Below are 71,180 nucleotides of genomic sequence, written 5' to 3'. Positions count from 1 at the left end.
TCATCTAATATTTATAAAAATATAATTAGTAAAAGGTTCGATTTAGTTTTGATCTGATTCAAACTAGATCAATTAATTTTCGATTTGATTTACTTCCTCAGTTTGATCTTTTGGTAACCGCTTACACCCTAATTATAGTTGCAATTTAGAAAGGAAATAAAAAAGTGTGCATATATAAGAAAAATAGTCAGGTGCAAAAAGTAACTCCTATAAAGCATAGATCTGAATGGGTAGTTGTTTGCAACATGACATACAACGGCCCAATTGTTGACGTATGCCCTTTCTATCAAACTTTCGAAACTTTCTCCAAGTTCCAAATTTAGTGCAAGTTCAGAATATAGTTTCCAAACCAATTTTACATTAAAAAACTTCGGATTTTAAATTCCAAATTCATAACAAAATATAAATATGTGAGGCATCTTATTAAGTTGGTTGCAGTGTGGATTTGATGGTTATTAATAAGCAAATACTTCTCTCTGGTTTGAATATTCTTTTTACTCTTGTTGATTATAAAACAAAATTTAGCATGTAATAATAGTATTAAATACTCGAGCTACACTTACTTAGACACAAATTTAAATAAAAAAAATTTGACACATATTCATTAAAATAAATATAATTTATTTATTTAAAAATTACACGTTATTTAATTTAATATTTTTAATTTTTTTCATGTCTATGTTATGTATATGCCTAAACTTTTTTGGTAGCTTTCATGTGGTACTCAATCTGATTGACTGACCATCCTTTGATCTGGCTTTCAACTGGTTCTGGGTTGAACTGTATGCAACAAGACTTGATTCGCAGAGAGATCTCGTTTTGCTTCTATTATCTCAATATTCAATTCATTGGACTGTCTAACTTGAAAAAGCAATAATGGCTTGCTGCTTGTGGCAGGGAGTAGTTGATATGTGGACCGTTCTGTGCTGACTATCGGTGCATACACCTCAAATTATTAGGGCTTATATTTTGTCTTTTATGATTGAATATGAGTTGGTGTGCTTAATTGCTCTACGTTCATCTTGTTTCTATGAGATAAGGCATAGTTCTCGCTTATAATTATCTTTTTCTTTTTTTATTAATAATATGAGCTATAGGTGGAAGATTGGGAATAATAAGATGCTAACTTCTTTGAAACATCTATCTATACTTGATATTTATATTTAGATGCTTTTAATTTATAAAAAAATAACAGGTAAGAAATAAGAATTGCTCTCTTAAAAAAAACTCTAAATAGTAAATACTCAGATATTCACTTTATTTCACGTCGGCATGCAATGGAATTTTTTTTGACGCAACATGCAATGGAATTAACCGTTCTGCTGTACCTGAATTCACTTTATTTCACGTCGGCAAATAAATAAAGCAGCAGTGTACTTTAATCAGTTCTCAGTAAGAAGAGACAGATAAGTTAATAATATAAATCATCTCAATCAGTCACTTTATTTTTTTGTTATAAATAGTTTTAATTTCATTCGGTTGTTTTTATAAACCAAATTATCATATAAATGATGTCTTCAGCATCTCAAGTTAGGTGCAATTCTAATTGTGTTGAATAATAGAAACAAATTTTTGTGGTATATGAGGATTGAGGAACGACGATCTATATAATATCAAGTAGCAGTAATTTGCTTTGCTTAAATTGGTAATCACTGTAAAGATTGATGGAATGACCGAGATTATATTTCCTACACTGCATGTCTGCATTAATGCACTGATAACCGTGGTTAGATTTTTTTTTTTTAAGCAAAATAAACTCATTTCATTCAATATATTAGGAAAAGATACAATAGGGTGGATAATAATGATGAACATTAGAGCTAGACTGAAATAAATGTTATGATGTGTTTTTACTTTGAGCCTAGTTTGTTTGGGTTTAGCTAGTTTTGGCCCATCGTAGCATGTGTGTAAGCCTATATAAGGCAATTGGTATTGTGATGAATATACATTGGATCATTGTTACCAACAATAAAAATGCTCTAGTAAGATTGTGAGCGACTCTATTGGTTTGCCTCCTAACATAAGATATGTTGTAATTAGCATTAGAATTGAGAAGGGAACGGCAAGTTGAGAGCAAAGTGTCAAACTCATTCACATACAAATAGTCATTACACAAAACATTCACAACCTGTTGATAGTCACTTTCGAAGATAACTCTCTCAAAGCCATTGGACAAAGCGAGCGCGAGAGCATGCTTCATTGCGGTAGCTTCACATTCAGCGGCAGTAACCACAAAGGGAAAAATCATAATATGTTCTTGAACAAATGACCCAAACTATCACGAAAGTATATACCGATACTGAATTTCCCTCCTGTCATGAAAATAGCTCCATCAACATTACACTTCAACCAATTTGTAAAAGGTTTCTTCCAAGTAAGCACATGAGCAGATGTAGGATCCGTATCAAGCATATTGCGGCACCAATTAAAGTCTCGGATCAGGTATGAAGCAAGCCTACCAGAGGTCATCAGATTCGCTTGTTTATTCTCCCAGATGCATTCATTACGTGCACGCCAAATACTCCAAAGTACGGCAGCAAAGAGAGATTGTTTAGTCTCTTTCATACTTGAAATAGTGGAGAAGATAATAGAGGAGAAGCTTCCACTTTGATGGAATTTGTGCTCTAAACTTTGCCAAAGATTTACCTCCTTCCAACACGAGATAACGTGTGAGCAATTAATCTATAAAGAGGTGCAATTCATCTTCAAGTGCGCTGTTGCAGAGAGCGCAAACAGTTTGACATTAAACATCGCGCATGTGAAGATTAAATCTAGTGGGGAGACAATATCGGAGCTATCTCCAACAAAAATGTTTTAATTTTGGAGGAAGCTACATATCCCATATTTTGCGCCATTCACACGTAGGAATTATCATGCATACTTTTATATTTATAAAAGGTACAAAAGAAAAATATTATTAATTGTGTTTTAATTTTTTAAAAGAACCTAAATTTTAGAACAAATTAATGTTTTTTATTGTAAAAAAAAATTAATGTTTTTAGTTTGAATAATTAATATATATATATATATATATATATATATATATATATATATATATATATATTATTCAAAAATCTAGAATATAATTGTTGCTTTTATATCAAAAATTGAAAATAGTGTCTTAGAAACTAACCGAAAGTAGGTAGAATTAAGCAACGAATCTAAATAATGAAAAAGTCGAAAGAGGGAACGATATAAAGAATAAAACAGAACTTATGTCGATTTGCATGCATGTGACAATTCAACTGTGGCCACTACACTAGTCAACTATTAAGCCCAGATACGCGACATGATACTGATACGATACGACGGCGATACGGAATTTTTTTCAAAATTCTCGATACGTTATGACGGTGATACGTTATTTAAAAATTAAATTTAAAATTAAATATATAAATGCACAATATATAAACATAACTAAAATCGATGATTATTAAAAATTAACATTCGAATTACTCAAAATGAACAAATAAGTGACAATTACATATCTTAAATTAATGACCCAAAAAATATCATAAGTATTACTCAAAAAAGACATAGTTGGTTATCCATAAAGAGCATATACTTTAACATTCAATGCTTAAAGAAACATAAATTGTATCAGTCTCCTTTACTACGTTTTTATCATTAAAGAGCATTAATTGTCCGATATTTTTCCAATATGCGTATAAAAAATAATATTAATTTATGATATTTCTCCAATACGTGTATCAGAAAGTATCAGACGAGTATCAGTATCAAGTACGTATCGGACACGATATTTCGCATTTTTAAAGTATCGAAACTTTAGAACCAGTCACTAGGTAATGAAGGTTTGGCATGGGAATAAATATGGGAGATATTATCTTGTGAAAAAATCAAAAAATAGGAGATATTATGTAATAAATAATTATTATGCAATAGAAAGAAGGTGTAGGTGTAGGGTGTGTCAAGAAAAAGGAAAGAAAGAAACAGAGGCCCGTGAAGAGTTTGTGTGAAATACTGACGCATGTACGTACACACACATACTTATATTGGACTTGACTCTCTCACAGTCAATCACACACTCACAGAATATTGGTGTGGTGCTAAATAGAAGACATTTGAGAAAAAAGATATGAGGATTCAAATTTGGTAGATATGCTTACACGTATCTTACATTTATTTTAGATTTTAATTTGATTCTTTATTTTAAAACGTATCAGTTTAATCCCTTACATTTTTACGGTTTGCATTAGTTTGTATTTTTCGTTAGTTTTGTCACATGTGGCAACCATTTTGCATATGTGGACAGACACGTGAGCACTTGAACATACTGACACGTGTATAATTCAAATGGTGTTAGTGATAAAATTAATGGAAATGACTAAATTGAAACTTAATGGAAACGTAACGGACCAAATTGATACTTTTTAATCGTAAGCGACCAAATTAAAACCTAAAATAAACGTAAGGGATCAAATGTGTAATTAAATCTCGGTAGATAATATGATTGCTTAGAAATTTATTAAAATAATTAAATACTAGTCTATGTAGGAATAATTAAATTTATTGTTAATTAGCCATTAGTAGTCAGATTAAGGTTCAGTAATAGTTGAATACTCTCTCCATTTCTTTTTAAGTGTCATTTGATAATCATACGCATTATTCATATAACAAAGTTTTTTCTTCGTTGTAATTGCTTGAAGGCAAAAAGAGAATTAAAGTTAAAATTTATTAGCTAGCTTGTTCAAGTATAACTGTATAAATGATTTGGATTTATGCTGTGATCATACAAAAATCGTTTATGATTAAGACAATTTTCATATTGTTTTTTTTTAAAAGTAGTTTAGTGACTAGAAAATTCACCTTTAAAAATGAATAAGTGGAGTGTCCGGGTTCGAACCCGGATTCCTGCACAAATAATGCGATGTCCCTACCAACTAAGTTAAACTTACGAGGACATTTTCATATGGTTTCTGATTGAGACAATTAATACTTTCTCCCTAAATATAAATCTCTACGTATAAGCCCATGGTGAGAAAGTCTTAATTGTTTCATAAACCATTTATACTAGCTAGGGGAGAAAGTATTATAATTGGAGTTTAATTGATATGCACCGACGGTGTAAAATAATTTTGCACAATCATCCAATAAACAACCATTATTTTGCCATGTCATATCAAGAAAGTGGGGTGGAGTGGAGTGATGTGGCGGAAAACATGGTTGGTATTGGTTGACAGTGTAAAATTATTTTACACCGTCGGTGCATATCAATTAAATTCTTATAATTGTCTCCCCCCAACTTGAGACAATTAATCTCTTCCCTGCAAATTTAACAGTCTCATATCATTGTCACCATGACGGTTTTAAATTGAGACCTAACAATTAATCTCTTCCTATGCAAATCTATACAGCTATATATTCCATATATATTAGTATAAACAAATTTAGTTCAAATATATTAATTATGCAATGAACTTAAAAAAAAAATTTGCTTATAAAATATTACGAAGGAGTCCATATAATTAACCTAAGTTTATGATATGATGTGATCATGATCATATGTAAAAATTGACGCAAATCACAATCAAATTTCTAATCAGTAAAGGGAACACGAGGGATTTAGGGGACAAGGACCCCAAAAAACCCCACTTAAAGGAGACAAATAATCAAATATCCCTTGAACTCCAATAATGCACCTTTTCCGCAGAAGTTCAGTTTCTACTTTCTATCCTACAAGGCTACAACAATAATTAACAATTAGGCTTTTTAGTCCTTTGTTGGTTTCATTTTAATACCTTAATTATTTGTTGTTTCATTTTGATGAAGGTGATAAATTTATGGGTTTGGTGATGAAATGAATGATGAATTTCTAGGTTTGGTAAAGAAGATGATAAAGGTTAACATTTTTTGATAAATTTTAACGGAAATGATTTATTTGGCAAACAGAGTTAATGTAAAATGCAATATTTATGCTTCTTTTTTGGCTCATAACAATAGAGTTGGAATTCGAATTTGCATATTATAGATGAAAATGAAGTTTTTGTACTCGCTAAAATTATGAATTACACCACTTAGTGAGGTCCACGATTTTGGTGAAGCGATCGACTTTCTTTCGGCATTTAAGTGGATTCATGAGTTAAACTTGGGACAGGTGGATTTCGAGCTAGACTCAAAGAAAGTTGTAGATAGCTTCTTCTCATCCAAAAATGATGTTCCAGAATTTTGGTGATATTATTAAAAATTGTAAACTTTTATTTTCATCATTTTATAAAAATGTAAGTGTCGAGTTTGTTATGAAACAAACAAATTAATGAGAGATTGCTCATTATGGTCACATCACTAGCTCGTTTTTAAATTTTGATTGATATTACCTTATTGTATTGAGCACATTTTGATTAATGAAATGTTATAAACAATTTTTCATTCTACCATTGCTCATTATCTTGACCGTTTGGAGGTGGATTGCGAGCTGAGACTTATCGCCTAGGTTTTATTTCTACCGTTGCGCCATCAATTTTGACTCGTGGAGTTGCTTTTTGGATTATGATGGGCCATTCACTTTTGATTCGAGATCGGGAGTTAGAGTCCAGATGTATCTTTATGGGTCGGGTTGATGGTTTTCTTTGGTGGTTTGAAGACTGCGGAGTATCTTCTAAGAATGGGATTATAAGTACCTCTATTAGGCCGTGTTAGTTTTTAGCTTTATTCATTGGTGATCCGCTTATATACGACATCATTGTTTTGTAGTTCCGCTTTTTCGGGTGGCTTATTTTTATCAATTCCAATAGCAAGAATCCAAGGCACAACACTCCATTGTTACCAACTATAAATACCATGCCAAAGTTAAAGTATTCTCACACTTCAACAACATTAACAAATCACAAGAGATTAAAAAAATAAATAAAAAAGCAGTAAATATATATAATACTAGAAGATGGTTTGCAAGGTGCAGAAAAGGGTATCACTGCGCAGAAGACTTCACATTATGCGATTCTTTAACAACTCCAACAACAATGTACAACATTCTAACTTTTCTTTTTATAATCTCCCATTGCTAATAATTTCTTTTACATGATTTCACATTTTTTTTCATAAAAAAATGAAAGAAAAATAAGTAATTATTAATAACAGTGACAAGAATATATTATTAGCCTATTGAATAATGTTAATAATAACAAAGTATCTTTATTTATTATTATTTTGAATTGACCGTGAGTTTGACATAATCACACCGTATAAAATGCACTTTAAAGTTTCAATAAGATGTCACTTAAATCCAAACATGCAAATAATCTTTTACTAATAAGCAAATAGACAAAACCATGCATATTATATAAATATTAAAATCCAAGTAAAAAAAAATAGCATGATATTGATGATTAATTATTCAATTGTTTTACAAAATTTAGCAGGAATATGTTAAAATAGAAAAAATAAGGGAAGGAACTTTTATGGTGAAGGTCACATGTGAGAAAGGAGGTGACAAGTTGGTTTCTATTTTGGAGGCTTTTGAAGAGATTTGTATGAATGTTGAGCAAGCAAGTGTTTCATGCGAAAATGGGTTTTCTATGGAAGCTATTATTGTGGCTGAGGATCAAAATGTTGATATTAGAGATGTTAATCAAGCACTTCTAAAAGCTATTGGAAAGCAGAGTGGTGAAAAGGCTTTAGAAGAGATTAATTGACAACTTTAGTAGTAATTTGTCAATTTTTTAAGTTCATTATAATTTGTTTGATTTCTTCTTGTGTACCTCAACAAGTCTTTACCTATTTCATGTTGTTTGTTCTTTTTTTCTCTACAAAACTCTCCCCTCCAAACTCAAAAAAAGCCTAAAAGTTTGGTTTAATGCAAAAAAGACAAACACCAAATATTACTTTTTGAGCTCTAAGATCTTTCACGTCTTGCACTATGGTATCATCCTTTTGCTCTAAATTGTTTTTATTTTTTTTGGTTAAATAATTTAGTGATTATAATAATTTAATTTTTATGGTGAATAAATGGATGTACCATAATTCGAACATCAATTTCTCTATATTAAATGTAATGTTCTTACTACCTAAATTATGAATTATGCTCACGGAATTTTTTGAGTATATATAAATTCTAGTAGACAATTTTTTTTTTTTACTAAAACACTAAATCCTATTTCGTTTTTTCTTTTCTTTTTACTCAAATACATTCCGATGTTTTCTCTCCCCACCCCCCGTGATTATTTTATACCTCCTGAATTTCTAATTTTGCCCTTGCAAAAAACTTCGGTTTATAGAAACCGAAGTTTTTTTTTGCCTTGAAAACAAATTTCGGTTTATAAAAACCGAAATTTACTCTGAATTTGTACTAAAAAAAATTCGATTTCTGCAAACCGAAGTTTTTTGTGAGGGCAAAATTGGAATATTGAGAGGTATAAAAGAATCACGGGGTGTGGAGAGAGAAAACATCATAGATTCCTATTTGTACAACTATTTGTTCTCACGGGCTTAGTCCAATAGGATATGGGCATGGATATTTTCATCTTACTTGAGAAATTTTCTCTTCTCCCTCCTAAATTTCTTTTTTCCCTCATAAAACTTCGGAAAATGTTTATCAAAGTTTTTTTCGGTGTAAATTTTTGTTGAATTTATATTAAAAAAACCTCAGAGAACATTTCTCGAGTGAAAAAATAATCCTGGGGGTGGCAAGAGAAATCATCATTTCTTAATCTTATTAGTATGCTTGATTTAATCGATTATTGGTACTATTTGTTAATCATATTTAGACTCTTTTGTACACTTGTTTGATTATAATAATTTTATTTTTTTTATATCTCATGGTTGTTACCCTTACATTAAGGGATTTTTCACATTAAAATATCGGTGTTTCTGAAATACATAAGATAGATTCAACTCTCCTAATTCTTTTATATGGTAGAAATCATAGATCGAACTCAAAAACTCAAATTTCTCATCACTTGAGTCGATATTCATCTAAGTGACTATGTCTATTACGAACATGTTGATCTATAAAAGTGCAAAATCCTTCTTTTTTACAATAAAACTGCCTAATATTAGTCAATTAAGGCCTTCAATTTTAATGCGCCTTACACTACACGTTACAACATGTTTCAGGATCTACATGCATATGGCATGTGGATTACATTACATTGATCTATATTCTGTAACCAAGTCAGTGAGCCTTCGAAACACAATATGGATATCATTGATTTGCGCAATGTCTTAATAAAAGAAAAAAAACGTACTGTAGTTCTTAGCAAAAAAATAAATAAATGCAAAAATACTAGTTTATTAAAAACACGAAAAACGTAGTACTAATAAGTTTTCCATGGAATTTTCAGCCGTAGGCAAAATCAAATAGGTTAAATTTATCCATAGTTACATAGTTACTTTTGTATTTTATATTTTGTAAATGATGAGTTTTTTTTTGTTAGATTTTAACCGTGTGTCATCACCAGTGGCGACTCCAGGAATGTTAGAGAGTCTGAACAAATCTTTGGAGGGAATTTTATCAACCCAAATTTCGAATATAGAAGTATTTAAACCTTGTTTTTCAATATTTAATTAAGATCCGCTTACGACAAGGAAAAAACACAAGACACCAACACCAAGGTCTGGCTAAAAACAAATAGAAATAGCAGCTGAAAAATAGCTTAACAAATTTTAAATTGGACATAAAAACTGCTTAACAATCAAAACAACTTATTTATATAATCACTTAACAATCAAAACAGCTTAACAAATTTAAAATTCAATACAGCTTAAGTGCTTAATAGAAACAGAAAATAGAGTTTGTCTAGGAAATCAAGTCATCAAACAAAGATTCTAGATTGAGAAGGTTTTAGGTTCTTAACAGAAACAAACAAACAAACAGAGCAAGGACAAGACGATGAGGTTTTAGTTTTAGGTTGCTTACCTCAAATCTGCGTGAGGCTGCGAGAGGGAGAGAGAGTGAGTGAGAGCGATGGTGCGACGGATTTGAGAACGGGCTGTGAATTTGAGTGGTGAGTGACAGAGAGATTGAGCTGCGGCGATGGTGCGGTTGATTTGAGCGGCTGATAGAGAAAGAGAAAGCGAGTTATCGGTGCTCTTCTTTCTTCTGTTTTGTTTTATTAAAAAAAAATAATAATAATAATTGGGCAGCCCAGGCACGTGCCTGGCGTGCCTGGCGGTAAAATCGCCACTGTTCATCACCAAGAATAAGATATGTACTAGTACAATAATATAGGATATATATTGAGATAAGATTGGCTTACTCTATCAACAAATACTAAAAATTACTCCATCCGTTTTCGTATAAGTGTTCAGTTCTATCATATTCAGCATTTTTAATAAACTGTCCAGTTTGTGTTTTAAGGATACGATTTGTCAATTATACCCTTTGTCAATTATTGTTATTTTTCAATATATTTTTTTATATATATATATTTGAAAAACTAAAGTTTTTTTTTTATAATAATGGTTAATTGAAGATTTAGATGAGGGTATAATAGGAAGATGAGGTGCAAAAATTCACTTTTTTAATTTGGTGTTATCATTCTAACTGGATACTTATACGAAAACGGAGAGAGTAACAAAGAATATGATAATTTTTTTTATCATATCCCCTTATCTAACAAATTAAGCAAGCCTTAAAAGTTTGGTTGTGACCTCATCCAAGAATTGACAAAGCAAAGAGCGTATAGTTATGAGAAAACTAATAATTTTAATTGAATTTAGCATAAAATAGTATAGTAAATATAATCGAGTCAAAAGTCAATGGACATGTTAAATTATTTTGGTAAAAAAACCCACTTGGGGTTTTGCCCCTTTATGTACAAAAAAAATTATTTTGGTAAAAGTTATTTTTTTAAAAATAGTTTAGTGACTAGACTAATACAATTTTTTTTGAATTGTAAAATTATATATATATATATATATTCTCAAAGCGAGACCAAGTAGAAGTACAAGTAGTACTAGACTCACTATTGAGTAGAAGTACAAAGGGTACTCAACCAATGTACAAATAAACACAAAAGAAACAAGTAGTACTAGACTAATACAATTTAATTATGAAAAAATAAAAATTTCAGAATTCAAACTTCAATCTCTTTAATAATATCACTATTATCAATTAACCTATATTTTTTTTTTTGTTGAAAGACGAAATGACACGCCATTAAAAACTCAGTCACACAAAGTTGAATGATCAAGGTTCGAACTCCGATTATAGCGTCCGACATTTCTGACAATTGAACGAGGATTTGTGGAACAATTAAACTATATTTACAGGACAATTTTTTTGATTCATTGTCATCTTTCTTAAATTAAAATAAGGAAAAATAAAAATAGTTAAGATAAGAAGGACTTAATAGCGAAAAGAATAATGTGCCGGGCGTCACTAATGCCGTAAGGAAAGGGCGTCAAAATGAGAACGAGAAACCCCACAAATACGTTATTATAATTTTTTTTTATACTATTTTTAATTTTGTTTTAATTGATTCATTTGTGGATTGATTTATTTATTATTTTTCTGTATAGAAATAAAAAAATATTGAACGAGTTTTCACAATATAAAATTTGGGTTGCTCAGCATATGACAAGAAACAATATAAAATGAGTTGTTGCATTGCTTCACGTTATTAGAAACCTTAGAAAGATTGATTTGTTTTCTAGTGATAGATATTTTTCATAAAATATATTAGCCAATAGGCTTGTATTTCTCCCTTAGAGAGTTACAGATCCAGCCATAAGTGACTCAGTCAATAATGAGATCTCATTCCTTCATTATGATAATGCTAATATTGTTATTTAAACTTTGTGAAAGCAACCCATTCTCTATAATTTAGATCCAATAAATGTGATCATATAAAATCATTATAATTTGAAGTGATATATTGTTAAACAATTTTGAGGTGGGTGACCGTTTTAAGCTCAGTCTTGTTGTTTTAAACTCAAGCTTTCAAAAAATTATTTGTCTTAAGTAAGAAGAAGTGATTCTCTTGAATATTTATATTATTATAATTACAAAAACATCACTATATATTCACTACAACTCAAGTGTGGTAAATATATTTACATGACTTTCTAGTAGAGGTGTAGGAGTGTAGGACTAGGAATATTCATCGATGGTTTGTGCAGGAAAGAGTAACATAACTATAAAAAAGTATGTATTAATTATTAATAAAATGTTAATTAATAAGTTTTTTCTAAATTAATATTTGTATTGACCTTTTGAAAACGACAAAATATGAACAATTTTTTCAACAAAATTAACAAGTAAAAAATATCACATGGAGTAACAACCAAGGCAACTATATATTGACTATAATTGTTATATATGAGTTTAGTGTTTATAGATAAAATTAATTAACTGATGTTTAATATATATTTCGTTCCAAGTTATAAGTAGAAATTGGTCAAAAAAAAAAAGTATTTGGTTCAATTAATATATCAACAATTTGAAATGAGGAGAGTATTAAAATAACAAATCAATAAATGATCCTATTTGTAAGATATAAAAATTACCAATTAAAAATATATAAATGAAGTTGTATTGATTTTTAGTTTTTTAAATATTTTTCATTAATCATAAGTGGTATTCCATCATGTCTCATGATGAATGATTTATGTGAATATTTGACTGAGATTAAGAAAAATGTATAAACAAGTGTGAATAGTATTTTTACTATAAATTATTTGTGTATTTAACATTTCTATAAATGTAATCGTTAGTTAATTCAGTGATGATTGACGTTGGATTTGGTAGGGAGGACCATGATCCGATCCCCGCAACTATGAACGGGAGGAGCTGAAACCACTTAATGCCAGAACTGACCCCCGAATCAGATTAATTATGCGGTCTAGTGGACCAGATATTAACTTAAAAGTCATTTTAAAATGGTCATTGATAAAATTTAAACTAATTATAATGTTAAGTTTTTGTCGTTAGCTATAATAGAACCTCAATTGTGATATTATTTAAATAGTACAATTACATAATTAATTAATTAATATATGAACATAAACTCACAAATACAAATTAGGTATGATCTATAAAGGGTGCACAAATAAGACAAAAAGGGAGACTTAGTTCCCTTCAACCTAATCAACGAGTTTATCCTTAAGGAAAATAATAATGATATACTACTAGAATAAAGATTAAAGAAAGCAAAGGTTGCTTTCAAATGACATACACACATTGATATAAATTAGTGTGATAGGTTCGATAAGATGAAGTATTTGCTCGCACGTCCCCTAATAAACAAAGACCATCAATAAATAATGTAGCGTAGCCAATCTGTCAACATGAATAATCCCCATTTTTAAATCACCATTCTCCCTTAAATTTCTTATTTGTCCACTTTGTCTTTCATTTTGTGTATTAATCTACCTAGCTAAACCCATTTAATTACATGCTTAGATTAGATACTATAGCCACATTAATCATCATCATACACATATATAATAAGATCAGCTTCAAGAGAGTCAAGATAATTAGTTACACCCACCACACAGTAACGAGCCAACCCCAACTCCAAATCTCAAGAAAATGAAAAGTAAATTCAAAAATCCATCATATACTGATGATCAACAAGAAGACACTGACACATCTCAAGATTCACCTCCTTCTTCCACCTCATTTAACATCGATGCCTCACTCACTTCCCTCTCTTCTACATCATCTAAGAAAAGGTTAGTACACAATTACACATCATCCATTAATTACTATAGTTTCCTTCTAGCTAATTAATCTGATTTTGATTTTTCTTTTTGTTACAAATTCGTACAAAGAGTATTAGTATAATAATAATAATGTGAAATTGTTTTTGTTTAATTTGTTAATTAAGCAAGCGAGCCATACAAAAAAGGGTGGTGCAAATCCCAATCAGCGAACCTAAAGGATCAAGACTAAAAGGAGAGAGCAATACTCCACCGTCTGATTCATGGGCATGGAGAAAATACGGTCAGAAACCCATCAAAGGTTCCCCATATCCCAGGTATATACTAATGAATAATGTAGCAACTAATTACAAATTAAATACTACCATGAATAAGAATCATTATAATGCATCATAAAACATATGTTTGGTAATTTTAAGGTTGTGTTAATTTGTGTGTGAATTGGGACATACAGAGCTTACTACAGGTGTAGCAGTTGCAAAGGTTGTCCAGCGAGGAAACAAGTGGAGAGAAACCGAGTGGACCCCACAATGCTCGTCATAACTTACTCCTCAGACCACAACCACTCATGGCCGGTTTCAAGAAATGCTGCAACAAGACTCTCTGTCAAGAAAACCGAACCAGGCCCGGTTGAACCGGACCAAAAATTTGCCGGCCACTCGATTGTGGACGACGAGTTGGGGTGGTTGGGAGAGATTGACACAATAACATCCTCTGCTATTCTAGAGAGTCCAATTATGGCGGAGTTTGATGCTGACATGGCATCCGTGTTGTTGCCGATGGGGGAAGAGGATGAGTTGCTATTCGCTGATCTTGGAGAATTGCCGGAGTGTTCCACGGTGTTCCGGCATGGTTTGTTCGACACACGGCGGTTAACGGCTCCGTGGTGTGGGACCACAACTTGACAAATTGGTGTCCCATTTCACACGTTCTTCATGCATCTACACAAGAAAAAGATACATTCTCATTATTTTTCCTTCTTTTCTTGTTTTCACATTGTCCTTATTTTATATTTGATTAAAAATTCAATTTGATCTATCACAATAATTTCGTGGTCCAATCAATCCTTGCAAAAAATAATACTAATGTTAGTCAATGAAAGATAAATTAATTTATGTATATTTATAATAATGTGTTAAAAATTGACTCTAATTTGTACTCAATATAGTGTTATTTTTTTTATGAAGGATTGGATTGGGTCAGTAGCAAATTGTGGGGAGTAAATTGAATTTTTATTCTTTTAATTTTTCATCTCATTGAGATGAGTAGAAAAAGGAAAAAGAAACAAGGGTAGGTTTGTTTGAGTGTGAATGGGATGACAATTGAGAAGTTATGCACAACTTGAGAACGTGGTTTGTATGTAATTAGCTTAATTTGGTCGTAGTTATGCACAACTTGCGCCATGTTACTTTCAAAGATGTTAGTTATGTTTTGTGGCGGCACCCATTTCTTATTTCTTCTTTGCTGACTTTTTTTCTTATCAACTAGAACCATATCTTAAATGCGTCCATCTATTTAAATGCCACTATTTATACGAATCATTCACTCATTTTGGAGTAAAATACTCCTCCCTAAGATCATATATATATATATATATATATATATATATATATATATATATATATATATATATATATATATATATATATATATATATAGGGGTTTTCTAACTTAGACCCTAGTTAGGTCTAAGTTAGCAAGGTGCACCTTTTCAATTGGATCAAAATACCCATTCTTTTTAATTAATTAACCAAAATACCCATTAATAGACGCGGATCCAGTGTCGCGCGCGTACCGAAGGACCATGGTTAAAGACCGTTGATTTCCATCAGACAGCCAAGATCTGATCTCATCAAGACTGTCTGATCAATCCGACAGCCCAGATCATCCTGATCCATCAGATTCCAGCGCGTGCGCCACACTTGATTACACCCTGGAGAGAGAAAAATTTGCTTTTTAAAAGTAGGACACGTGTCACACAATGGTTGGCTGGACGTGATTTTTGTTCATTTAATACTTTGAACTCAATTATTTCGTTGTAAATTAATTTTTTTTTTTTTTTTATACCAAAATTCATAATTTTTTTTTTCTACAAATAGAGACTTGGTTCGTTTGATTTGGACACCGAAAAAAAATGCAATTTTTCACTACCTTAATCTCATTTTTTGTCTACTAAATACGTTACTTGTGTGTTGTAATTTAACACGCACCACTCAACCAACTCACTGAAATCATTATACCAGGAAAATAGTAGATAATATTCTGGAACTTTTGGTATATTTTATGAAATTTTTGGAGACCTGAAACTATTTTTAGTTAATTAAATGAGATAAAACGGTAATTAAAAACTAATGTTTGCTTCTGAAACCATTTTACTGGTAGAATGGTTGCACATAGTTGTATTCTGAAACCATTTTACTGGTAGAATGGTTTCAATGAGTAATTTATTAATTGTGTTTGCTTCTGAAACCATTTATCTGGTACAATGGTTTCAGAGAGTTGTAATCTGAAACCATTTTGCTGGTAGAATGGTTTCAGTAAGTTGATTATTAGTTATTTGCTTCTGAAACCATTTAGCTTGTAGAATGGTTGCACATAGTTGTACTCTGAAACTATTTTACTGGTAGAATGGTTTCAGTGAGTAATTTATTAATTGTGTTTGCTTCTGAAACCATTTAGCTGGTAGAATGGTTTCAGAGATTTGTACTCTGAAACCATTTTCCTGGTAGAATGGTTTCAGTGAGTTGATGTAAGGTAGTGAAAAATGAGATTAAGGTAGTGAAAAATTGGGTTTTTTTTTCTGTGTCCAAATCAAACGAACCAAGTCTCTATTTGTAGAGAAAAAAATATTATGAATTTTGGTATAAAAAATAAAAATAAAAAATTAATTTACAACGAAATAATTGAGTTCAAAGTATTAAAGGGAAAAAAATCACGCCCAGCCAATCAGACAGCGACACGTGTCCTGCTTTTAAAAAGTAGATTCTTCTCTCTCCAGGGTGTAATCCAGTGTGGTGCACGCGCTGGAATCTGATGGATTCGGATGATCTGGGATGTCTGATTGATCAGACAGTCTTGATGTGATCAGATCTTGGCTGTCTGATGGAAATCAACGGCCTGTAACCATGGTCCTGCGGTACGCGCGCGACACTGGATCCGCGTCCATTGATGGTAATTTGGTTAATTAATTAAAAAGAATGGGTATTTTGGTCCAACTGAAAAGGTGCACTTTGCTAACTTAGACCCAACTGGGTCTAAGTTAGCAGCCCCCATATATATATATATATATATATATATATATATATATATATATATATATATATATATATATATATATATATATATATATATCAGGAAAACAAGGAGATAATGCAAAAAAATAATGTATTTAGGTAAAATATATACAATTGACATTTTGAATCACCTTTGTTTATATTTTATGACATTGTTTAATGTGTACAAAATAGTTTTGCACTATGCATTTAAATTTTTTAATATTGAATAAATAAGTCTCATCACATCTTTATAGAAAAAAGATTGATGAAGGCGAAATTTTATTAATTAAAATGATATTAGTGGTTATTTTACAACAGTCTCTAAAAAGATTTGAATTTTATATCTTGAAGCTTATAAAAATTAACTTGCAATGTAATAAAAGACTTTATCTTATCTATGTACCATAGATCTGACCATATTTTATTTAAGAGGTAATAATTTTTCTTTTCAACAATATTATTTCAACACAATTGTTGACACATATAGTACAATTTTTTTTTGCAACAACAAATATATTAATAACTAGGTCTTTGCACAAGACGAACAAAAATAACTGCAAATCTCGGCATATTTAGAAACCCAACCCATAAAGATGTCACTGGAAGCTAACTCCAAAGAAGACCACCAACCCAACCCATAAAGATGTCACTGGAAGCTAACTCCCGATCTTAAATCAAAAGTGATTGGTCCATTAGAATCCAAACAGCAGCTCCATAAGACAAAAATTGATGGGGCAACGATAGAGTGAAAACCTAGGCAGGTCCAATTTCGCAGTTCGTCTTCAAATAGTCAACACCGGCATGGAAGAGGTCAACCAGATACAAAAATAACTGCAAATCTCGGCATATTTAGAAACCAACAGAGATTCTAAAAATAATCCTATAAATCTCAACAGATTTGTAAGCGGTTAGAGAATTTTGTATCGAAGAAGGCCCATCACACACGACATTGACCCATAAGCGGCGTCAGATCCTACCCTTCCACGTCAGGACCTCACCACCACAACCCCGCATCACCTCCATCACAAATCCGTCGTAGCCGCCACCGCCTCCTCCTTCTCAGATTCGGCACATCCACCACCACCCCATCTCAGATTCATCACAACCACCACACCCCCGCATCACGTCCAACTCAGTGCGACGAAAATGTCGGAACAACAACCTCCTCCAACACCGAAAGCCAACAACCATCACCTAAGGTTGCGGCAAAACAACAGAACAATACGAAAATCCAACGCCCTACTGCAAAACCAGCATCACCACCCCCGGCTCTGCCAGCTACAGCCCACCACCACCATGAAGAAAAACAGAGAAGCTTCCAACCCCACTGCAAGCAACCCACCACCATGGGATCTATTGACTTTTATTTGATATTTAAGTTTCTCATTATATTAAGGTAAAAAATTTATTTAGAATAAAATATTTAAAAATTTGTTATATAGTATTGTTAAAATATAAGTGAAACTATTGTGTTATTTCTTGTAAAATTTATTAAATGAATAAATTATCAATGACAAATATTTATCCAATTTTTTATGTATCAGTAACAAATAATGGTCCCATGTATATTTTTTAATAAAAAAATTAGAAATTGGATTACGAAAATTCAGGGTAATTTAGTAAATTTGATAGTAATTAATTTTATTATTATATTTTTTTAATAACTTTATTATATTATTATTATTATTATTATTATTATTATTATTATTATTAATAGTTAGTAATAAATTTGGTAGTAATATTGTTTATGTTTATATTTCTATAGTCATATTTTTATGCATATTCATCTTATTTTTTCTATATTCTTTCTATAATTTTTTTATTAACTAAACTTTTTATAATCTTTTTATTGTCTTGTTCCTATTTTTATGCATAGATTCATATATATACTATTTTTTTTAGTGAAATTTTTCTATATTCTTCTCCTTCTTTTTTTTTTTTGAATAATACTCTTCTCCTTCTTTCTTCTTCCTGTCATGGTTATTGTCTCTTTTCCTCTTCAGATTAAACACAAAACAAAGGTAAGGAGATAGAGAGAGACACAATTAATTTTTATATTGGTTCCCCTCACAAATCGAGAGTACTCTTGTCCCCTTGCACTTCCAAAGGATTTCACTATAATCACTATTGATTACAATTGCTCAAACACACTGGCAAAAGACTTCTCAATGCTCAAGTTCACTAACAAAAGACTTCCTATGCTCAACCACAAATGCAAGAGACTTCACTAACTTAAAATGAGTTTAAGAAAGTTTAGAATTAATACTTGATATACAATTAGAGGTGTTTACAAAATACACAACTTTTACAAGACTTTAAGTGTTTGACAAATTTTTCTTGGGTGTAAGAGCTTCAAAGCTATTTTGTTTCATTATTATAAAGAAGACACATAAGAAGAAGCTCATCCTTTCATAAAAGTTAAATTTTGATCCCCCACAACTACTCAACACATGAGAAGCTCATCCTTCTCTATAGGTTCTCAATTTATGCAAATAAGTTTTTGACGTTATAGCTAGTATAAAACAATACATAAGATTTTTCCTTTCCTGTGATTATTCATTTTTAGTGAACATAGGTGAAAACTGCACGTTAGATGAACTGATGAGTATAATATATTGTTATTTTTATTTAAAATCTATCTTACCTCATAATTATTCAAGCTCATGTCTTCAAATTTGTTATATAGATTCTTTCTCGAGATTTTGGAAGGCTACTCATACTTAAGACTACTCATTCAAAATTTAAACTTTGTGGTCCTTTAGGTCAAATTTACTCTTGCAAGTTACGATTTAGTCACCAACGAAATTCAATTTCAAAGTTTGGACATGGTTGGAGAACTTTTTGTCAACTCAACAACATTGAAGTTGAGAATCATTTGATTTTCAAATTGACTGAAACTCTTAACAACAACGTCATTATTGTCAATCGTATCTAAATTTTTATCTGTTTTGAGCAATTTATGTTTACTATTATGCATGTTTTTACATTTCATCAATATTGTTGTAATGATTGTGCCTAAATAAATTAAATGTCATGTTTTATTTTCATCATTTTTTTTATTGGCTTTTAAGATTGTGCCTATATTTCATATGAGAAAAAAAAACAAAAGGTTTTGTTGGTTTAAGCATTATATGTGCCCTCCATTGTTAAGGCCCACCAGACTTGCAAGGTTCTGTCTGTTCTGCTCTCTGCTCCATTGTTAATTAAATCCACATCAAACATTATGTACGCTCCAAATCCAAACGGCACCCCCACGCTGGAGGCATTTTTTTAAATAAATATTATAATCAGAATATTTACATTTGCATTTTTTTTTCCTTCCACATATTAGACCTTTCCAACACCTTAATGTCCCCAACTTAGGTTACAAGCAAGCATTACCAAGCTCGACGATCACTCTAATTATTCATCCTATTATAAAGAGTATAATTTCTCGTGAATTATCCGATGTGAGACTTTTTAATATTCTTATTTTACTTCCTTTAAAACAAAATATATTTATATCTCTTTATCACAGGGGTTGAAACTGCAACTACAGACAGTACATCGAGCCAGGGACGGACCCAAGGGGGGCAAGAAGGGGCTCCAACCCTCCTCCCCCCATGCATATATGTTTAATATGTATAACTTTTAATGTATATGAGTTGCTAATGACACCTCTTAATTTACCCACTTTTGTTTTAGGTGCTTCTAAATAAATTATTATGATTTTATCTTATAATTTTGAGTTAAATATATTTTTTGTCTTTATAAAATTAAGATTTTTTAAGTTTTGTCCTTCAAAAAATTTACCTTTATCCATATTTGTATTTTATAGCAATTATTTTGAGGACTAAAAGTATCAATTTTTTGTAAAAATATTTGAAAATAGGGACTATTCTTACCAAACTACAAGATTTTAGAGGATATTTTCACTTAAAATTTAATAGGACTAAACATAAAAACTCGTTATTTTACAAGGACAAAAAATAGATTTAACTCTATTATTTATTATTAAAAAAGGAATTCGGCCTCTCGTGTGATTGATTTCTGGATCCGTCCCTGCATCGAGCTGCTTCTTGGAAAGGAGGAAGAGCTTCTATTGTTGACATTATGATGATGATGATCGCCAAAATTGAGGTTTCTTCTTTCTTTCACTCTTCTTCTGCTTCTTACTCACAATTTTTCAATATTTTTTTTTTGTTTATCAAATCATCAAGGATCGATTCATTGCTTCAAACTAGGAATTGAATTTTGCATAAAAACTATTAATTGATACTCCGAATATAAGCAAAAAATAACTTTTTAGTTTTATTAAATAAAGAATGTATTTGGATTCTTTATTCAATGAACCTAAAAATTTGATTTTTTAAATATATTCAAAATCGGAGTAGTATTTAAGATCAAATGTCTCAACTCATATCACATACTTACAAAATTAGTTCTAAAGAGTCTCTTTACAATTGATTTAGATCACAATCATCACACTTGTTAAGAAGTCTCACATCGGTTGAAAGATGACCTGACTAAGTGTTTATAAAGTAGAGGCAATCTTCACCTTACAAACTGATTTTGTAAGGATGAGTTAGACCCAACTTTCAATTCTAAGATGGTATCAGAGCATCTCCACGATCCTTTGTGCCACCTGTTATCAAGTTTCCACTATCGGGTCACCCTCTGTTTATTTCCACGCACCAAGTCAATAGTGCTGGCGTGAGGGGGTGTGTTAAGAAGTCCCACATCGGTTGAGAGATAACTTGACTAAGTGTTTATAAACAAGAGACAATTCTCATCTTACAAGTCGGTTTTGTAAGGTTGAGTTAGACTCAATACTCGATATTAAGAAAAAACGGAGAAGTCAATAAAAATTGGTATATTTTAGTTCATAACTTAAATCAACACATAAATTTGTATTGACTTATATCTCTTATCTCTTATACTACTAAAGAGAATCGATAATACTCCTATTTGGAGAGGGAAATCTAAAGTCAATAATGTCAATAATGCTTCACAATCATCATTGGCACTTGCGCAGTTAGTGATATGATGCTAAAATTCTCCCATGCATGGGAGTAATAATGTTTGGAATGCATCACCTCATTCATGTCTCATTGTACCTAAAAGATGAAAACAAAATCTGACATTTGAATGGAGAGAATAAATATAAGAGGAGAGAAAATACAACAAGCACTAGATTTGATCTAGTGATACGTAAGAGGTTCAGATAATATGTAAGAAGTTTTGAATTCGATCCTCAGACTCTAATATATATATATATATAACAAGCATCACCGATCGACTGGTGTTGCCAGAGGTAACACTATCAAATGGAAAAAATCTCTTCAAGTGTGTGTGAGGGGGAGTAGTGATGATGATGATCTCTTCTTTTTTTTTCAAAGCCTATTTTCCTTTTTTTTTTATTGAATTTTTAAATTTTTAATCTAATGGCTAAGAATCCACTCTCCTATATCAAATCCCGTGTGTATTCTGTTGTGGTAAGTGTGAGATGTATTAAGCCTCACATTATTTAGAAAAGTGAGGGTTGATGACTTTATAAGTGAGAGATCCATAAACACGATGCCTTAAGCCCTTAAGATTTTGGGTAAAAGTGTGGTGTCCAACTCACGTGTATAGTTGCTCAGAGCCCAATGTGTATGATCCTCGGCTGTCCCCTCATGACCCAACAGTGCTATCAAAGTTGATGGTTTGACGAAGGGTTCGACCGCCTCCTTATATCGAAAGTCTTCCTGACAATGGTGGTCAGACGGCATGAGGTGAATTAAGTCTCACATTGCTTAGAAAAATGGAGGTTAAAGACTTTAATAAGTGAGAGAATCATAAACTTAAAGCATTAAGGTTTTGGGTAAAAGTGTCGTGTCCAACTCACTTACATAGTTGCTTTGAGCCATAAACTTTAGGTTGAAATTAAAGAATTTATTACTTTGGTATGAAAAAGATAATTGAACTTTCTCTTTGACTAATTTTATCAATAAATAAATAATTCACGTGAATATTATGCAAAAAAAATTATCAGATGTACACTAAAAGACTATGTAGAAAAATTGTTATGACTTAAACACATAAGGAGAGTCCAAATTAAAAAACTAATTCAATAGGTAGAAAAATCTTGTTGCTTAAATACCACATTGAACACTTTGATATACTCATCGTAGAACTCCAATCACATAGCTTTCACATTCGGGACCAAAGTTCCTAGCCAAATATTACTAGTTACATCTTAATAGAGTTCCTAATAGTTTGAATATGATATATATATACGTGGACAAATATGGTATCTCAGAAATGATTAGTCCCACATAGTCCATATTTACACATGCTTCTGTTGAATCTGTTATCACCAACAACCTAAATTGAAATAAAATCCACCAAGTAGGGGCAAGCCACAATTTAGGTTGTATTGTTCCATTATGGCAATACCACCAAACAATGCCTATATATTAATATATTTCATTATGCAACCAAACTAAATGCATGACATTCAAACAAACACCAAACACAAACAAGAATCTCAATTAATAAATTAATAAATTATATCATATGATGGTGCTCACGACCTATCTATAATTGCATACAGCCAGCCATACATGTCCTTATCAAAGTTCCTACCTTCTGCATCATTAGTCCCTCTTCATATTTGTCTCCTTTTTCAAATGCTACTATCACTCACAACCTGTATTTACATTTATCTCAATCATATGCATTACTACATTGGTATATTATAAATCATTCTTCATATTTTTCAATTACCATATTCTTATAATGTTAGCTAAAACAAAAGTTTCCCTCGAAACTTATCAAGAAAATGTTCAAATTGTTTCAAGATCTGTCTCTGATAGATTGCTGCTGAAATTCTATGATGAGCCACAGTTTGATTTTGATTATGAGAAAAGTGGATTGTGGTCTCCTCCGGTTCAACGCACCGTGTTCTTGAGCTCACCAGGAAACATATTCACTCACCAAGAACTGCTTGAAAGACTAAGAAACCGAAATGCACGAAGAAGAATCAGAGTAAGTTCCATTGAACACTACATTCTTCTTTCTTTTTATGTTTCATTGGTTCCAAGTGGTTGAAAATTTAAATTTATGTTTCATTGTTTCTACCTTATTCTATTGGCAGGTGTTCTGTTGTTCCTGACAGTGAATGTGAAGAAACAATGAATGTGGATTTTCAGCACTGCATTATGTTAGAGTACAAAGAAAATCCAAAATTTCAGTGTGATTGAATTATTATTTGAATATTTGTTTTCTTTCTCTATTAATTGATGTATGATTTGTTGTATATGTTCATTTATGTAAGAAGCGTATAGTATATTTAGTATATATGAATTTGTTATGAATTCTGAATCAATTCTTTTTAGAGGAGATTCGTAAGGTACCTTTATGAGGGTCCCTTTGAGACACTAGCATGCTCCAACGGGTTTGGTTCATTGATTAAAGATGGTAGTAGCCACGTGGTTTTTTTATGTAGGACTCTGTCAATAATATTCCTTATCTGTTAGATCAATGTTTTGATTAATTAATTATAAATATTTTCGAAGAAATTTGCTGTGATGATGTAATGTTACATAGTACATTATCTGTATTTTACTGACATAATGGGGCAGTGGCATTTTGTCCAAACCTATTTAAGGACAAAGGACCTTGTTTGTAACTCAGCTCGTGAGAGTCTTACAAATCCAAGATTCTATATGGAGTGTTGACATAATGCATGTAATTGCTCAGAATCATTTACCTCAAATCATTTTTTAACTTGCAAAATATCAGAGGTTTTGTAGATTCAATACCCAAAAAATAAATATGAAATCATGATCTTTTCATGACAAGAATCTGTTTCAAAATATTTGCATTGTGAACTTAATGGCAATTGTTTAGAGAGAAATAGTTGAACTGTTTTAAATTATTTGTATGAGGGTGATGTCCTTTGCAGGCCATCCATGTGCCTGTAGCACTGAATATTCATCAACCTTCCCACATGTCTCTCAACAGTCAATAACACTTTTTCTATAACATCCTAAACAAGGTATAACAAACACATGTATATTATGAGATAGAAAGACTAAAAAATCTAGACAATGGTCAAATCATAGGAAGTGGTGTCTGTTTTTTCTGTAAATCATGTGATACTATATTAGAAAGACAGTAGCCTAATTTCATCAAATGCAGAAGTAGAAAGACAGACCAAAAATCAAACATTTTTAAGGTGCCACAGAACAACAAAACATGTTTAGGTTGCCGCGCCATCAAACTGTTAGCGATAGGATGGCAGATGGACTAGAAGACCAAATTGTAACTTAAGTAAGAGTTAAGAGGACTAAATAGTTTAAATGTAAGTGAACTCGGAATAACAGCATCCTCTTTTCTATTTAATCTTATGACACTTTGTATTTCGGAGTCAGATCAAAATATCAAATATCAATATGAGAATGTGAAAATAAATCAGACTAAAGAAATATGTTTTATACAGATATTATTGTCCAACAAAATTTATTTTGGTTTATGAAAGTGTGGTGTGGTCGTGTCGATTATGAATATGAAAATTCTGTCTTTCTATCTGCTAAAGCAAACAAGGAAAAAGGAAAGCATGTGTTTAAGCACTAAGAATATACATTCATCTTGTATAAGGAAACATTCATGTCTAGGTTTATGAAGTATCACAGATTTGTTTGGTTTATATTTCTTTGGATTCAAAGATTATGTGCAGCTCTCAATGTACCATATATGCGACATCCATGGCTGAACTGCAATGCAGGAATATTAAACAGGAATGGGATTCTCTTGGAGCGCTTCCTTTCCAGTTATGCCTTCTTTTAAATCTTTAAAGTATATGTCATAGTCCTTTTCTGGAGGAGGATTTTCTGGATCCACAGTAAACGGCTCACTAAATGGAACAACACTTTTGACCTGAAATAGATACGGATTATGTAAAGCTCCTAAACTAGAGTGAGACGGTCCACGATCAAATTACTAGATTCATATATATAGGGGAAACTAGCTTTATGTAATCATTATACAATTACATGTACTTTGCCCAGATAAACATAGCAACACAAATCACTGTGATACGATTGTTGTATTTAACAACTAGAAGCATCGGTGTAACAGCTATGTGTTAATCAAAGGTTAATATTTTACTATCCGGATTACATTTGAAAACATAAAAGTACTAAATAAAATACGAAAAATATGGATCAGAGATAATAAAGGAAAAAGCTGACCTCAAATGTTTTGTCACATGCATAAGGGCTTTCAAGTGCAGCTACACACATGCGAGCGATCTCTTCCCTTGATATTTTACCCTATTTTTGCATTAAATTGGCAAAATGAGAAAGAAGCAAAATGCTGCTATTCTGAAATTTTTAGTAAGAGCACTTAAACCAAGAAAAGCATCCATATTTTTTGTTTCACATACGGTAATATTATCTCCTTGATCAAAGATTAGATCGGCTCCAGCAGGTTCCTCAGTTAATGCACAGGGCCTCACGATCGCGAATGGAATGCCACTTTCTCGAATTAAATCCTCACCCTATTGCAACATTAATTGCTGTTAGTTAGTAAATGAAAATGTAACACAGAAATGAAAACTCCATACATAACTCAGATGATTTTTCTTTTATAAAAAAAATAAAAACTTCCATAACTGAGATGATATATACAAGGGAATTTGCATGTATAAGTAATACCATTACTAAGATAATAAATATGTAGAAAACAGACCACCAAATGTACCCCATTTTTTAACATCTAAACAACTTACAGTTTTGTCTCAAAAAAATAAACTTACAGTTTAACTCAGCCTTTCAGATCCTTATTAATACGAATAAATATAAAAAACACTATATCAAATGAATGACCAATAGTTGATTTTCAATTTCAGCTTCAAGTGTCATTACTGGGAAAATATGAACCAACAAAACCAGTCTTGCAAACTGGAGACCTGAAAATTTGCTAATATAACTGTGCCAAACGAGGAGTCATCAACAGTTTTCTACCTTTAGTTTAAATGTGAGGATATAATCCAGTTCCTTGTTTAATCGAACTGCAGGAGGCTGTTTACTTAGATCAAGTCCAGGTCTTTCCGGTCTGGTAACTCCCGCTGAGCCCACATGTACAAATCTTAATGACAGAAACATAGCAAAACTTTAAGCATATAGGGATGAAAAAAAAAGGATAGGAAAGGAAAGGCAACCAGAAAATAAGGTTATACCTAGGTGTTATTGGATCCTTTATATATGCCCTTATGCTAGACACCGGAAGCTCAAACGGACCTTCCACAAAAGTCTCATTTAATTTACCATCATATTCAAACTTGCTGAACATGAGCTGCAGAGAATTTTGCTTCATCATTAAGACTGGTGTGAGAAATTGCAAGGAATAAAGACATAAAGAAATACTAACAGCAGAGCCATGCCTGCAATGATGCAACATTTCTTGGATCAAATGGAGGAGCATCAGACACAGTTCTTGCTCGGAATATAGGCCTCAAGGAAGAAAATGGCAATTGTATCTGTGAAAGGAAAATAAAAACACTGTTGAGAGTTGTCATTAGATAAAATACACGGTGTAATATGTTGCATTAGATTTTAACTACCGATTGCCATTTGCCTTTCTCTGTGTCAAAGCCTCCAGTGTATCCAAGAGCATCCCAATCAGTGCTTGTACGTATAATGACTTTATATCTACGTCCATCACCTTTTAGACGGAACTCCAAACCATCATATGCAGAGAGATCCTCCGGTTCTGAAAAATTCTGCAGACCAATTATGTAAACTCTTTTCTTTTCATTTTAGAACTTAGTTTCCCAAAGTACTTAGTTCAAGTGAAATGACAATAAATATGCTCATAACAGACAACAGGAACTGATAGTTTTAGGCAACCAACACCAGAAACGTGAAAATAATTACAGCCAGACAACTCCAAAATGAACAATCAGAATTGTAGTTCCATCCAGTCTTTCTTAAAAATGAAAAAGAAAATCCAAACACAATCATTTTAAGAGAAATTTGATCTGGCTCGTTTGCCTTCTTTCTTCCTTTTGTTTAATTTGTTTAAAATTTCAAGAGCTAGTACTGGATGGCTATAATATATCCGATTAAGTACATCACTAAAAATCTTAATCTAAAAGGTCAAATCTAATTTTGATGCCTGACATCCCTTTTAATATACCTACCTGTTCAGATTTAAAAAATTTAAATGAGTAATTTCACTTTGATAAGTAACAACGCAATCCAATAATTAGAATTTGGAAGTATAGTAATATTCCAGAAATTATAGTATATACATGATAGGAAGGAAAGCCGTGGTTATGTCAGAGTAAGTTGAGGACACATTCAAGTTCCAAAAAAAATATTATGCTAGAGCTTGTTTGAACAATATTAAACCAATTGGATTTCGACCTAATTTATGTACCAAGAAAAAACAATATGAATTAAATCACTTCAAAACGTGACTCATTATTTTCGTACTGTGGTCTACATATTCAATCAAGTACATATTAAGAAACAATATTCTACAATTTCCAGGCCTCGTTGAAAAGTTGATATAGAAAATCGCGGTTTACCTTTGTTCGGATACTAGTAAAGCCACCATTATTTGCCGATGAAACAACGCCTGGATTAGACACAAGGCTGTATTATTTTGAGCAGTAAAATACAAAGGACAGGCTATTCTAGTCCCCTAAAAATGCAATGGCATGCATTTGCAAGAATTTGACACATACCTTTAAAAACCCCAGTTGGTCCACCATTTTCACTACCATTTGGGTCAATTTGAAAAGTACTTTCACTAACTCCACCCATTACCACATCATCTAAAGCTCCCCAAGAAAGTTGCCTATAACTATCGCCTGCGAAAAAGTAGGAAAAAATATCAATTAGGATGCACAAAAGTAAATAAAGTTACTTGTTCTTTCATTACAAAGAATGAAGCAATAGTAACACAGACTCGAGCCATGCAACAGGGAGAGTCTTCTGCTATTTCAGAAGGCCACTCCAATCAATCATATGTCATCAAATTCTGCAGCAAGATAATCATTTTCGATATACATGAGCCAAACTTCATTCCCCCACTGTCAGAAATGGGGGGAAAATTCAAGTTTAACTTTTTAGTAGTCAAGCACATAAATCTAGTTTGGTGGTCACTGGCCATTCATATGTTGAAACTTAGATCATACAATTAAGAAGTTGAATCAATCAAACATTGCTGTAAACTAGGAACCTACCTTCAAATCCAAATAATAGCTTTCCCCTTCGAAGTCCAAGGTTGTTCTTCAGAGCCTTGATCAAATTTCTCATTCCTATGTACTCTACCTTTTCTGGTGAATCACCTTTTATCTGTTTTCAATAACCAACAACTAAGAAGAGTTTCTAGAGAGTTTTTCATGATGAGCTTGCAGACAAACTGAACTTCTAAATTAAATAGACAACAAGTCTGACTCTGAAGATAGTCTCAACAAAAAGGAAAATCAGTTCGCTACCTCTGGCTCAAAGAACTTAATTCCCTGCACCAAAAATAAATTCAATCAGTTAGAGAGAAATAATTATGAAGCCTTCAACAAACATTCAATAAGTAAAACATTGGGAAAATTAATTGGTCGATATAAGTCAGCAATAGCCAACAAGTTTCTCATGATAGAGATGCATTGAATAAGAAAAATAAAATTTCTATTCTTAATAAAGTGATTGAACATACTTGGCTGTATTTTGCTCTGTCTGGAGTGTCTCCTTCCTTAGGGCCAACAATTACAGAAACAGCGTTAACCACTTTCTTTACTCCTTTAAAGTATTCAGGGATCAAAGTACTCTCTTTTGTAATGTCTCCAACAACCTTAATTTCAGCAAAAAGGTTAGTTGGGCACAGAGGAAGTAGAGGGTAAAGAAAATTTATCAATTTGTATGCATTAATAGTAGTATATGTAATCATACATAGTAGTATATGTAATCATACAATATATATAACAGGAAAGTTCAGCTGCATTGATGAACATCTTTATCTTCCACCAACTAGTCTTGAAACTTGCATAAATCTTTCATGCAAAAATTAGTAAAGAGTATAAAACTTTGTACACGACTGGTAGTCAATTTATTATCTCTTTTGCAAACAAACACATACCCTCCAGAAGTAACAATTTTTTTCTTCCAATATTGCTGGTTCCATCATATTTAGGTCCAATTACATCTCATTGTCAACAAAATGATCACTCCAATTTATGGAAATTTATGAACCAAATGCAAATTTTTGCCAAAGTAGTAAGAAAGTATATATTTATTTGATCATATGCGAAGTATCTCAGCAAACTAAATCAAAGTAACTCACCAAGTCAACATCTGAGCCTAACATCTTTCTTGCCTTCTCTTCATTTCTAACCTGATAAATATCAGAAATTAAAAACATTATTGAATATTCATTAAACTCAAATTATTTACAAGGAGTTCATGTCAAAGGTAAGTCACAAAACAATACCAATACACGGACAGGAATTCCTTTCTTCCGTAATACGTCAACCACTCTTCGACCAACACCACCAGTACCTCCGGCTACAAGGACAATATCCGAAGTCCCCATCGAGTTAACCGATTCACTTGTGGAAGTACTGGATAGTTTCCCAACTAGAAAGTTAAAGAACTTCACAATTCAGAAATGATAAATATTCATTAGTTTATCCATACATTGAACTATACATATACAATCCATTAGATTAAAATAAAATAAAATGTGTTCCCGTGAGCTCAGCTGGTGCCTGGTAGTGACATCCCATTATATATTCCGGGTTTGAACTCCGGAAACTCACTAATAGTGGAATTTCTAGCCACTAGATAAATAAATAAAATGTTACCTTATCAGGAGAAGGAGGACCATTGAAAAAGTATAATGTTTTTATAAATCTTCCAAAATCCCAACTCTGTTTTCCCGCTTTAGCTGATATGATTCTTCTATTATATGTTCCAGTAGAATGTCTTATCGATTTTTGTTCATAAATTAATGTCTGAAGAAATGGTTTATGCAATGTAGGGTTTGAAATTTTTTGACCAAAATTCCTCTTAGGAAATTTAGGGCTCTGCAGCACAAACAAAAACAACAGCAACATATCAATTTGTTTTGCAAACTAACAAGAGCAATTAGAAGCAATAATCAACATGCATGGATAAGAATAATCGGAAAACTATATATAAATGTAAGTTATGTGTATCATAAATAAGTTTTGTTATTGGTTGTAATGATGAGTTGAGAAAATGACCTGAAAATTGAGATGAGAAGTGGAAGAAGAGAAAGAAAGAGTAGTGGAACACAATTCCATTAGGAAGAAGAGAATAAGGGTATCAATGTTAGTTACGGTGATATTTGCAGTGCAAGATTCATATGAACCACAAAACAAATGCAACACCATAGTTCATTTCGTGTGGGGTACCCTTGTTTACTATAAGCCACAATAGTTTTTCAAAAAAGAGAAGAAAAAAAAGTTGCGTTTGCCGGGAGTCGAACCCGGGTCTATTGCTTGGAAGGCAATTATCCTAACCGTTGGACTACAAACGCTGCTGTTGTACAGTATATTGAGGCAATACTATATTAATTAATATATATGAAACATACTCTTTCTATTTTATTTTTTTTGGTTACAGTCTTTTTATTTGGATTTTACAAAATCTAACGGTGTAGTAAATCTAATTAATTATTTGAAAAAATTAAAAATAAAGTGAAGATTCTTTCTGGTCCTTTATAATTTTTTGACAGCTTAATTTAATCTATGATAAAATAGAAACTCAAATTATTCTTTGACATTTTTATATAATGATAAATAATATGAGTATAAATCACTACTCGTATTTATATATTACAAACACGACCTTATATCAAAATAACAAATATTACAATCTTAATTCCGCCATTGTCACCACTACCATCATTGCATCAATCATGTCGCTCTCACCACCATTGAATCACCACCATCTTCTCCAACTCATCTGTCACCATTACCGTTCGTTCTATTTTCACTAACTCCTCTTCTTTCCCATTACAAGTACAAGCACCCACGACCATATCGTCAAGCTTCACCTTTCCAACGTTGCTCTTTCCTGCCAAATAGATACAACAATAAAAGAGATAAAATCATTAAAATGTCATGTATTTGTCTAATTAACTGTATCTACTAATCATTTCTAAATTTTATACTAGATAGGAGGTATTGCCTCCAGTCTCAATTATAAAGATTATAAGTAAAAATTTCATTCTTAAATTTATTTAATAATTAATATATTTTAATTATATTATAAATCATATACATCAATTATTTGATAAATCTAAAAAAAATTACAATGAAGACTTGTATCATTGTACTATTTGGCATTTGAAAGTTGAAACTTTATGATGGCGTCAAAATAGACAATGTGGAGTACTTTCGGCAATTAGGTAAATCATGTCCCAAGGAAAAAACATGTAAATAAATCAATGTCTTATCTGTATCCATTCTTCCCTACACCACCACCTTCATACCCTTTTTATTTTGACATTCCCACTGTACTTATACAGTAGTATATTCAGCAAAACAATGACAGTGTGACTTTCGACTCCGTTTCCTCATACCCTCCTCAACGTGTACGTTTTACCACATCAAAGTCAGCAATATTGCTTTGCCACACCATATGTTATGCTAAAATTGAGACTGAGTTTCTGGCTCGATATAATATAGACAACACATTTTGTAATTAGTGTCAAAAAGTTTTGTAGTAACCACTTGCTTAAGACCAATATACTCCCTCATGTCCTATATATATAATAAAAGTTTGGTTTTTTAGATTCATCGTAAAATATATAGATTTAGACTATAATATAGTCTAATTTATCAATTTTACAATAAATCTAAAAAATAAATTTTTTCTTACATATAAGACTAAAGAGAGTACAATTATTAATAAATGATGTAGAGTTATTATAGAGAAACTTATTGAGTAAATAAAGTTTTTATTAACTTTAAAAAATAAAAATAAGTGATATATACACATAAGACCCGTTTAAAAAAAAACTCATTTAAATACTAGAAATTGAAACTCTATTATGGATGCTCTATTGAGACCAAATTCCTATCAACTTAAATCAATCAATTATTGGTAGGTAAAGATTATCTATATTGTAAATTCATCATGACCCTCAAATTGATCATTAAAAAAAATGTCATGTTAACTAGTGACATTAGGTAAAAAAAAAACAAAAAAAAATTGCGTTGAAAAAGGCATTTTTTATATTTTCAAAAGATTGACTACACAAATTTCAATATATTTTACAAAATTTAGGTTCTTTAACAAGTGCCTCGGAAGCACTATTAATATTTTCCTAAAAAATGTTTTCATTTTAATTATAAGACAAATGCTAAAATGTGCTCCATTAAACTAAGTTTTTTTAGGGTCCGTTTGGATTTGTCTTATTTTTTAGCTTATACTAATAAATAAACTTTTGTGTTAAATTATAAATTTTTACTAACAAAAATTATATTTTTATAAGCTATTTTCTCACAAACTATCATAAAAAAACTTATCATAATATATAGAAGCTAATTTATTTTACACATAAACTAAAAAAAAATAATTCAATTCAAATGGATAGTAGGTTTTTGCTTAGGAACACATTTAAATACTCTTAAATATTGTCTAAAACAAGATCCGTACCAATTAAGTTGACTTAACTTAGATTTGATATTAAATTAATAGATATTTCATTGAATTTAGTTACTAGTTTCCTTTTCATGTCCACTGTTCCTTTTGAATTCATTGAATTATTAATTTATGAATTAACAAGATTCATGTACAATAATTCAACTCCAATTAACACAAACACAATCCCATCCATTGCTCCTCATGTCCAAAATCATATATATATACAAGCCCCACATATCTTTTTATCTTGACTTTGCTATACTTCAAAGTTTCATCACTAATCTCACTTTTTTCTCTATTTCCTTTGTCTCCACCCTTTTTCCCATGTTCAATATTTTATATATATAACTCCTAAAGTTCTTAATTTCCTGATATCTCAATTTCCTCATTGTTTTTACAATATTGTTGAAGTTAGTTAACATGGCACGATCTAGTTCTTCCCTACTAGTTTTGTTGGTTCTGTTTTCTTCACTCTGTTCATGTTTTGAAGGAAGAAAGCTAGTTGTAGGAGCAGAGAAGCAATGGAAAAATATGAACAAGAAACCACCTTTAAAGGATGATAGTTCATTTCTAAGTGCACTTCCTAAGGGTACCGTGCCATCTTCTGCACCAACCAAAAAAGGGCATGCCATAGATGTTGATGAAAAGCTCATAGAAAGACACCTCATAAGTGTGGATCAAATTCTTATTGTATCTGTCCCTAGTCCTGGAATTGGCCATTAATTTTTTACATGTTATTGGGTAGGTTTTGTTTTTGTGATATTGTTAGATTTTTTGTTTGGTACATGAGGCTAGGAGGGGATAGTTGAAATATGTAAAAGTAGAATTGTTATGTATATAATTCATTGCATGTTTTCCTCTGTTTTGGGATTGTTCTGCAGTCTTGAATGAGAAAAGGAAAAGAATAACTTTTGAACTTACTAATAAGTTTTTAAATATAAGGTACTACTATGTTTACTTCCCCATGATTCATGTTTTCATTATTACTTCAATTTATAAAATTAACATAAGATAATAGTTTCTCCACCATATTCTTTTACAATTTTTCAAAATGCATTCTTCATAGTTTACTTTCCACCTTCTCTTTATTACAAATACTTACTATATGAGTCTTCTATCTCTTTGTTAACAAAGAAGGATTGAACTACAAAGTAATAGGAGAAAAGAGGCACATGTGAACTTCGATTCATGGGAGGGGAGATCGACGTTGAGGCTAGCAGATGCCCTGATGTATGGGTTGATAGTAGGAAAACATGCATGTGTGAACTTGATTCGAGTTTCTCCACTTGTGAGATTTGGGAATGAGGATTTTACTTTGTGACAGACGGCTCTCAAAGTTGCATTTAACATTTTTGGCTTTCTAACACAATAAGTTGTAGATCTTCTTAAAAGAGTTCAAAGAGTCATGCATAACAAGCAATATTGTGACTCCTAAGTCTCTCGATGTAGTGTTTAATATGATTTTGGTTTTATCATAAAAACAAAAAAAATTAATGTCGCAGCTAGCTTGTTGTTCATTAGTCTTCTATTTATGTATAATTATCTTGAATATTTATAAAATTATTGATAGAATATCTGAAATGTAACACTCCATACCAAGACATACCCATACAACATGCATAACCGGACAAGTAAATTCACAAATGGAGAGTTCATTTGAGCAATCCATCAAGAAAGAGCATATAGATATCTTATGATCTCCTTCCATGCCACTAACGATCAACAAACAACCGAAGAAAATACGATAAAAATATCTTCTACAAACCCGCAACCTAATAACAAACATTGATTTTGAGATATAATAAAGATAACACGAATTAACTTCACAAGAAAAACTAAACCAATGTGATCTTCTTCGATTCCAATCATGCACACCTCATACCTAGCCTCAAAATGGTTACATATTTTATTCTATTTTGCATGAGAATTACCATTCCTTCCCAATTCTAACATAATTGTTGATACACCGCATCTACACTTCATGTCAGAGTCAGATCAAAACTCACCTGAGCAGTTTCACTCCCAAGCAATATAATAGCTTAGATCAAATAGATGATTAGATAATAGTTAATTAAATAATTTAGGAGTAGAATATATATATATATATATATATATATATATATATATATATATATATATATATATATATATATATATATATATATATATATATATATATATATATATATATATTGGGCTTTATGGCCTTTTAGGCCCATTTAGGTTATTATCCATTAAGATTATTATATTATATATGTAATGTTTTTAGATAAAAAATGAAGAATGTTAATCTTTTTTTTTTTTTTTTAATCTTATTGTAGTTTTTATTATTTTCTTAGATTTAGCTTAATTTTTCATAGTTTATAGTCTTGATAGAATTAGAGCCTATCAGAAAGTCCACTTCAAATTACACCTCCACTTCAAATTTTGTTTATTTCTTGTAAACACAAATTTACAAGAACCATAGAAAAAATTTAGTGAAGCCAAATTCTTTGACGAAAATTATTGGTAACATCTTGTCAAGTTGATTTTTCATTAGACAATCAAAATTAACATACCCACAAAATCATTGACAACATTTTGTAAGCCCCTTTCTTATCACACACTATCAATGTCGTCATTGGCCAAAAAGCTAATTAAATATCACCTCAATGTCCAAAAAAGCTAATTAAATTCAACCCCAAAACAAGAGTGTTGGGTCAGAATCGCAAATGGCAAAACAAAGATGAGGGACGGTGTGAGTGATTCCTTTATGAAAGTATAAACAAACAAATTCTATAAGTTTGTCTAATGAACAAAATGCAACAGCCAACATGAGTGGCAGACCAGAGTTTTTGTATGCATGGACCATATCCAACCCCATTCTCCACCCTTTTTTTGTACTTTAAAATTGAACCATCACCTACCAATTCTTTCTGAAAATAAGTATATTGACCTGGCCTATAAAATTTGATAGGATTGATTGGTTTTTAAAAATATGTGTTCATTATTAACTTGCTAATTAATAAGAAGATATTAAACTCTTGAAGTGAACAATTGTGATGAGAATAGGAGATATATTTTTGAAATTACAAAAAAAAAGTTTTTGATTTTATTTCCAAAAAATGAACGCAATTTCTAATGCCAAAGATTCAGTTGTAACCTCTAATATAAGTTTATAACACGAGACTTGCTTGTGTCGGAGAAAATGATGGTGCCGACCAAGATAAACAAGTAGACCTTGATGACACAGTTCGACGGCCTAAATATTTAACTAGAACATTGAATCACAGAACAATGAAAATCAGGGTCAACAACAAATTGGTGAAAAATTCAACTAGAACATATGAAACAAATTAGTTTAAATCTGAGTAAATGTGTACTAACATATGGGCTTTGGCCCTCTTTCTCTACAAAAAAATTGTTACTAACATCTTGTTTATTGACCTTCACTTCTAAAGAGATTTTAGTCACAAATGCGACGAAAGTGGTGGATTTGAAGTGAGTTTTGCATTTTGGTGTATTGGAGGTCTTTTAGAAAAGTTTTAATTTCTTAAATTTTGATGGAATGAGGAGGAAGACGGTAAGATGTGTTTTATATATTGGTACCATTTACTACTTATGTAGCGAACACTTTCACCTTGATTACTACTTAAATAGTAGATGAATAAATTATTTTTTAATTTTGCTTAAGAGGCATGATGGGTTCAAACGTTGTTGGATATTAAAAATTTTTGGCGATCCTTTACTTATGCAGCAAAACTATTCACGAGTTAACATACAGACAAGAATAAATTGATAATTTTATAGTGGGAGGTGCAAAAAGCAATAACCGGAAACAGATAGTCCATCGACCCACAGTAGCCAATTATTTGATAAGCCCAATAAATATTGATTAGCGTTGGCCGAAGAAAAATACATATAAGCCAACTCCAAAGGTCAAATAGAAATACGATGAAATTGTAACAAGTAATTGGCCCATTAGCTCAGTTGGTTAGAGCGTCGTGCTAATAACGCGAAGGTCGCAGGTTCGAGACCTGCATGGGCCAATTTTTTGTGATTTTCCTATTTAAAGTTTCTCTATTCAAAGGAAAACATAAAACCTATGACTAGCAGACAATTTGGTGGGGCACACAGCACCGAATGATCCTGAGAAACAAACATGTGAATCTTGTCTCAATTACATACACAGTACAATTTGAATTCCCAACGTCTTCATTAATTTTTTCCAATGTGTTTTTTATTTTAGCATTCCACAACTTCCAGAAGACTTTGTTAGTTAGCTAACCAAATTAAGCCATAGCTTATGACATGAAGAAACTGAATAATACTACACGCAGCAGATTACATGAGTTTGATCATGAAAAGGGTTGTTCCAAATTTGTCATCATGGTGTTAACCAAACAGTAGTTGAACTTTTCTTAAAGGTATAGCATAGATTGATTGATGACCTCTTTGGTATTAGGAGTGCAGATCAAGCTACGAATAAACTAAAATATCTAAATTGGGAAAAGATTATTACATCTTATTGCTTGCAAACTCCAACCTACATTTAAATAGTTGATCTCTCGAACTCGAACATATATATGTTTTTTTTTTTTTTTTTTGACTAAAAATAAAGGATATTCATTCATTCAAACTGATAGAGTACATCGATGTAATACAAATTCAAATTTGCTAAAAACAAAAAGGATGGATCTGCAAACAAACTCACAGCATCCATGTTAATAGCATAAAACGGCAAATTACATAAGCCTACATATATGACTATATTGAAGTGTCTGGAATGTCCATGCCCCCAGATCTGCAGCGTTGATGACACAAAAGTTGACATTGGATAGATTTGTACTTGACCGGATCTAATCCTTCAACCTGAAACAAATGAACACCGCACAAAGACGGGAAAACAAAATACACCGCACAGAGACGGCACAACAGAATACACCGCACAAGGACGGGATAACAAATAACACAAAACCAAACAAATATGTGAAAAAACACACTTATTTAATAACGAGAAAGAAAAAACAATTTGGAGGGATGATTTTAGGTCAAAATTTGACCTGAAATCACCCCTCTTTGATAAACTAAGAAGGAGAAAAAAGGTGACGGCTAGGGTTAGAACTTAGGAGATGAGAGAAAAAAAATAAACAATGTTGATATATATATGTTATTTCATACAATTAGTAAGTGAGTTGTGATATTAATTTTGTTGACAATTGATATTGTTTATACAATGAGAATGAATTATAATTGTAGAGGTTAAGCCTATTTTATTTTATGCCTAGCAAATTATAGAGGTTATCTTGTCCTTACATGTTGCCTAGCAATCCCTTCAACTATAGTCAAATTAAATCTCTCCAATTAGTCATTCCTAGTAGTATGACATTTTCAAACACGGGTTAGAAAATGAAGACATTTCTTTGTCAAGAAATTGAACACCTATATCCAAAGATAATGGGTTAGGTAAAACTAGCTTAATTATTAAGAAGCTTATTACATAGGTATCCGTTATCCAACATAAGCAATGGTAGCGCCAATTAAAACGATTAAATAATGTTCTAATAGCATGGTGTAATGTTGTACATCATGATGTTGAATTGTACTCAATTGATTGAATTCATTGCTTCTCCCATTTGCATTGCATCCATGGCCCATCATCATGCACACAAGGCATGCTTAGCCTCTGTGTTTATTACTTTCTAACAATTGCGAGCTTTTAAATTCAAAACATTTCTATGATCACATATGAATAAGAAAACATTTCTATTTTATGCCTACCCACTGATTTTGACTAAATCAACGTACACGTGGACAGTGATTCACAAGTCACATAAGCAAGTCAACGTACACGTGGACATTGATTCACATGACATACTGATGTGACATTTAAGTCACTGTTCACGTGTGCCTTAATTTGGTCAAAATGTGACATGTAAGTCTTTTGCAAAATGTGCTAAAATTAAAGAGTCAAAAGTGCTATTATGAAGTTAGGGGGTCAAAATCGCAAGTTTATGAAAATTAAGCCGTCAAATTACTTAGTCAAGGTTAAATTGTTGGTATCTTAGTGTGAGATTATAATTGTTCCATATCAAAATATTAAATTAAATGGTCGAATTTCTAACCATTTGTTTAAGGTGTTTGAGTCTCTTATCACTCGGACCAATTCCATATTGGTAAGACTATAGAGGTAAACACTACAAATTTGTACAGCAACAAAATGCAGAAAACTGAATAGACAAATTTAAAATGTATAAGCACTTAGAACCTGAATTAGAATCCCTATTTTGAGATCAAATTAAATGTACAATATTAGAACTTTCTAAAATGCCTAATTATACAGGAATAGTTTAGCATCCATAATTTTTCCTCAAGTAACAATGGACTACTTATTATATTTAATAAATGTTTTTAAATCAAAACTAACCCTTAATATATATACTTAACAAATACATTATTATGAGTATAATATACTCATAATATATGGTTACTACCAACCATAACATGATCAAATAATACTAATTTCTATCATGAACTTGAAGGAGAATCCATCAAAGACAAGTAAACCTGACTCTGTATCACTGTCTTACCAATTTTAAAACCTGGCACCACCGTGAAAACCACGCGAAACTCGCCGGAATTAGAATCTGTAGATTCCACTGAACCTGAAGTAGTTGAAACTGATTCTTCTGTAACACTTTCCATGTAAACTTCAGAGAATCTTGTATTCTTCTTAACCTGAAAAATGTTAACATTTTCTTGAAATGAGAATGCTAAGTAATGCAGTGTCCAAACTCGCTTTGCCATCTCAGCAAAAGCTAAGAAAAAAGCAGAATCTGGATTCCCTCCAGAATTCACTAGCTTCCTTTGGTTCAAATTTCCAAACAAAGAACACTCCATTTTAGCATGAACAAGTTGAAGATATTTGGATTTTAGAAACTTTGCAAAAGATGAATTTGGATTGTTTTCTAAGTATTGTTTTGGATTCAAAGATCTTAGTCTCTTGAATTTGTCAAAGTAGTGATTTTGATGATTATTTTGAAGAGGGTCATTTGAAAAAATGAAATTTGGATAGTTGAAACTTTCAAACATTGTTATGCAAACAAATGATTCAAAAGCAAAACAACGATGACTTGGTTTATTGAAAACTGCGTTTGGATGAATGAATTTAACAGCTGCTTCAACATCCCAATTTGCTGATTCCATTTCTTCAATCATCAGCTTCACAAAAGTCCTTATTGATCTCAAAGTATGATGAAGAAAATAAACAAAATGAGTATGATTCAACATTGAAAATTCAAGGTTAACAAAGAGTGATAAAGAAGCATTTGAGTTCAGCTTTTTTTCAAGTGATTTGTTGAATGAAATGCATTCATCAAGTTTTTTTCTGAGTGATGAGATTTGTGAGTCTTTTGCATCAACCTCTCCTTGAAGTTTCTTGATTGTGATTTCATAGGTTTTCATTATACTTTGTTGTTCTTGAATCTCTGCAAGCATTATTGTAACTTGAGGTGAAAGATTAAGTTCTTTTTTCAAGAACCTTCTTTTCAATTCTGAGATGGCTCTTAGTTCATCAACCACTGCTTGATCAGCTGCTTGAATTGAATCATTGTTGTAAGGATGTTGAGCCATTTGAAGCTCTGCATATGATGCTTTTATGGTTGTAACACCGGCGAAAAGCCTCGCAATTAGAGCTTCCATAACCGCTTTATTTCGCGCCTTGTTCTTGTTGTTGCCATTGGTTTTGGTATGATGATCTGTGAAAGAATCTTCTTTCACTTTGAGATTTGAGTTGAGCATGCAAATTCCATTGTTTGAAGCAATTTTTGTTGCACTTTTGAGACTAATCACTTTCTGAAATGTCTGAACAAATTTCTTGCTTCTGTTGTTCATTGCTGATTTTGGTTTCACAGTTTCCATTTTTTGTTTGAAGCATATAAGAGTTTAATTGAGAAAGTAATAAAATTTGAAGGGAAAGAGTTTGTTTGAGCTTATGTGAATATGTTTGAAGCAAAAGAAAGATTTTGATTGAAAAAGCAGCCACAAATGTTTGACTATAGGATAGAGATAGCTAGTGATATTAATATTATTAATATATGATATGATAATATTAAATTAATGAAACTGAATCAACATATTGGACTCGAGTAGTTAATGAGATGTCACCTAGGACGAATCATTCGAGAGAACTCGAATTCAATTCCTTGTGGGAACAATTCTTGGTCAGACTTTCCTAATTTCGCGGGCAAGCTTTGAATTACTAAGACCATTTCTCCTCAGAATCAGAGGGTTAATAAAAAATAAAAATAAAAAAAAGAGTAAATTAATGAAACTAAGTGGGAAAATTAAGCAAATAGAAGAATTTTTAAAGGGCGGGAAAAGAAAAAGTGAAGGACTAGTTTTGCTTTGTGATGATAAATACTCAAAGTAGGCTTGTAGTATAAGAACTTTGAAATTGAAGCCATTCATATTTTTTTCTTTTTCAGTTTTTTTTTTCCACCCACTTGATTTATGGGAATAATATACAAAAGTAGTGCTACCCAGAGATATGATAATGTGGGACCTGTTATGTTACATGATTGATGATTTTGTTTGTGATCTAATTATGGACCCTACAAAGCTATTCATATAAGCTTGCCAAGAACTGTGAATCTATGATGCTTCACTGTTTGAGAACATCATTAAACAGACATGAAAGACTAGGAATCAAGGGAACTTTTATTTAGTTTTGATCGTAAACCAGAAGATTCTAGCATTTTTTTCTTTAAATTTCAGTATCTAGTTTAAGAATCGACTAATTCAATAGACATGATTTTTGTTCTGTATAGAATGTCTCATTACCTCAATATAAAAAGTGTGACATTAGAAGAACATGACATTTTATACTCCAAAGTCTCGAATCTTTACCACGGGACAAGATACTAGCATGTTAATATGTTGTGATTAATTTGGAGAAAACAATTTTTCAATTTTTTTTTGGAGAAAATAATCAATGACTAAGCAAAGCATTCTACGGTCAATTATGTATGAAAAAAATAATGTAGACAATGTCTTATTTTATTATTCCATTTTTTGGCATGCGGCACCACAACAAAAGTTCTAATATAATTCATTGTTGCTATTTCAATTTTCAAGTATCAACTGCTACAATTGGGAATCCTCTGTAGTTTATGTAAAATAATAAAGAAAAATCCAAATCTTAAACTAAAATATTTCATTATATGATAAATAATTGTCTAGTAGTGACTTAAAATTAAAATTGACAGTAGAATGGATCATGAGGAACTGCACATGCAATTGGATAAAGTCTACCATTGTCCTGACTTTATATTAAAATTACATTGATGTATATCTCTGTGGGGGACACTGATCAGTGTAGTCAGAAACATTTTGTGGTCTTCAAAAGTTACTTCGGTGGTAATCACTTATCAGGACTTATAAGGGATAAGCTGGAGCTGCAGAGGCTGTAGAAAAATATGGACCATGCTTTGTTCAATGTACACAACATTTTAAAAGTCAAATATAATAATTTAAACTTTTTATTATTTCTACATTTTTAATGGTTACTCTTACTACTAGTACTAGTAATAATAATGAGCATTACATTACCAAGTGGTCAAGTACCTTAGCAGAAAATGTTGACAGGTGAGCTCATAGTTCCAATTGTGTCCACATTATAGCACTTTTCATGGCTTCTTTGTACTTATTGTTTCCATTTGCATATTTTCCAAATGAGAAGAAAGACAATGCGGTAAAATCGTGTCCCAACTACTTATGGTGAAACTGTGTGTTTTCAACTAAATAAGCTAAATTAGGATTTGCAACCTCTCGATGACTCGATCAGTGTTTTTATCTCTATCTCAGTCCAGTAAATCATTACTCCTAACCATTTGATTAATCTAACATGATAAAAACACAGCTATTAAAGTTAACAAGCACACCCAAACAAAGACATTGTTCCAGACTTTTTTAACCTCGCAATCGAAGGATTACCAAAATTCCTTCCCCGAAAAACCAGAGGACCAATGCAAAAAAAAAAAATTGTAATATTTTGAAAAACAATTTTATAAAATCTACTTTCAAAAATATAAAAAAAAAAAATTATTTTTTAAAGCTAAAACAAATAAACCCAATATTATTAAAAAAGTGAGAATTTGAATTTCGAATTTTTTTACTTCTTTACATTTAAAGTGTAATTCAAGTTGGATCCTCTCATATGTGCTTCGTATAATGGTTTGGTGTTGATGTGGCTATATTAGTGTCTTTGTTGCGTAAAACTGGTGCAAAAATTTTTCGTCAATGTTTTTAATCCCTATTTTTCATTCAACTTGTGCATACCATTTTAAATTTTAAATTTTTTTCTCCGGTCATGTTTAGTACATTATATGAATCTTTGTTACAAAAGTTTATTTTTTTTTTTTAAATGAATTAAATATGAATTTTTTAGTTTTTTGTACATATAAATTCATAAATAATTCATCTTATGCTACAAATTCTAAATTTTTATCAGAGATGTTCTTATAATATTATAAATATGAATACAAAAAATCATTCAAAAATGCGAAAGTATATACGAGTTAAATTAAAAATAGGGACTAAAAACATTGGTGGAAAAAACTCCAGGGACTAAAAAGTATGAAAAAAATCTTCAGGGACTAAAATGAAAATTCTGAGAAACTATAGGGACCAAAAACATATTTATCCCTTTTTTTTTATTAACCCTCTGATTTTAAAATAAAAGGGGTCTCAGTACGGTAATCCAAAATTCGGCTCCAAAGTAAGTAAACTCTAACCAATAAATATTGTTCACACCATTTGAATTTTAAACGCTGATTATACATTGGTATCCTCCAATTTTGAGGAGAAATAGATTCTGAAAATCTTAATTCAATCGGGAGACAAATAAAACGTATCAAGTATCGTTTAAATTAGAGATCAAATTTGGATACTTCATATTGGAAATTTTATTTTAAACTTCATTTAAAATTAAGAATTTTACTTTTAATATAGAAATTTAAGTATTACAAATTTTAATTAAAGAAAGGATAAAAACTAAATTAAATATACGCTTAAATTTTAAAAAAATAAATAAATCAATTTTAAATATCAGATATTCATATACAATTTATTGTCCCTCGTTATCATGTCTTAAATATGATTTTTTAAGTCGTGCATATCAATTACCAATAATATCACCAACTATATGCATTATACCACCAAGATATCTTTGTAAAAAAATTCATTCTCCCTCATTTTTCATATATTAAATATGATTTTTGAAATAATATTCATGTGAGGATGGATATCATATGTTAGAAATACAAAGTGATTGAAAATTTATATACAAAGTCATATATATATATATATATATATATATATATATATATATATATATATATATATATATATATATATATATATATATATAGGGGTTTTCTAACTTAGACCCTAGTTAGGTCTAAGTTAGCAAGGTGCACCTTTTCAATTGGACCAAAATACCCATTCTTTTTAATTAATTAACCAAAATACCCATTAGTAGACGCAGATCCAGTGTCACGCGCGTACCGAAAGACCATGGTTACAGACCGTTGATTTCCATCAGACAGCCAAGATTTGATCTCATCAAGATTGTCTGATCAATCAGACAGCCCAGATCATCCTGATCAATCAGATTCCAGCGCCTGCGCCACACTGGATTACAACCTGGAGAGAGAAAAATTTGCTTTTTAAAAGTAGGACACGTGTCACACAATGGTTGGCTGGGCGTGATTTTTGTTCATTTAATACTTTGAACTCAATTATTTCGTTGTAAATTAATTTTTTATTTTTTTATTTTTATACCAAAATTCATAATTTTTTTTTGTCTACAAATAGAGACTTGGTTCGTTTGATTTGGACACCGAAAAAAACCGTAATTTTTCACTACCTTAATCTCATTTTTTGTCTACTAAATACGTTACTTGTGTGTTGTAATTTAACACGCACCACTCAACCAACTCACTGAAACCATTATACCAGGAAAATAGTAGATAATATTCTAGAACTTTTGGTATATTTTATGAAATTTTTGGAGACCTGAAACTATTTTTAGTTAATTAAATGAGATAAAACGGTAATTAAAAACTAATGTTTGCTTCTGAAACCATTTTACTGGTAGAATGGTTGCTCATAGTTATATTCTGAAACCATTTTACTGGTAGAATGGTTTCAATGAGTAATTTATTAATTGTGTTTGCTTCTGAAACCATTTATCTGATACAATGGTTTCAGAGAGTTGTAATCTGAAACCATTTTGCTGGTAGAATGGTTTCAGTAAGTTGATTATTATTTATTTGCTTCTGAAACCATTTAGCTTGTAGAATGGTTGCTCATAGTTGTATTCTGAAACCATTTTACTGGTAGAATGGTTTCAGTGAGTAATTTATTAATTGTGTTTGCTTCTGAAACCATTTTGCTGGTAGAATGGTTTCAGTGAGTTGATGTAAGGTAGTGAAAAATGAGATTAAGGTAGTGAAAAATTGCGTTTTTTTTTCGGTGTCCAAATCAAACGAACCAAGTCTCTATTTGTAGAGAAAAAAAAATTATGAATTTTGGTATAAAAAAAATAAATAAAAAATTAATTTACAACGAAATAATTGAGTTCAAAATATTAAATGAACAAAAATCACGCCCAGCCAACCATTGTGTGACACGTGTCCTACTTTTAAAAAGCAAATTTTTCTCTCTCCAGGTTGTAATCCAGTGTGGCGCAGGCGCTGGAATCTGATGGATCAGGATGATTTGGGTTGTCTGATTGATCAGACAGTCTTGATGAGATCAGATCTTGGCTGTCTGATGGAAATCAACGGTCTGTAACCATGGTCCTTCGGTACGCGCGCGACACTGGATCCGCGTCCATTGATGGTAATTTGGTTAATTAATTAAAAAGAATGGGTATTTTGGTCCAACTGAAAAGGTGCACCTTGCTAACTTAGACCCAACTGGGTCTAAGTTAGCAGCCCCATATATATATATATATATATATATATATATATATATATATATATATATATAATGCAACTAGTATCTATCAAATATATAATGCATCTAGTATCTATCAAATATATAACTATTTTTTAAAAGATTAATGTATAAAATTTTGTAGTGTTTCATTATTTTCTAGAATATTTCATCAGTTGGTACAATTAGAAGAGGCACATTATAAAAAAATAATTATTTTTTTGGGTTCTTAATTTCTCTTCCTTTATTGTTTTGTATTTTTTTTTAAGAGATACTTTTGTATTTTTATTTTCCAGGTTCTTCTTTTTACACGTAAATGTAAAAAGAAAAGACACTTGTGCGAATACACCAATACCTTATTCGTTCTAAAATAAAATTGATATCCTCTTACTATTTATACATAATATTAACAAAATCATCACATTTGCATCAATATACTCTATCAATTTAAATGAATGAATATAGTTTATTTTGAGTAAAAAAAAAACTAGACACAATCATTTATCTTCTCTCTTTTTTTAAATTGAAATTTTCATGTTAATTATCTTCTTTCTCATGGTTGGAGCAAAATAAAATCCTCAAACGACCGATCTCCAAAGAATTGTTGTTATTTGTTCTTTCCCAAATCGGTTTGCCAACAAGAGTTATTTTAAAATTTCTAGCCTCTTTTCTTTATGAATAGTGATGACAATAAAAGAAGAGCTTCAACTACTTCATGTTCCTCAAGAATTAAATCCTTCAACTAAAAATTATTAACATTTCACATGTTTGAAGGCTTAAAAAGCGTTTATACAAGTATTCATAGATTATTCACCAAAAAGGTCAAAATAATTCTTAATTTTAAATAATATTGAGATAAATCTTAAAAAAATTCACAATTAAATCGCGAGAAAAAATTTCATTCTTCTCAAAGAACCTTTCAGCAGCAGCGATCCGGCCAACATGATCGGTTCCTATGAAATCTGGTAATTGCTTCTTCATAGTTCAAACGTCCTCGATCACCGCTCCTCGTCGAATTCCGATCCGGCAAGTCAGACCATTGTTGCGTACCGAAAATTTCGCAACTTATAGCAGAAATGGATTAAAATGCATAAATATAGAAAATAGTGTATTATTTATGAAAATAAAAGGTAAATGCAAGAGATCAATATCCTAGTGCGGTCGGTTCCATAACAAACGTAAACGTAGCTGATCCGGTCAAGTCAAGCGAAGCCATACCACCAAGCCATTCAGGTGAAAGAAATGACTAAACTGAGGCTATGCTCACTATGATCTTTATTACAATAATAGCACTCTCTCGCATACTAGGGTCTCTATCAATTTTGTAACAAATGATAACTGTATCTAAAAAATAAAAATAAAAATATTTATTTTGAATCTTTATAAATTTTTTTACCCGATGTACAATAATTGAAAATCCCTCATAAAGATAATAAAACCAAAACGACAACATCTATATCTAAGGAATACAAGAAAAGAAAGTCAAATCTTAGTGAATACAAAAGAAGAAAAACCCAATCTACTTAAATGTTAAATAGTGTTCCTGATATACTAGTACTGGTTAAGGATATAAACATGGAAATTTTATCTTATAAATTGTGTATTCAATGTTTTAAAGATATAAAAAATTATCCTCTCATCATTAATTTTATCATTTGTTTCTTTTTTTAGTATGATTAACTAGTGTTTCGGGCACTGTTTAGCATGATCCTATTTTATTTAGAAGAATTGGATCATTATAGAACATCACTTCTTAACCTGAGCAACAAAATTATCATATTGTTTCACTGCTTCTTGACTAGCATTGCTTAGAATTCGAAATAGTTTCGACTGAAAATTAAGTGTGTGAGAGAGCACCAAAATCATCATACCTTCATTTGCATCAGCTCCAACTTCATCCTCTACTGCATCATCATCCTGCTCTTCGGGAACAACCCCAACAAAACAATTCCTTGAATCCAATATTTCATTTGTAATTTTTGTGATTGGTACAAGAGGTAAAACCGGATGGATGAAATTTTTTATTAATTAAATCTCAATTTTATTTATTTATATTTCATTCTAATTTGTATCATTGCTCCGAGCCAAATGTAACTGATCTTCGATGTCCCATCGTGACCAAACACATATTACAAATTTACAGTATTACTCCATCGTGATATTACCACCAATATATTTTTTATAATTAGATTCTTCTATTATACTTTTTTCGTCTCAAAATTATTGTCATAATTTGACTGTGTGCACTATTCATGCAAGCTACTTTGACCATATTTTTTTTACTAATGTATAAAGATAAATATTAGCATATGAGATCTTGTTAGATTTGTCTCGATGAGTACTATCAAAATATCAATTTTTCATAATTTTTAATAATACACAACTAAAAATATTAATGATAAAAATTGTGCATCGACAAGTGTGCAGTAGTAAAATGTGACAATTATTTTGGGACGAAGATAGTAGTATGACTAATAATTGACTAACAACAATACAACAGAATGAATTAATTACAAAAATTATATTATTCAAGACTAGATTACAAATTTTTTAATTTAAGATCCTATTTATAAATTTTCAAATAGTTTAAGAACCCACACAATAAATAAAACAAAAAATAATAATATACGCCACAGTACCACCAAAGAATAAAAGTAGTCCATGATTTTATTTTAATTTTAGATTATATTACTTTTTAACTAAATTGTTTGTTTCATTTTAGTCCTTAATTAATCTTTGTTCCTTATATCATTTCAAACCTAACTTGGATAACATTTTAAAGTTTTTATACACCACAGTGCCACCAAAGAATAGACGTGGTTCAATGGCATTTAGTCAAAATTGCCGTCTTTAAAATATACAAAATGTCATAGGGAAGTTTGAAGAAAGTTCAAGAATCAACAATAAACTAGCATGAACATGAACATGAACATGAACATTGTATATTATATATCATAGAAGGAAACAAATTTAATAAACATATATATGTAATGAAACAAAAATGATGGGAAACCAAGATGTGAAGCTGCATAACTTTTTATTAAGTCCAGTTGGTCGAAGAGTTGAATGGGCACTAAAACTAAAGGGTATTGATTATGAGTATGTAGAAGAAGATATCTTCAACAAAAGTAGTCTTCTTTTGGAATTGAACCCGGTTCATAAGAAAGTTCCGGTTCTTGTTCATGGCCACAAATCAATTGCAGAGTCATTGATTATCCTTGAATACATTGATGAAACATGGAAGCAATATCCATTGTTGCCTCATCATCCTTATCAAAGAGCTCATGCTCGGTTTTGGGCCAAGGTATCGGATGAAAAGGTAATAATTTGTCTCTTTTTCTTTATGTGCAGTATTTTTTTTTTCAATTAATTAGGCTTATTGTGAGATAATAAAAAATTTAATATAATGTTATGATAAAAGATATACAATAATTTTATTTAAACTCATATAATTCTATGAAATTTTAATATTATAACTAGAAAACCTGTCGTGGATTAAATTCAAGAAATACTATATTTATGACAAAATAATTTATTTAAATTATAAACCAACATCTAAATATTTGTAGATGTACTTTGGAAAATAGTATTATGACATGAACAATAATAGAGTATGATTTGACATTTGTGAAATTGTTTCGTACCATATTGATGCATAAATATTAAGATGGTTCTCACACTAAAAAAAACTCGCACTAAGATTTGCACTACGAAAAAATATCTCGGACTGATGGAGGGGACATGAGGAGATTTTGATCAATTTAAAGGTGCGAAAACGAAGTAGAGGCCCAATCAAGAGCAGTAACTTATAGTTGAGCTTGTGTAGAAGTGTAAGTTTATTGGCCCAAAAAGTTAGATGGGTAAACACACAAGGGAGAACATGAGAGAATTCTGATCAATTTAGGGGAGAAGAACAACCATAAAAAAGTTACAACATTTAATTTGGTAATTCGATTAAAGTCATTTTTCTTCCTCATCTTATATGACATGGGACTCACTTTTTTTTTTTTAGTTTCTAACATTACCCCTCATGAGGTGATAAAAAAAAAACATTACCCCTCATGTCTAATTGAATTAGTCGCTTTATTTAATTAGATGATTATGTAATTTTGTTTTTAAATAATTCCATTACATTTACCACAATACGTACCTAAACGCTTTTAATTCAATGACTTATATTTCAAAAGCTTATTTTGTGTACATGTGTATAAAGTATAGCTTGCAATGGGTGCATGGATTGCATTGATTAAGAAAGGGGATGGATGGGAAAAGGTTCTAAAGGAGACAAGAGAAGTAATGGAAAAGTTAGAAGAGGAGATAAAAGGAAAAAAATTCTTTGGAGGGGACAATATTGGATACCTTGATCTTGCTCTTGGATGGATCACTTGTTGGCTTCCTGTTTGGGAGGAAATTGGGTCATTGCAGGTACTTGACCCATTAAAATGTCCAAACATTTCTTCATGGAAGACAAATTTTCTGAGCCATCCTATGATTAAGGACAACTTGCCACCTAGGGATGAGATGATTGCTTATTGTCACCGTCGCATACAAGAGTATCATGGTTAATTATGCATGTTTGAGTACCTTATATTATATATCATATACTTGGTTGTGAATTATGTATATTGCTAAATAAATTAGTGTGGAAGACTTGTGGTGACACTTGGTTATGCTATATAATAAAAGTGACCGGTATGTTAGTACTTAGTAGGGATTTTGAATAGAGGCTCATAGTCATAATTAAATGGTTTAGTTGAGTTTTTCATTTTATTTTTTCTAGTTCACACCCTTTTAAAAAATGGTTATAACCCCAAAAGATCAAAATACCGGTTGTCAACTTATCTTACGACAAATGCTAATATGTGCCCATATATTAATTAACTTAATAAAGAAAGAACACATGTTAATGAATTTAATAAAGAAATACTTGCATTAAAAATTGTACATTTAACTTTTTAATGGTCAAATTATTATATTTTTCAACGAAAAATTCTATTTTTGGTTTTCTTAACATCTTACAGAAACAACCCTTATCTTATTCCATGAGTTATTTATCTCTCGTTCATTTTGTATTCATTCATTCATTCATTATCTTTCAAGCACACACATTTCTTTACTATTCTATTTTCTATTTTCTATTTTCAATCTCCTAAGCTATGATCTCAATATGGTAGATTGAAATTGCATTTCTCCCTAAAAAAAAAAAGAATGAACGTAACTTTGCTATTGAAACATATACTGACGTGACATGTGAATCACTTGTCACATGTGCGTTGACTTGATCAATAGACCAAAATCGTAATTTTGTTAAAATTAGGTGGCTAAAAATGCTATTATAAAAGTTAATGGGCCAAAATCGCAAGTTTGTAAAAATTATGGACTAAAAGTGCAATTTAACCTAAAAATAATTACTTGGCATACAAGTTAATTAATAAGCACATGCATTAGGAAAATATTTTCTACATAAACCTGTTATTAAATTGTTCTAGATATACCATCACCATAAAAAGAACTTATTTTAGAGAAGACAAATGTAATAGAAGTATCATCCTCACCAATAACAAGAAAAACATTGTGTAACAAGGCAACACCCAATATATAATAACAACTATATTAAACAAATTATATCTTTGGAAATATAGTCCAAACACTCCCTAAGCCGGCCTAACCAGCTCATGCTTTGCAGGACACATTACTTTGTCAATGTCACCCAACAATTTCTTAAGACATATGTTTCTTAATATTAATCAAATATTCCTCATTCTCTCTAATTATTTTCCCATTTCATCTTTTTTTTCATCTTAATTTCAATCATGCTTCATGAAAGAGAATACATCTCTATTCTCATTCTTTTCATGATCATATCCAATTTTTTCTTACCAACTTTAACAGCTGACACAGATGCTCAAATACTAATGAATTTCAAAAGCTTTTTGTCTAATGCAGATGCATTAAACAATTGGAGTAACAATTCTATTAATGTGTGCACATGGAATGGTTTAATATGCAAAGATCAAACACTTCATGGTTTGAGACTAGAAAATATGGGACTAAGTGGAACAATTAATGTAGACATACTTATGAATTTATCCACTTTGAGAAGTTTTAGTGTCATTAACAATAATTTTGAGGGTTCATTTCCTGCATTTAATAAACTTGTAGGATTAAGGGCATTGTTTTTGACTAATAATAAATTCTCTGGTGAAATTTCTGATGATGCTTTTGAAGGATTAAGAAGGCTTAGGAGAGTATTCTTAGCAGAAAATGAATTTAAGGGTCATATTCCTAATTCTCTTGCTCAATTGCCTAGACTTTATGATGTTGATTTACATGGAAATAGTTTTGATGGTAATATACCAGAGTTTCAACAAAGTGGTTTCAGAGTGTTTAACTTGTCTAACAATCAATTGGACGGTGCAATACCAGAAAGCTTAAGAAATCAGGATCCAAATTCTTTTGCAGGTAAGAAATTATTTGTTCTTACTTATTATAATATATTCAAAGATATAAGTTTTCTTGTATCCATGTAAGTATTGTTAGTATTGTGCTAGAGGTGGAGATCGAACCCTCGAGACTATTCTTTGACAATGTTTTTATCTAATACTTCTAGTGCAACAGGTAACAAAGGTCTGTGTGGAAGTCCTCTAAGCTTCCCTTGCAGCAAAAGCCAAAGCCATGAAGAACAAAAAGAAGAAGAACACAAGCCACGCCATGTTCTTATTAGTGTTATTGTATTTGTGATTGTGCTTGTATTGATTTCAATACTAGCACTTTTATTCATCCGTTATCGTAGAAAGAAAGCTGCAGCAAAATCGAACTGGAATATGGAGAATTCACAATCACAGTCTCAGAACACAAATGCTAGTATAGTTTCCACTAGTGAAGCCAAATCCATTACAATTGAATCCAAGAAAAACAAAGACGAAGATTTGAACTTCGTTAGCAACGAAAGGGTTGAGTTTGATTTGCAAGATTTGTTAAGAGCCTCAGCTGAGGTTTTGGGAAGTGGAAGTTTTGGATCAACATACAAAGCTATGGTATTGAGTGGACCAGTTGTGGTTGTGAAAAGATTTAAGCATATGAACAAAGTTGGCAAAAAAGAGTTCTATGATCATATGAGAAGGCTTGGAAGTTTGACACATCCTAATCTACTTCCTCTTGTTGCATTCTACCATGGAAAAGAAGAGAAGCTTTTGATACATGATTTTGCAGAAAATGGTAGCTTGGCCAGTCATCTTCATGGTATGATATGTCTACATTAATTCATTTTATAATCTATATTATAATATAAAAGAAACATTAAATGTAACTAGTAATTTTGATTTTGCACAATCACAATATTTGAAGACTGGAATAAAGGAAATTAATGGACCCTCGATTTTATGTCGTTTTCACCTAATGTTTATGTTGATTTGCATTATAAATGCAGGTAAACATGGTTGCGAGTTGGATTGGCCAACACGTTTGAAGATAATAAAAGGAGTGGCTAGAGGTTTAGCTTACCTTTATAGCGAGTTTCCCGACGAAAAGCTACCACATGGACATCTAAAATCGTCGAATGTTGTGTTAGACCATTCATTCGAACCTCGTTTAACTGAGTATGGACTCGTAGCAGTAACTGATTTGAAACATGCTCAGCAGTTCATGGTAGGTTTCAAGTCTCCAGAGGTGAGTCAAAATGAAGGGCCAAGCGAGAAGAGCGACGTATGGTGTTTAGGAATACTTATATTGGAGCTATTGACAGGGAAGTTCCCTGCAAATTTTTTGAGACACGGGAAGGGAGCGACGGAGGATTTGGCAAAGTGGGTGGAATCTATAGTGAGGGAAGGGTGGAGTGGAGAAGTGTTGGATAAAAGCATTGGTGGAAGTAGGGGTGAAGAGGGTGAAATGTTGAAGTTGTTGAGAATTGGGATGAGTTGTTGTGAATGGAGTTTGGAGAATAGGTTTGGTTGGAAGGAGGCAGTGGCTAAGATTGAGGAGTTGAAGGAAATGGATCATGTTGGTGTTGGAGTTCAGAGTCTGGATTCTGAATTGTCTCTTTGATTCTCACTTGTTTTGTTTCTATATTGTTTATATCTTACATAAATGTGGCACTGAAGAAAAAGAGCTATTTCACTTCATATTGATTCTTTGTAACTATGATATATTTTAAGAGTGGTTTTCTTGTATTACTATTTTCAAATATTTTTCTAATTGTGTACCATCATTGGCTTGGGTAAAGTTGGGGTTGGGGCAGTAACTTAATAAGCATGAGGTAGTTTTAACTACCCAAAATAGGATTTTTTTTTATTTTTTTATTTTTAATATGTTTTTAGACTTTGTCTAATATATACAAGTAAAATAGTAAATCTTATCATATCTCATTTGATTTAGGGATTGAATTTATTGATGCAATTGTGAAAACTAATTTATACATTATGTAAGATTTATCTTGATATTTCCCATCTCTATAGTAACTTCAAAAATGTATTTATAAGTGGGAATAATTTTCACTTTAAAAACCCGTTTTACAAGATTAAGTTAGATCAAACATATATTTTTGAGGCAACGAAGATTGATTCAGTTGATAAAAAGTTGACTCGCGCGACCTCTATAAATGCTCTTTGAGCGTCAAGGACTTATGAAACCCTAGTGACGCTACCATGACTCATGTGACTCATGTCACCTAAATATTTTTTTAATCAAAAAACCTAAATTCTAAGAGATAGATTTTGATGTAAACAAGTCTACCACAATCCCAATAAAAATGCGGTAAGTGCTTACCTCATTTGTCATCCAACGACAAGTAATCAAATTTGTCGTTTCTATAGAATGTAAAAAATGACTTTCACAAAGACATGTATAAAGATAGTAAGTGGCATGGATAGTTAGCATAAATTGCGTGAAGAGCAAGAAACAATAACACATAAGCACTGTCTTTAATAACAGAGGTGCATATTACTATATATAGAGAAACAGAAGAAACAAAATCTAAAACAAGATGATGGGAAGCCAAGATGTGAAGTTGGTGAGCTTTTGGGTTAGTCCATTTGCTAAGAGAGTTGAATGGGCCTTGAAACTAAAGGGTGTTGATTATGAGTATGTAGAAAAAGATATCTTCAATAAAAGCACTCTCCTTTTGGAATTGAACCCGGTTCACAAGTCGGTTCCGGTTCTTGTTCATGCTCAAAAACCAATTGCAGAGTCATTGATTATCCTTGAATACATTGATGAAACATGGAAGCAATATCCACTTTTACCTTGCCATCCTTATCAAAGAGCTTTTGCTCGTTTTTGGGCTAATTTTGGTGAACAAAAGCTTTTGGATGTAGCATGGATTGCAATGTGTAGTAATGGAGACGAACAGGAAAAGGCTATAAAGCTAGCCAGAGAAGCAATAGAGAAGATAGAAGATGAGATTAAGGGGAAGAAATTCTTTGGAGGGGACACTATTGGATACCTTGATCTTGCTCTTGGATGGATATCTTACTGGCTTCCAATTTGGGAAGAAGTTGGGTCAATGCAGGTACTTGACCCATTGAAATGTTCAGCTATCACTGCATGGATGACAAATTTTCTCAGCCACCCTGTGATTAAGGACAGCTTGCCCCCAAGAGACAGGATGCTTGTTTACTTCCACACTCGCAGAGAGACATTGTCTGAGGCATTTCATGGCTGGTTCAAAGTTTAGATCTTTTTTTCCACTATCTATATGTTTCATAATGTGAATTTGATGAATTCAAATTTATTTGGATTGGATTAGCTTAGTTGGATAAGATTTGGTTCAATTAGTTACTAGCCTATATTTATGTATTTTTTTGGTTAAATGTGTTTTTGTCCCCAGAAAATTAGCGAATTTGAGTTTTAGTCCTTAATGTCGTCATGTCACACAAAAAACAGTGATGTGGCCAGAATCTGCTGACTGGACCACTGTGACGTGTCCATAGGACACCGACCTATATTATTTTTTTGTCAAGTAGCCTAATATTTTCACTTTTTAAGGTGGAAGTACCAGGTTTCTGGTCTAACCATGGTTTGAGACTAGAGAATATGGGACTAAATGGAACAATTAATGTTAGATATACTTATGAATTTGTTCACTTTGAGGAGTTTTAGTGTCATTAACAATAATTTTGAGGGTCCAATTCCTGCATTTAATAAACTTGTGGGATTAAGAGCATTGTTTTTGACTAATAATAATTAAATTCTCTGGTGAAATTTCTGATGATGCTTTTGAAGGGTTAAGAAGGCCTAGGAGAGTTATCTTAGCAGAAAATGAATTTAAGGGTCATATTCCTAATTCTCTTGCTCAATTCCCTAGACTTTATGATATTGATTTACATGGAAATAGCTTTGATGGTAATATACAGAACTTCTACAAATTGATTTCAGAGTGTTTAACTTGTGTAATCAATTGGAGGGTGCAATACCAGAAAGCTTAAGAAATCAGGCTCCAAGTTCTTTTGCATGTTAGAAATTATTTGTTAAGAGTGGTTTTCTTGTGTTACTATTTTCAAATATTTTTCTAATTGTTTACCATCATTGGTTTGGGTAAAGTTGGGGCAGTAACTTAATAAGCATGAGGTAGTCTTGGCTATCCAAAATAGGATTTCAAAAGTGTTCCTTATATATAGGACTGGAGGGAGTATTACGTAAGATTTATCTCACATATAATTAACAATGTTTATATATTTATTATCCCAAAAATTATATTTGTCAAAAATTAGAAGAAAGAAAAGTCAATAGACTATCTGATATAAAAAAAAAAAAAAAAAGTCAATAGACTATCACTTTATTGATACATTTATTTGTCTTGTTTTGATATTTTCAATCTCTACATTAAATTAAAAGTTGTATCTATTACATTGTTCGTTATCTTAACTTTGTTCTTGTTCATTATCTTTACATTGTTTGTACTAATTCATTTCAAGTTTTTTTTTTCCGATTAAGTTTAGCTTTCATACGTTTCTTGGTAATAAATCTAAATTTGCGTCAACAAACTTGTCAATTTAGATGTTTGGACGAGAGATTCTAGAAATTTAAGGGATTTTAAATTCTAGGCAATTCAATTGATTCAATTGAATTCCCTTAATTTTTAAATTTCGGTGTTTGGATAAAGTGTTGAAATTCCATCAATTGTAAAATTCCTTGGTTGGGTAATGTAATTGAATTTCCTTCATTTAATTTTATTTATTTTAATAAAATCGACCATAAACCGAAAAAATAGGCCGAAAAACCTAAAATCGGCCAAAAATCCTAAAATCAACAAAAAAACCTAAAATCGACTATCAACCATTAAATCGGCCGAAAAACAAAAAAAAACAACGGCGGAAAAACAAAAAATCGGTCAAAAACCATAAATCGGCTATAATCGACTATAAACCATAAAATCGGCCGAAAACCAAAAATCGGCCAAAAATCATAAAATCGGCCGAAAAACCGAAAAAATAGGCCGAAAAACCTAAAATCGGCCAAAAACCCTAAATCAACCGTAAACACAAAATCGGCTGAAAAACCTAAAATTGACAAAAACCCTAAAATCGACTATAAACTCTAAAATCGGCCGAAAACCCAAAAAAGCAGTTGGAAAACCAAAAATCGACCCTAAACCCAAAAAATCGGCCGAAAAATCTCAAATCGGCCAAAAACCCAAAAATCGACTTTAAACCCTAATATCGGCCGAAAAATGGGTTTATAGTCGATTTTTGGGTTTTCGTCGATTTTAGGTTTTACGGATGATTTTGGAGTTTATAGCCGATTTCAGGATTTTGGGTCGATTTTAGGTTTTCGGCCGAGTTTTTTGGGTTTAGGGATGATTTTAGATTTTTCGACCGATATTTTGGGTTTTCAGCCGATTTTAGGGTTTATAGTCGATTTTAGGGTTTTTGGACGATTTTAAGTTTTTTGGTCGATTTTTTTAGTTTTCGGTCGATTTTAGATTTTTCGGCCGATTTTAGGGTTTAAAGTCAAATTTTGCGATTTTGGCCGATTTTTTGGGTTTATAGTCGACTTTTGGGATTTTGGCCGATTTTAGGTTTTCGACTGAGTTTTTTGGCTTTAGGGTAGACTTTGGGTTTTCCGGCATATTTCTTTATTTTTTGGCCGGTTTTTTGGGTTTTCGGCCGATTTTAGGTTTTTTGTTCGATTTTTTGGATTTTCGGCCGATTTTAGGGTTTATAGTTGATTTTTGGGAGTTTGGCCGATTTTTTGGGTTTTCGGCCGATTTTAGGGTTTATAGTCAATTTTTGGGCTTTTGGCCGATTTTAGGTTTTTTCTGCCCAATTTTCTGGATTTTCAGCCGATTTAGCGTTTATCGTCGATTTTAGATTTTTCGGCTAATTTTAGGTTTTACGATCAATGATTAATTTTTAAAAGTTTACAGAGAAGAAGGAATTTCAAATTCTTTGATTTTAGGTGTCATTTTGAAATTCTCTAAATTTAACTTGAACAAAATACTTCATAAATTTTCATCATTTTGAAAATTCTTCAAATTATCATCCAAACAATGAAATTCACCTCAAATCATTTGAATTCCCTCAAAACATTACTTTACCTCAAAAAATTCCTTCATCCAAACACACTCTTAAGGATCTGATTCGAGTTGATCTTCGAATTCATTTGTGTAACACACGCATAAATGATATTACACATCTTAAGTATAAGAAGAGAAAAAAAAAATCTATCTATTTTGCTCCAAACTTTAAATCAAATATTTTTATTTAAATTTGAAGGAGTACACATAAAGAAAAATCACACACAAAAAAAATCAAACTAAAACTCGTTCACCGGGTACAAGTCAATGAAAAATCCCACACAAGAAAAATCAAACTAAAATCCGTTTACCGGATACACACTTGCTAGTATTATTTAAGTCAATCTTTATTTTAGGAGTTTCTATACTAATTAATACCATTTTACTGTCGATGTTCCACAAAATGTATCAGGTCTTGAACAATTTATATATTAGGTTCCCAAATCATTAACACATCCTCATCTTTCGAATTTCGAGCGGTATTCCATTTACCCCGCCACTACAATGAAGTTGAGGCCTAGCATCACCATGTCTACGTGTTATTGTTTGTTTAATCATTGTCAGGTCATAATCCTCGTTAAAATCTGGCCTAATACGGTAATACCTTTCGAGGCAAGCAAATTAACAATATTAACGGTATTAATAATTATAATATAAACACTTATAAACTTTAAGAAATATTGTCTTTGATCAAAGACTTCATGGGCGTAGGTAGGTACCGTAAGTAACTCATTCATATCCAAAAATACATCCGCACCAGTTCTCAACCCAAAAATTGCATACATGCGCACGCACGCGTGCATGCATGCACATAAGGAGACCCAAAAGAAATTCAAACTCCGCTATGGCTCTCTCAAAAAATTTAGTTTAGCTCCACCACTGCCTATACTGTGGAAATAATTTGCACTTTAAAAATCCATTTCAAAAGATGAAGTTAGATTATATATATATGAGATAACGAATGTTGATTTAATTGATAAAAAGTTGACTCACACGAGTATCTCTATAAACCCTCTTTGAGCTCCGAGAACTTCTAAAACCCTAGTCAACGCTACCAATTTGGGAAGAAGTTGGGTCAATTGACATGTTTGTTTCAATGCTAGATAGGTTCTTTTTGGATGAGATATCAGTTAGATCCTTACTTCAAGGCCTGAGACATCATCGGTTGCTAACAGCGTAATTAACGCATAGACAGCTATATGAGCTTGAGCTCCAGTTCCTTTCAAGGGATCCGAGATTTGACCTTTAAAGAACAAAGATGAACACAATTATATAATCTATCTTCATATGTAATTGTATAAGGTACAACAAGAAACCAAATTGGCGGAATCTTAATTCCGAGTTTTTTTTTTTTTTTTTTTGTTTTGAAGAAGCTAAATTAGTCCACCAAAGTTGGCACCAGAGAGAATCGAACCTGAGACCTTGAGAAGGAGCACACTCTCAGGTCCCAAGCCAAATTGGCGGAATCTTAATTCCAAATTTCAAATGATACTCCTCTTTATGCGGATAAAAATCCAAATTTCAAATGATACACGCAAGTTGATTTAAAAGAGGAGATTAAAAATTGTGACAAAAAATATATAAAGACCAAAAGTTGTTGAAATATTTTATAAGGAATAAATAATAAGTTTGAAATAGTTTATAGTGACTAAAATAATAATAACGTGTTAATATGATGATTGACTATATGAAATACAGTAAGATATTAATATTAGGGTTATTCTATGATGTGCAAAAATTTGTGCAAAAATTTGCACATGTTAAAAATTTAAAATGGTAAGTTTGCATTAATGGAACTTGTGCATTCATATTAAATGTATAATTTGTTAATAAATAATTGTTGGTTTTCCTTAAAGGCAAATGCTAATATGTGCCCCAAGGACACATTTTAAGGTGCATTTAATTAATTAATATTTCATTTAATTTACTTCAAAAATAGTAATAATCAACTTTATTAATTAAAAGATATGGTCCACTATATTTATTACCTATTTAAAAGAATTGGAAAGACAAAAATATTATATGCTGCCAAATTTGATTTATGATGACACGCCTGATTTTACGACCATAATTATATGACTCCAATTTTTGTTTTTGTTTTTTAACAATCAGACTTATATTTACTCCTTGTAATACTTGATTTATGCTAACTTGTGTTTTTTGTTTTTTCTCGGTGAACAAGACTGAATATTATAGTATTATGTTGTAATGGTAACGATTGTTAGTACTATTTTAACTTTTGAATTGCTAATATGATTTAGAATTTTATAATACTTACTAGTATAATTTAATTTTGTTTTCAACTTAAAAAAAGTTTGACAAAAAAAAAGCTTTGTAGCAAAAAAAATATAGTTAATTATCATATTTGACAAGTATCATATTTTGCCTATGCAATTTTTTTAAATGTGTAATAAATATAATGAACTATATCTTTTAATTAATAAAGTTGATTATTACTATTTTTGAAGTATATTAAATGAGATATTAGTTAATTAGATACACCTTAAAATATGCTCTTATGACACATGTTAGCAGAACTCTTCATTAAATAGTTATTACTTTTTGTTATTTTAACATGTGCAGTAGGTAAAATGATTGAAAAAATTATTCCATTTTCAGTTTTACCCTTCCATTTTTTTTAAAATTAAATTAATTAATTGCACACACTTCATTTTCTTTTTGGTAAAATTGGAATAATGACATTAAACATAATGATTGCAGCAAACTTTTGCTTATATTTAAGACTGACAATTTTTTTGTTTTGTTGCTTATATTTAAGATCGAATGAGTATGTATTAATATAGCAGTAGCAAAGCAAATCATAATAGCCTAGGAATGCAATGCATGTGGAAAAACCGTAGATAAGTAACTTCAATAATATCTCCTTTTAATGCGTATTGATTTTGGCACTATTTGATAAGTCAAATAAGCTATCTTTTAGTTTATTGGACTAGCTTATATAAGCTTGTTTGATAAAAATGTGAAGTGTTTGATAACGAGCATCTTTAAACGTTTTTTTTTAGAAAAATTAAACAAAAGAATCAATATAGCAAACAAAATTAAAGTTAAAGGATCAACTTGTAACGTTAATTAATTAAGGGATTGATATGAAACAAATAAATAAGTTAAGGGATTGATAGTCAATTTAGCAAATTTTTTTAAATATAAAAAACCTAAATTTTAAGAGATAGATTTTGATTTTTTTTTTTTTATACTATAGAGATAGATTTTGATGTCAACAAGTCTACCGCAATCCCAATAAAAATGGGGAAAAGGATTTGATGCTGTCCAAAAATGCGCTAAGTGCTTACCTCATTGTCAATTTGTCATCCAAGGACATGTAGTCAAATTTGTCTTCGTAAGTGGCATGGATAGTCAGCATAAATTGCGTGAAGAGAAAAAAACAATAGTAACACATAAGCATTGTCTTTAATAAAAGAGGTGCATATTACTATATATAGAGAAACATAGGAAACGAAATCTAAAACAAGATGATGGGAAGCCAAGATGTGAAGTTGGTTAGTTTCTGGGTTAGTCCATTTGCTAAAAGAGTTGAGTGGGCCTTGAAACTAAAGGGTGTTGATTATGAGTATGTAGAAGAAGACATCTTCAACAAAAGTAGTCTCCTTTTGGAACTGAACCCGGTTCACAAGTCGGTTCCGGTTCTTGTTCATGCCCAAAAACCAATTGCAGAGTCATTGATTATCCTTGAATACATTGATGAAACATGGAAGCAATATCCACTTTTGCCACACCATCCTTATGAAAGAGCTTTTGCTCGCTTTTGGGCTAATTTTGGTGAACAAAAGCTTTTGGATGTAGCATGGGTTGCAATGTGTAGCAGTGGAGAAGAACAGGAAAAGGCTCTGAAGCTAGCCAGAGAAGCAATGGAGAAGATAGAAGATGAGATTAAGGGGAAGAAATTCTTTGGAGGGGACACTATTGGATACCTTGATCTTGCTCTTGGATGGATATCTTACTGGCTTCCAATTTGGGAAGAAGTTGGGTCAATGCAGGTACTTGACCCATTGAAATGTTCAGCTATCACTGCATGGATGACAAATTTTCTCAGCCACCCTGTGATTAAGGACAGCTTGCCCCCAAGAGACAAGATGCTTGTTTACTTCCAGTCTCGCAGAGAGACATTGTCTGATGCATTTCATGGCTGGTTCAAAGTTTAGGTGTATGTTTGGTATCATGGTGTGTATGCTAAAATCACAGTGATACAACGTGATTTTTCAAAAGCTACACTCTGTAGCTTCTGCAAAATCACGGTGGTATACCGTGATTCTGACATACTCACCGTGATACCAAACATAGGCTAGATCTAGATCTTTTTTCCACTATCTATATATATGTTTCATAATGTGAATGTGATAAGTTCACAATTATTTGGTTTGGATTAGCTTAGTTGGATAAGATTTGGTTCGATTAGTTACTACTAATAGCATATGTTTTTATTTTATTTAATATTATTCCATTACAACCCACTTCTGGTTGAACAACTGCATTTGCTTCAATTGATAAATAAATAAATGGTACTCTCTAATCTATCCTATAAAACTTGAATGACAATGTTTACCCATTGGAGTTTAAAACTCTCTTATTAGTTCTCTTTTTTCTTTTTTTTTGACATACATGATATTCCAAGCTAATGAAATGTAAAACTAGTAGATTGGGGGAAAATGGGAGAAGTACAGCTTTCAAATTACACATCAACAAAGTCTATGATAGAGTGGATTGACCATATCTTTGACAAGAAGTTCCCCTCTCACTCACATACATGTTTATTCTTTGTGTGGTAGATCCTTTTGCAGTAACATATCCTACATTTTCCACAATTATATTATTATTTAGAATATTTTTAGTCTTTTTGCTACACTTAAAGTTTCTCTCTTTATTTTATCTTTTATTAAAATTTATACTAAATATAGATAAATTAAAAAAAACTAAGATGTAGAGAATCCAATCTCAAATTCTTCTAACCTCGTTCGGAGAGCAATAGCTAGATGGGATATTCATAGCATAATGAGAAAGTAGTCAAATTTGCTAAATGATTACCTCATCGATATAGTATCAAATTATATACTAGTCAAATTTGTCGCCTCTAGAGTAGTAGAGTCTAAAAATTGACTTTGACAAAAATGTAAAAAGAAATTAAAAAAATAGGAAGTAACTACGTTAAAAACATAATTAGAAAAGTAACAGAGCCACATATATAGAAGAAACAGAGGAAACGAATTTCTAAAACAAGATTATGGGGAGCCAAGAAGTGAAGTTGGTGAGTTTTTGGGCGAGTCCAAATGCTAAGGGGGTCGAGTGGGCGTTGAAAATAAAGGGTGTTGATTTTGAGTATGTGGAAGAAGACATCTTCAACAAAAGCCGTCACCTTTTGGAACTGAACCCAGTTCATAAGATGGTTCCGGTTCTTGTCCACGCCCATAAACCAATTGCAGAGTCATTCATTATCCTTGAATACATCGACGAAACATGGAGGCAGACTCCACTTTTGCCTCACCATCCTTATCAAAGAGCTCTTGCTCACTTTTGGGCAAATTTTGCTGAACAAAAGGTACTACTGTAGTTTAAAGGAGTTCAAATTTACTCTATTTATCTACTTTCATTTGTTGTCTATATTTATGAGAAATACACATAAGTGGTAGATAAGTAGAACCTATTTTAATAATGGATTTTATAATATTCCAATTGTGGTTATGTAGCTCTCATAAATTGACAATACATGAAAAAAAAACTTGAACTCAGTTCGTAATTCGTATACTAATTTGTCAATGCCTATGTCATAGCTTATGGATGCAGCATGGGTTGCAACGTGTAGCAGTGGGGAAGAACAAGAAAAGGCGCTGAAGCTAGCGAGAGATGCAATAGAGAAGATAGAAGATGAGATTAAGGGGAAGAAATTCTTTGGAGGAGACAATATTGGGTACCTTGATCTTGCTCTTGGATGGATTTCTTACTGCCTTCCAATTTGGGAAGAAGTTGGGTCAATGCAGGTACTTGACCCATTAAGATGCCCAGCCATCTCTTCATGGAAGATCAATTTTCTGAGCAATCCCGTCATCAAGGATAGCTTGCCACCGAGGGATGAAATGAATGTTTACTTCCACTCTCGTAGAAAGGCATTGTTGGAGGATGTTTACTTCCACCACTCTCGCAGAAAGGCATTGTTGGTGTGATAGGATTTTATTATGCTAAATAATCTGGTTGTTTCTTTATTTTGGGTTTTTTAGTAAATTGCTTTTAGAGTAATGAGGTGTCCTTTTATTAGCTGTACTTGGCATTGATTGGTTAGCTTGTAACCAACTTGCTTATATTTAGCCGTTTATGGCAATGGAAAAAATAATGGAAAAAATAACACATTACTATCAATTAATTCTTCCTTTCCAAAACTCTCTCTTCAGTACTAACAATTTTATTTCATCGAATAGTATTCTAGGTCATTACTATTCCTGATTTAGGATTAAGATATTACCGGAACCTTTCCCTAATATCCAAATATAAAATATCTAATATCAGTTGGAGGCATTTCATGGCTAGTTCAAGGTTTAGATCTTTTTTTCCTTTTCTACTATCAGTATTTCACAATGTGAATGTTGTACAAGTGTACACAATAGATTCTAATCACACAGCACCATTTGTTGCACAATTGATACTATTTGAACATTTTTCTTTAGCACCTACCTAAGATTCCCTCATGGGGTTCACATTTTCCAATTAACATCATTTAGTAGAATAGTTATAGAACATTCCAACTTCATTTTTGGGAGCTCGGTGACAAGTAAATTGTATAAATTTTACAGTGTAATCATACCTAAGCTAGGATCATTCCAATCATAACCAAAATCAGCTACCTTACACTTCAAACTATACAATACCATGGAATGGAGACCTGAATCTACAAACAACATATCATCACATGTAACATTTTCATTTTTAACCTAATAATATTGCATTGCTAGGTGGTTATGTTCATCAGAAGTAAAATTCCATTTACCCCAAAATACCCCATACCTAACCCACTTATGAGTAGGGGCAGAGTTGGCCTTGTCTCATATATCTCTAGACTACACTCTTAAAATCCAGCAGGGACTCACCTATCAAGGGTCTAAATTTCAAAACAATCTCGAGAGAATTCAAGCAGGCAACTTTAGTTTTGAATTGTTCTTCCAACTGCAAAACAAAATTCCTGATATTACCTATTTGTTGTATCAGTATAATAAAAACATGATGAACTTACACTGATAAATATTGTTTACCTGATGAAATAATAGTAGAAGAAATCAGCATACAAAGCTGTCTGAAGAACACCTGAGACACAGGCTGCAAAAGCAAGAAAGCAATCAGAATATTAATAGAGTAGACATATAGTTTACATAGGAAACTCATATTTTAACTTTCAGCATATTTACCTATCCATCGAGTGAAACGTGGCTCAGTCAGATAGCGGTATATCCAGTTGAGAATGTAAAATCCACGGTATGCACTGCAGTTTAAGAATAAATGGTATAATGTTTTTACATATCATAATATTTTATTTATCTCGTAATTAATACTTAGACTAGTATCAAGCCAACATATATAAAAGTTCTACAGCAAAATGCTCAAGTAATTAAGCAGACATCAACACTGGAGACAAGTTAGAAAATACATGAGCAGAAAAGAAAAAAAGTGCCAATTCAGCCCAATAAACAGGATTTTGAAATCAGGTATCATCAAATTATGACAACCATATACATATCAAATAAAGGAAATACATTTGACAGAAGGGGTTTAGCTTTAGCTATTCTAAGGTAGAAAGTATGATATTTTTGGCATAACATAACTAGAAGATTTCACAATATCTGAGAGAACAATCAGCTAACAATCATCATAAAGATGAAAGTTCATGGTATAAAGTGGCAGAAACATCAATGTAGATTTTAAAAGGTATAAAGCGGCCAAAAACATCAATGTAGATCTTAAAAGAGTAGTTAATAAACAAAAGTGCACATACCCAAGAAAGAATACATATTGCCCAGTCAAATTGTCAACATTTCCACTTCGTTGCAACAAAACCAACTGGGGCAGTATTGCAACTGCTTCCAAGTATATTGAAAATGCCCAGAAGATCTGAAATAGACATACATAAAACAAAGTACATTGAACATTTCCACTTCAATTCAACATTCATGATTCATTATTACGTTACATTGTGTAACAGAATTACTATAAAGCTAACATAACATGTATTACACGCAATAGCAACCAATTAGGACAGGCAATATATTATTGGACAGGAACAACATTTGAAAACAATTGACAGGTTTTCTTGAGCTTTTGCAATACTTAACTGGAAAAACAACTAAAGAAGGAGGTAGAAATAAATCATAGATGCAGCAGATTCCAAAAGGAAATAGATATCATATTCTACCTATAGTGTGTGTGTGTGTCTGTGTGTGTGTATAACATTGTTCATGTTCATTAGCTTAAGAACTATATCCAGTTATATGGACCACATAAATCTTACTTGAAAGTTACTCATTCATTGACTATGCCAGCAATGATAAATAAATACAGTACATGATTGAGAATAAACTAAACAGTAACCGGAGATCAATCTCATGGACATTCAATGTAACACGCAACATATCTGAAACTACTCTTTCTTGAGCTCTTGATTTTCTAAGAGCAACATTCCAACATATGAGAAACTAATTTCCAGAGGAAAAAGGGGTAAAATTATTTCACAGTTGATAAAATAAGTTTGGCAATATAGTAAAACTTCATACATTTGATAGAATATTGAAGTCTCCAATAAAATATTGAAAACCTGTGTTAAGTATAATCTAATCAATTTTTCTAATAACTATGCTCAAAAACGCAAAATTTTCATGAAATTTATCCATAGGCTTTTTGATAATTATGCATATGAAGGACGGAAAGGAGTAAAATCAAATCTTAAACTGAATCACAGTGTTTAGATATGCTATAACATTCAAATCAAAGACTTTTCGACAAATCACATTTTTAATTTCAATTTCAAACGTGAAGAAAATTTGTCAAGATTTACTTAGATTTGCATTTCATCAACAACAACAATCAAGCCTCATCCAACTAAGTACAGATTTGCATTGCATCACATAGAGAAAAATGAAACATACATAACAAAGCATTTCAAAATAGGAAAGCAGAACAGATAAAACTCAAGCATTACATAGTTAGCAACTAGGGAAAAGAGCAACAAAAAAGGTAGATAATACTTCACCCAACATGTGACACCAAAGGGAGAAATGAAAAATGTTGGGTGCATTTGATTAAGTTGATCTGTTTTTATTGATAATTACAAAAATGACTGTGGTTCCCCTTTATTTCCTAATTTTTTTTAAAAAAATTATTGCAAAAGAAATGGTATAAACAAGGAACAAAGTAAAAATGGAAAATGAATCAAACTGTGTTGTTTTACTGTTTTTCATTTTTAGCTAATCTTTTTCATTATGTATATACAGTTATACACCTTATTTTATTCATGCTGTAATGTTGGTTGATGCAAATAGAACCCTAGCCACCATCGTTATTTATCAAGTGTTTACAAGCATTTGCTGTCTGGTTAATGGTTATCTAAAGCTTGTCTCTATGACCAGACAAATCAATCATCTAGTCATGCATCCATATATCACTGCACATATAACACATCTTCCAACGAATTCCCCAATTACAAATGTGACGGTAGCATAAAAATGTTATGAAACTAAACAATTGGGAAATTTTCAACGACCGAAAACCGGAAATATAACAAATAAATGAAACGCAATAAAATCCCACAACCTATGAAACACAGATACTGATACTAATTTGAGAAAATGACATAATTCAATGTAATCATAAGTCTCAGTGTCGTGTCGGTGTCGGACATACCTAATCCGAGGAGTGTCTGTGCTTCATAGCCCATAACTCAAGTAAATTTCAATCCAGAAGAAAACAATAAGATAATCAATAATGCACAACAAAAAAATCCAACCCATGGCAGAACAACAGTGCTCAGAGAACACACACATTCACAATACAAAACACTACTACATTCAAAGCATGAATTACTAGAAAAATAACATGAAACTAAAGATAGAGAGTTAAAAAAGTAAGGAACCTCTTGAAAAGTGAATTTCTCGTGCAAGACAAGTGCCAAAAGAAAGCAAGCAGCAACAAGAAAATAATGGCGAAAAGTATCAAGCTCTTTATCATAACTTCTCCTAACCATAGGATGAACACGCATGCACCAAACAATAGCCAAAGAACTAGCAATGAACACAACTTTCATAAACGAATTATAAACAGAAATGAAGTCTGTGAATAGATCCAAATAACGTGCTAGAAACACGATCGCGTATAGCTCTTGAGTCTTTCGAGAAACCCCTGAAATTAAAAAAATTAAGACCAATGTATAGGTTTTTGTTACAATTACGAACTATAAAAATTAATTATCAGTAATTATTGATGAATTAGTGAAGAAATTATGAGTAATTAATTAACGGAATGAGTGAGAAATTGAAATTGAAATTTGTGAAATGTGAATGGGGGAAATTGTGACCTGAGCATGATTTTGTGGCGTAGATTTTGAGGAGGAGGACGAGAATGCTGACAAGATGAGTCATGTCGCCGGCAAGTCTGAAGATATTCATGGTTCCGTCGTCGATCAATCAACGGTGAACGGTGATTTTCTAGAGAGAGAGAGAGATGAAAAAGGAACGAAACGCAATGGAATCGAAAATGTTTTTCAGTTTCTGGTGAGTTTTTGGATTTTTTTATTATTTTCGTTTTTGTATTTTAATTTAATTTTTTTTAGATGTTTCGTTTTGGGAAAGTATGGTAATGCATGTCAGCGATTGAAAGTGTGTAACAGCAAGCAAAGATGGAGGTGATGAGGTGGCACTCTGTATCACTCCACCGCTTCTTGCCATTTTCAAAAGACTAAGATAATACTACTTTTTTTTTTTTATAAAAAAATATTATTATTATTATTATTATTATTATTATTATTTTATTTGTACATCATTGAATTATCATTTTTGAAAAAAGATTGACATGAACAGAACAAAAAAATAAGGTATGACTTGTATCATCAAAATAAAAATTGTCATTGTCATATTAATTTTTTTAAAATTTTTTTTTATTGACATGCATATAAAAATATTAATCTAAGTGGATTATAAGGTTTAAATTTTAGCTCCAATATAATTGAGCTAAATTTATGGGACTGATAAAGAAAATTCTAACATTTTTTCTTTTAACTATACGTATTATTAAAAGAAATTATGATTTGTTTGATTGATAAAAATGTAAGTACTTGATAGAATAATACAAAAGATATATTACTACGCCACTAAATAATAAATATAAGACTTTTTTTTCTTTTTAAAAAAAGTCCATTTTTATAAAACCTCTTTCAAAATTTGAAGAATATTAATTATTTTTTCACCAACATACTTCTAATTATAATGGCATTTTTTTTACAATTTATATATAATAAATGCTATAAATAAATTATGAATTCTTTTTCTCTCTTAAAAGATAAAATCATAAAAACAATATTTTTTTCTGTTTCGCTTCATTTAGTACTCACAAGTTTCATTCCACAAACATAATTATTTAACGTCAAAAGGAAATTACAATAAGTTATTGACTGAATCATTGACTAACTTTCAAAGTTGAACAACGATATTATCATATTAATTGGCATGAATCGAACTCAATGCATCATAATTTACACCATACCCACACATACTACACATCAATTTGCACTAGACTTGATATTTTTTTTTAAAACTTGGTACCCAGCTCTAGGACCGACTAATGACTTGTTGATATATTATTTAAAAACTATGTTATATGAACACACTTCTATGGACAAAAATATTTAAAAAAATTCAAAAGTGGCACGAATACGTAGGATTGTCGTATTTTTGTTTGAAAATAACATTTTTCATTTTTTAATGAGTTTAAAAATATATTACATGTCACACTTCTTAGCTTGATTCCTTCTCTTATATATATATATATATATATATATATATATATATATATATATATATATATATATATATATATATATATATATATATATATATATATATATATATATTTTGACGAATTCTCTTATATTTG

General features: G+C 31.4%; 9 protein-coding genes, 1 long non-coding RNA gene and 2 other non-coding genes across 14 annotated transcripts; 8 read left to right on the top strand and 4 right to left on the bottom strand.

Moving 5' to 3' along the window:
- Positions 1-6,835: 6,835 nt before the first annotated feature.
- LOC123918370 lies at positions 6,836-7,706 on the top strand. Of its 2 annotated transcripts, none has more exons than XM_045970394.1 (2): positions 6,836-6,979; positions 7,377-7,706. In XM_045970394.1, exons 1-2 carry the CDS (start codon positions 6,899-6,901, stop codon positions 7,647-7,649), a joined length of 354 nt encoding a protein of 117 aa, XP_045826350.1. In that variant the 5' UTR covers positions 6,836-6,898; the 3' UTR covers positions 7,650-7,706. The 2 variants fall into 2 exon arrangements, with proteins under 2 accessions (XP_045826350.1, XP_045826349.1); XM_045970393.1 differs by having other exon boundaries at positions 7,374-7,706.
- Positions 7,707-13,169: 5,463 nt separating this feature from the next.
- On the top strand, positions 13,170-15,070 carry LOC123918668 (probable WRKY transcription factor 65). The gene is made up of 3 exons (XM_045970784.1): positions 13,170-13,629; positions 13,785-13,934; positions 14,072-15,070. The coding sequence occupies exons 1-3, from the start codon at positions 13,487-13,489 to the stop codon at positions 14,520-14,522; spliced, it is 744 nt and encodes a 247-aa protein (XP_045826740.1). The 5' UTR covers positions 13,170-13,486; the 3' UTR covers positions 14,523-15,070.
- An 8,099-nt stretch (positions 15,071-23,169) lies between these two features.
- On the top strand, positions 23,170-24,443 carry LOC123913027. Its single transcript, XR_006811524.1, has 2 exons — positions 23,170-23,900; positions 24,010-24,443. It is a non-coding gene; the product is annotated as an uncharacterized LOC123913027 (long non-coding RNA).
- An 867-nt stretch (positions 24,444-25,310) lies between these two features.
- LOC123913025 (protein HIGH CHLOROPHYLL FLUORESCENCE PHENOTYPE 173, chloroplastic) lies at positions 25,311-31,309 on the bottom strand. Of its 2 annotated transcripts, XM_045963632.1 has the most exons (16): positions 31,126-31,309; positions 30,724-30,945; positions 30,351-30,512; positions 30,204-30,254; positions 29,580-29,714; positions 29,365-29,388; positions 29,110-29,221; positions 28,609-28,734; positions 28,450-28,499; positions 27,481-27,639; positions 27,301-27,396; positions 27,097-27,212; positions 26,882-27,005; positions 26,302-26,415; positions 26,108-26,188; positions 25,311-25,793 (listed from the first exon to the last, which is right to left on the bottom strand). In XM_045963632.1, exons 1-16 carry the CDS (start codon positions 31,273-31,275, stop codon positions 25,647-25,649), a joined length of 1,869 nt encoding a protein of 622 aa, XP_045819588.1. In that variant the 5' UTR covers positions 31,276-31,309; the 3' UTR covers positions 25,311-25,646. The 2 variants fall into 2 exon arrangements, with proteins under 2 accessions (XP_045819588.1, XP_045819589.1); XM_045963633.1 differs by lacking the exon at positions 31,126-31,309 and having other exon boundaries at positions 30,351-30,496; positions 30,724-30,864.
- A 40-nt stretch (positions 31,310-31,349) lies between these two features.
- Positions 31,350-31,421, bottom strand: TRNAG-UCC. The gene has a single exon. It is a non-coding gene; the product is annotated as a tRNA-Gly (tRNA).
- A 6,068-nt stretch (positions 31,422-37,489) lies between these two features.
- TRNAI-AAU lies at positions 37,490-37,563 on the top strand. The gene has a single exon. It is a non-coding gene; the product is annotated as a tRNA-Ile (tRNA).
- A 2,161-nt stretch (positions 37,564-39,724) lies between these two features.
- LOC123916272 (protein GRAVITROPIC IN THE LIGHT 1-like) lies at positions 39,725-41,550 on the bottom strand. The gene has a single exon (XM_045967692.1). The coding sequence runs from the start codon at positions 41,432-41,434 to the stop codon at positions 40,043-40,045; it is 1,392 nt and encodes a 463-aa protein (XP_045823648.1). The 5' UTR covers positions 41,435-41,550; the 3' UTR covers positions 39,725-40,042.
- Positions 41,551-49,422: 7,872 nt separating this feature from the next.
- Positions 49,423-51,229, top strand: LOC123916203 (probable glutathione S-transferase). Its single transcript, XM_045967600.1, has 2 exons — positions 49,423-49,832; positions 50,732-51,229. The coding sequence occupies exons 1-2, from the start codon at positions 49,515-49,517 to the stop codon at positions 51,077-51,079; spliced, it is 666 nt and encodes a 221-aa protein (XP_045823556.1). The 5' UTR covers positions 49,423-49,514; the 3' UTR covers positions 51,080-51,229.
- An 819-nt stretch (positions 51,230-52,048) lies between these two features.
- On the top strand, positions 52,049-63,514 carry LOC123914566 (pollen receptor-like kinase 2). The gene is made up of 5 exons (XM_045965766.1): positions 52,049-52,975; positions 53,132-53,755; positions 53,943-54,546; positions 55,538-56,156; positions 62,516-63,514. Exons 1-5 carry the CDS (start codon positions 52,327-52,329, stop codon positions 63,203-63,205), a joined length of 3,186 nt encoding a protein of 1,061 aa, XP_045821722.1. The 5' UTR covers positions 52,049-52,326; the 3' UTR covers positions 63,206-63,514.
- On the top strand, positions 55,494-56,183 carry LOC123917693 (glutathione transferase GST 23-like). Its single transcript, XM_045969484.1, has one exon. The coding sequence runs from the start codon at positions 55,494-55,496 to the stop codon at positions 56,181-56,183; it is 690 nt and encodes a 229-aa protein (XP_045825440.1).
- A 714-nt stretch (positions 63,515-64,228) lies between the features above and the next one.
- On the top strand, positions 64,229-65,695 carry LOC123917691 (glutathione transferase GST 23-like). Its single transcript, XM_045969481.1, has 3 exons — positions 64,229-64,596; positions 64,829-65,212; positions 65,562-65,695. Exons 1-3 carry the CDS (start codon positions 64,282-64,284, stop codon positions 65,577-65,579), a joined length of 717 nt encoding a protein of 238 aa, XP_045825437.1. The 5' UTR covers positions 64,229-64,281; the 3' UTR covers positions 65,580-65,695.
- An 86-nt stretch (positions 65,696-65,781) lies between these two features.
- Positions 65,782-69,980, bottom strand: LOC123917692 (ER lumen protein-retaining receptor A). The gene is made up of 6 exons (XM_045969482.1): positions 69,607-69,980; positions 69,166-69,431; positions 67,036-67,151; positions 66,452-66,525; positions 66,299-66,362; positions 65,782-66,212 (listed from the first exon to the last, which is right to left on the bottom strand). The coding sequence occupies exons 1-6, from the start codon at positions 69,695-69,697 to the stop codon at positions 66,176-66,178; spliced, it is 648 nt and encodes a 215-aa protein (XP_045825438.1). The 5' UTR covers positions 69,698-69,980; the 3' UTR covers positions 65,782-66,175.
- Between the last annotated feature and the right edge of the window lie 1,200 nt (positions 69,981-71,180).

Source organism: Trifolium pratense, linkage group LG3 (genome assembly GCF_020283565.1).
Source record: "Trifolium pratense cultivar HEN17-A07 linkage group LG3, ARS_RC_1.1, whole genome shotgun sequence".
In the NCBI taxonomy this organism is placed as follows: Eukaryota; Viridiplantae; Streptophyta; class Magnoliopsida; order Fabales; family Fabaceae; genus Trifolium; species Trifolium pratense.
This window is presented reverse-complemented; position numbering and strand designations above follow the sequence as displayed.

Excerpts from the sequence above, each read along its gene's own strand:
- LOC123917693 (XM_045969484.1), top strand. The coding sequence starts at position 55,494 with ATGATGGGAAGCCAAGATGTGAAGTTGGTGAGCTTTTGGGTTAGTCCA.
- LOC123916203 (XM_045967600.1), top strand. The coding sequence starts at position 49,515 with ATGATGGGAAACCAAGATGTGAAGCTGCATAACTTTTTATTAAGTCCA. Across the intron at positions 49,833-50,731 it reads CCAAGGTATCGGATGAAAAG|CTTGCAATGGGTGCATGGAT; the intron begins GTAATAATTTGT and ends TATAAAGTATAG.
- LOC123913025 (XM_045963632.1), bottom strand. The coding sequence starts at position 31,275 with ATGGTGTTGCATTTGTTTTGTGGTTCATATGAATCTTGCACTGCAAAT. Across the intron at positions 30,513-30,723 it reads GTCCTCCTTCTCCTGATAAG|TTCTTTAACTTTCTAGTTGG; the intron begins GTAACATTTTAT and ends TGAATTGTGAAG. Across the intron at positions 29,389-29,579 it reads ACAGAGCAAAATACAGCCAA|GGAATTAAGTTCTTTGAGCC; the intron begins GTATGTTCAATC and ends TTTTTGGTGCAG.
- LOC123916272 (XM_045967692.1), bottom strand. The coding sequence starts at position 41,434 with ATGGAAACTGTGAAACCAAAATCAGCAATGAACAACAGAAGCAAGAAA.
- LOC123914566 (XM_045965766.1), top strand. The coding sequence starts at position 52,327 with ATGCTTCATGAAAGAGAATACATCTCTATTCTCATTCTTTTCATGATC. Across the intron at positions 52,976-53,131 it reads GGATCCAAATTCTTTTGCAG|GTAACAAAGGTCTGTGTGGA; the intron begins GTAAGAAATTAT and ends CTAGTGCAACAG. Across the intron at positions 53,756-53,942 it reads CTTGGCCAGTCATCTTCATG|GTAAACATGGTTGCGAGTTG; the intron begins GTATGATATGTC and ends TTATAAATGCAG.
- LOC123917692 (XM_045969482.1), bottom strand. The coding sequence starts at position 69,697 with ATGAATATCTTCAGACTTGCCGGCGACATGACTCATCTTGTCAGCATT. Across the intron at positions 67,152-69,165 it reads AGAAATTCACTTTTCAAGAG|ATCTTCTGGGCATTTTCAAT; the intron begins GTTCCTTACTTT and ends TGTCTATTTCAG. Across the intron at positions 66,526-67,035 it reads CAATATGTATTCTTTCTTGG|TGCATACCGTGGATTTTACA; the intron begins GTATGTGCACTT and ends CTTAAACTGCAG.
- LOC123917691 (XM_045969481.1), top strand. The coding sequence starts at position 64,282 with ATGGGGAGCCAAGAAGTGAAGTTGGTGAGTTTTTGGGCGAGTCCAAAT. Across the intron at positions 64,597-64,828 it reads CAAATTTTGCTGAACAAAAG|CTTATGGATGCAGCATGGGT; the intron begins GTACTACTGTAG and ends CCTATGTCATAG.
- LOC123918370 (XM_045970393.1), top strand. The coding sequence starts at position 6,899 with ATGGTTTGCAAGGTGCAGAAAAGGGTATCACTGCGCAGAAGACTTCAC. Across the intron at positions 6,980-7,373 it reads TTAACAACTCCAACAACAAT|CAGGAATATGTTAAAATAGA; the intron begins GTACAACATTCT and ends TACAAAATTTAG.
- LOC123918668 (XM_045970784.1), top strand. The coding sequence starts at position 13,487 with ATGAAAAGTAAATTCAAAAATCCATCATATACTGATGATCAACAAGAA. Across the intron at positions 13,630-13,784 it reads TCTACATCATCTAAGAAAAG|CAAGCGAGCCATACAAAAAA; the intron begins GTTAGTACACAA and ends TTGTTAATTAAG. Across the intron at positions 13,935-14,071 it reads AAAGGTTCCCCATATCCCAG|AGCTTACTACAGGTGTAGCA; the intron begins GTATATACTAAT and ends TGGGACATACAG.